The sequence below is a fragment of the Penicillium diatomitis genome, assembly GCF_028827545.1.
Source record: "Penicillium diatomitis strain IBT 30728 chromosome Unknown utg000015l_segment0_segment0, whole genome shotgun sequence".
NCBI lineage: Eukaryota > Fungi > Ascomycota > Eurotiomycetes > Eurotiales > Aspergillaceae > Penicillium > Penicillium diatomitis.
Window position 1 is genome coordinate 18,894 of NW_026623187.1, and position 61,994 is coordinate 80,887.

The 61,994-nt window shown below is 48.4% G+C and overlaps 19 protein-coding genes across 19 annotated transcripts; 7 read left to right on the forward strand and 12 right to left on the reverse strand.

Annotated features, from left to right (window-relative positions):
• Positions 1-4,540: 4,540 nt before the first annotated feature.
• On the reverse strand, positions 4,541-4,977 carry N7539_008840 (uncharacterized protein; the record flags this gene model as incomplete). Its single annotated transcript, XM_056938435.1, has 2 exons — positions 4,541-4,576; positions 4,753-4,977. The coding sequence occupies 2 exons, from the start codon at positions 4,975-4,977 to the stop codon at positions 4,541-4,543; spliced, it is 261 nt and encodes an 86-aa protein (XP_056785812.1).
• A 1,465-nt stretch (positions 4,978-6,442) lies between these two features.
• On the reverse strand, positions 6,443-8,163 carry N7539_008841 (arylsulfotransferase family protein; the record flags this gene model as incomplete). Its single annotated transcript, XM_056938436.1, has 2 exons — positions 6,443-7,144; positions 7,201-8,163. The coding sequence occupies 2 exons, from the start codon at positions 8,161-8,163 to the stop codon at positions 6,443-6,445; spliced, it is 1,665 nt and encodes a 554-aa protein (XP_056785813.1).
• A 3,698-nt stretch (positions 8,164-11,861) lies between these two features.
• Positions 11,862-12,984, forward strand: N7539_008842 (nucleoside-diphosphate-sugar epimerase; the record flags this gene model as incomplete). The annotated part of the gene is made up of 3 exons (XM_056938437.1): positions 11,862-12,087; positions 12,149-12,544; positions 12,614-12,984. 3 exons carry the CDS (start codon positions 11,862-11,864, stop codon positions 12,982-12,984), a joined length of 993 nt encoding a protein of 330 aa, XP_056785814.1.
• A 512-nt stretch (positions 12,985-13,496) lies between these two features.
• N7539_008843 (uncharacterized protein) lies at positions 13,497-15,649 on the reverse strand (the record flags this gene model as incomplete). Its single annotated transcript, XM_056938438.1, has 6 exons — positions 13,497-13,628; positions 13,709-13,842; positions 14,126-14,778; positions 14,837-15,338; positions 15,402-15,503; positions 15,583-15,649. The coding sequence occupies 6 exons, from the start codon at positions 15,647-15,649 to the stop codon at positions 13,497-13,499; spliced, it is 1,590 nt and encodes a 529-aa protein (XP_056785815.1).
• A 5,204-nt stretch (positions 15,650-20,853) lies between these two features.
• On the forward strand, positions 20,854-22,680 carry N7539_008844 (Zn(II)2Cys6 transcription factor; the record flags this gene model as incomplete). The annotated part of the gene is made up of 4 exons (XM_056938439.1): positions 20,854-21,121; positions 21,247-21,369; positions 21,432-21,909; positions 21,981-22,680. 4 exons carry the CDS (start codon positions 20,854-20,856, stop codon positions 22,678-22,680), a joined length of 1,569 nt encoding a protein of 522 aa, XP_056785816.1.
• Positions 22,681-22,758: 78 nt separating this feature from the next.
• N7539_008845 (putative transsulfuration enzyme family protein) lies at positions 22,759-24,010 on the reverse strand (the record flags this gene model as incomplete). Its single annotated transcript, XM_056938440.1, has 2 exons — positions 22,759-23,787; positions 23,855-24,010. The coding sequence occupies 2 exons, from the start codon at positions 24,008-24,010 to the stop codon at positions 22,759-22,761; spliced, it is 1,185 nt and encodes a 394-aa protein (XP_056785817.1).
• Positions 24,011-26,155: 2,145 nt separating this feature from the next.
• On the reverse strand, positions 26,156-27,096 carry N7539_008846 (uncharacterized protein; the record flags this gene model as incomplete). The annotated part of the gene is made up of 4 exons (XM_056938441.1): positions 26,156-26,317; positions 26,377-26,447; positions 26,520-26,637; positions 26,713-27,096. The coding sequence occupies 4 exons, from the start codon at positions 27,094-27,096 to the stop codon at positions 26,156-26,158; spliced, it is 735 nt and encodes a 244-aa protein (XP_056785818.1).
• A 730-nt stretch (positions 27,097-27,826) lies between these two features.
• Positions 27,827-28,042, reverse strand: N7539_008847 (uncharacterized protein; the record flags this gene model as incomplete). The annotated part of the gene is made up of 1 exon (XM_056938442.1): positions 27,827-28,042. One exon carries the CDS (start codon positions 28,040-28,042, stop codon positions 27,827-27,829), a length of 216 nt encoding a protein of 71 aa, XP_056785819.1.
• Positions 28,043-28,474: 432 nt separating this feature from the next.
• Positions 28,475-29,074, forward strand: N7539_008848 (uncharacterized protein; the record flags this gene model as incomplete). The annotated part of the gene is made up of 3 exons (XM_056938443.1): positions 28,475-28,663; positions 28,746-28,830; positions 28,893-29,074. 3 exons carry the CDS (start codon positions 28,475-28,477, stop codon positions 29,072-29,074), a joined length of 456 nt encoding a protein of 151 aa, XP_056785820.1.
• Positions 29,075-30,648: 1,574 nt separating this feature from the next.
• Positions 30,649-31,218, reverse strand: N7539_008849 (uncharacterized protein; the record flags this gene model as incomplete). Its single annotated transcript, XM_056938444.1, has 1 exon — positions 30,649-31,218. One exon carries the CDS (start codon positions 31,216-31,218, stop codon positions 30,649-30,651), a length of 570 nt encoding a protein of 189 aa, XP_056785821.1.
• Positions 31,219-31,780: 562 nt separating this feature from the next.
• N7539_008850 (alpha/beta fold hydrolase) lies at positions 31,781-32,551 on the reverse strand (the record flags this gene model as incomplete). The annotated part of the gene is made up of 1 exon (XM_056938445.1): positions 31,781-32,551. One exon carries the CDS (start codon positions 32,549-32,551, stop codon positions 31,781-31,783), a length of 771 nt encoding a protein of 256 aa, XP_056785822.1.
• Positions 32,552-34,129: 1,578 nt separating this feature from the next.
• N7539_008851 (glycoside hydrolase family 75 protein) lies at positions 34,130-34,973 on the forward strand (the record flags this gene model as incomplete). Its single annotated transcript, XM_056938446.1, has 4 exons — positions 34,130-34,225; positions 34,287-34,555; positions 34,616-34,646; positions 34,716-34,973. The coding sequence occupies 4 exons, from the start codon at positions 34,130-34,132 to the stop codon at positions 34,971-34,973; spliced, it is 654 nt and encodes a 217-aa protein (XP_056785823.1).
• A 216-nt stretch (positions 34,974-35,189) lies between these two features.
• On the reverse strand, positions 35,190-36,849 carry N7539_008852 (glycoside hydrolase family 76 protein; the record flags this gene model as incomplete). Its single annotated transcript, XM_056938447.1, has 5 exons — positions 35,190-35,771; positions 35,887-36,234; positions 36,270-36,335; positions 36,415-36,662; positions 36,753-36,849. 5 exons carry the CDS (start codon positions 36,847-36,849, stop codon positions 35,190-35,192), a joined length of 1,341 nt encoding a protein of 446 aa, XP_056785824.1.
• Positions 36,850-38,591: 1,742 nt separating this feature from the next.
• Positions 38,592-41,778, reverse strand: N7539_008853 (putative MFS transporter; the record flags this gene model as incomplete). Its single annotated transcript, XM_056938448.1, has 8 exons — positions 38,592-39,050; positions 39,107-39,574; positions 39,642-39,836; positions 39,919-40,031; positions 40,112-40,500; positions 40,839-40,885; positions 41,163-41,261; positions 41,467-41,778. The coding sequence occupies 8 exons, from the start codon at positions 41,776-41,778 to the stop codon at positions 38,592-38,594; spliced, it is 2,082 nt and encodes a 693-aa protein (XP_056785825.1).
• A 1,877-nt stretch (positions 41,779-43,655) lies between these two features.
• N7539_008854 (Zn(II)2Cys6 transcription factor) lies at positions 43,656-46,037 on the forward strand (the record flags this gene model as incomplete). The annotated part of the gene is made up of 6 exons (XM_056938449.1): positions 43,656-43,753; positions 43,823-44,515; positions 44,587-44,802; positions 44,862-45,160; positions 45,218-45,441; positions 45,504-46,037. The coding sequence occupies 6 exons, from the start codon at positions 43,656-43,658 to the stop codon at positions 46,035-46,037; spliced, it is 2,064 nt and encodes a 687-aa protein (XP_056785826.1).
• Positions 46,038-47,038: 1,001 nt separating this feature from the next.
• N7539_008855 (putative ABC multidrug transporter) lies at positions 47,039-51,934 on the forward strand (the record flags this gene model as incomplete). The annotated part of the gene is made up of 14 exons (XM_056938450.1): positions 47,039-47,272; positions 47,326-47,376; positions 47,439-47,601; positions 47,661-47,908; positions 47,967-49,017; positions 49,073-49,691; positions 49,748-50,022; positions 50,083-50,258; positions 50,314-50,407; positions 50,465-50,775; positions 50,828-51,034; positions 51,115-51,274; positions 51,333-51,769; positions 51,836-51,934. The coding sequence occupies 14 exons, from the start codon at positions 47,039-47,041 to the stop codon at positions 51,932-51,934; spliced, it is 4,125 nt and encodes a 1,374-aa protein (XP_056785827.1).
• A 233-nt stretch (positions 51,935-52,167) lies between these two features.
• N7539_008856 (NLP effector protein 10) lies at positions 52,168-54,763 on the reverse strand (the record flags this gene model as incomplete). Its single annotated transcript, XM_056938451.1, has 8 exons — positions 52,168-52,663; positions 52,743-52,866; positions 52,975-53,106; positions 53,181-53,463; positions 53,801-53,917; positions 53,972-54,202; positions 54,296-54,504; positions 54,574-54,763. 8 exons carry the CDS (start codon positions 54,761-54,763, stop codon positions 52,168-52,170), a joined length of 1,782 nt encoding a protein of 593 aa, XP_056785828.1.
• A 657-nt stretch (positions 54,764-55,420) lies between these two features.
• Positions 55,421-56,622, reverse strand: N7539_008857 (putative endo-1,4-beta-glucanase; the record flags this gene model as incomplete). The annotated part of the gene is made up of 2 exons (XM_056938452.1): positions 55,421-56,310; positions 56,436-56,622. 2 exons carry the CDS (start codon positions 56,620-56,622, stop codon positions 55,421-55,423), a joined length of 1,077 nt encoding a protein of 358 aa, XP_056785829.1.
• Positions 56,623-57,755: 1,133 nt separating this feature from the next.
• N7539_008858 (uncharacterized protein) lies at positions 57,756-57,944 on the forward strand (the record flags this gene model as incomplete). The annotated part of the gene is made up of 1 exon (XM_056938453.1): positions 57,756-57,944. One exon carries the CDS (start codon positions 57,756-57,758, stop codon positions 57,942-57,944), a length of 189 nt encoding a protein of 62 aa, XP_056785830.1.
• Positions 57,945-61,994: the final 4,050 nt, after the last annotated feature.

A 61,994-nucleotide genomic window follows, 5' to 3' on the forward strand; every position in this document is an offset into this window, starting at 1 on the left:
CGGACGGGATCTCTATAAGCTAGACCGGAAGGTAGCTCGAGACTAGGTAGATAAAATTCGCTAAGTTTATAAGTTCGTACGGGATAATATAGCTAAAGCGTAGGAATATTAGCGTATCTAGGCGAATCGATATCGTAGGGAGCTAAACTTCGACGTTAGGGACCTTATTATAATTACGATAAAGGATAATCGGTAGATCGTAGAAGGGCCGTTAGGTAAACTCTATCCGAAAGTAGAAGGGCCTTTCCGGATTATCGAGAAGGTAGGGTACGCTTTTCGACTATAACTACTAGAAGGATCGTTACGATATAATATCTTTAACCCAGAGAAGTTACGCTGTACGATAAGTATAGATCTACTTCTAGGATAGCCTATCCCTAAACCGGCGATATAGGTTATACTAGAGCCGGAGTACGATATAAAGATAATCCTTACTTCGCGAATTAACCGGTCGAAGCTTTAGTATCGAGTAAAGTAGATAGGATTCGAGAATAATATAATATAGTATAATACTAGTAATTTCCGGACTACGGCTTCGAAACTCCGGGAATATTATAAAACCTATCCGTCCTGTCCTAGACCTCCGGTAAATCTTAACTATTAGTTAGAGTACGAGGCTCTTAATAAGGAGCTACTAGTACGCCTAGACGATAATATATCGTAACGTTACCGCGCCTAAGGATAGTCGCGAGTCTGAACGGGAGGTAATATAACGTATAGGTAATAAGTTAATAGTTAACTAGCTAGTCGGTTAACTAGTTCGTAAATAGACTTAGAGTATAGGTTAGTTAGCTAGTTAATAGATATAGACTTAGGGAGTTAAGGAGGAGATTATATAATTAATATTTATATTTATAAGATTAGATATTTACCTATATATTATTAATAGAAGCCTTACGTATATACGTGCGCTAGAGCCTAAGGATTATTTGTCTTTCGGTTTACTTCTATAGAGGAACCTTCTATCCGGGACTTTCTATAAGGATTCTACCGCCTTACTATAGCCCCGTCTACGATAGGTATTTAAGGTAGTACTTTACCTTCCTTATTTCTTCCTTTCCTTTTTCCCCTTCGTCTTGGTTTTCTTTATTATATAGGATATAGTTACTTTACCTTCCTTCTTCTATATATAGGTTATCGTAGCTATACTACCTAGGAGTTATAATATATAGTAGGGATTCTATCGACTTAGAATAGTAGCGGACTTAGAGGATCTAACGATATTTATAACTCGATATAGGACCTTTAAGTATAAGGTTATACTATTTAGGTTATATAGTAGACCTATCTTCTTCTAACAGTATATTAACTAGGTACTTAGGGATCTCTTAGATATAGTTACTATCGTATTCGTAGATAATATCCTAATCTTTAGCGAGGACCCCGAGAAGTACGTTAAATACGTTCGGGCCGTAATCTAACGATTATAAGCTATAGGACTTTAGGTAGTAATCTATAAGTACGAGTTCGACCGAACCGAGACTAAGTTCTTAGGTTTTATCGTAGGAGTAGATAAAGTAAGGACTAACCCTAAGAAGATTAAGGCTATTTATAAGTAGTAAACTTCTATAATAGTTAAAGGAGTTTAGTCCTTCCTTAGGTTCTATAACTTCTATCGTTATTTTATTACTACCTATAGTTATATCGCGAAGCTACTCTACTAACTTATAAAAAAGGACTATACGTTTATATAGAGCGAGGACTATATAAATATCTTCTAGTAACTAAAAACTACTCTTTCTTTAGCGCCTATCTTAGTATACTACTATCCGGAGAGAGAGATAAGACTAGAAACGGATACCTCGAAGGATATTATCGCGGGAGTACTATCCTAGAAGTAGGATAGGTTATAGTACCCTATTAGGTTCTTCTCTAAGACTATATTACCTAGGAAGCGGAAGTAGGATATCTATAACCGGGAGATACTAGTAATTATAGAGAGTATAGATAATTAGCGGACTAAGCTATCGGGACTATAATATAAAGAAAGATTCGAGGTCCTAATAGATTACCGGGCGTTAGAGTACTTTATATTATTAAAACTTCTAAACGCTTATTAAGCTCGCTAGGATTTAAAACTTTCCTAGTATTATTTCGTTATCCGCTACCGACTAGGATAATAAAATACTCTTACGGATATATTATCCTACTTCTAGATTAAATAATAAGAGGAACCGGAGAGCTAGATATTACTACTAGAATCCTATTTAGACCCCTAGATCGTAAACGAGCGTAAGACTATTCGAATTAACCGACTCTATATTAGTAGCGACTTAATTAAATAATTACTCTTAGTAAACCGGGATAACCTAGAGCTAGAAGTATAGCGTTAGGAAGCCGAATAGGAGAATTCCTTAAGTAGATTCGACTTACGAGAAGGGGTACTAATCCGTGATAAGAAGCTTATAGTCCTAGTATATAGGTAGATACGAATCCGGTTAATCTCCGAAGCCTATAATTAACTATCTTTAGCCTACCTAAGCGCTAAGAAGCTTTAGAAGTTCCTAGTAAGCCGTTTTTAGTAGGAGACTCTTCGCTAGGATATTATTCGGTTTTCGGATAACTATATAATATATAAGTATACTAAAATCTAGCGAATAAAGACTCTAGGACTCCTAAACCTATTACCGATACCGGATAGACCTTAGTAGTATATCTCTATAGACTTTATATATCTACTAAAAGACCGATACGGATATAATAACGCCTTAATAGTAGTCTATAGATTAACGAAGCGGATAGTTTATGTATCCTTATTTAAGGATACTATAGCTAGGGATCTAGTAAAGTTATAGTTAATATACTATTATAGATAGATAGGACTTCCGGACTTAATTATATCGGATAGAGGACTATAGTTTATTATATTATTCTAGAAAACCCTATATAAGTTAATAGGGATTAAGCGGAAGTTATCTACTTCCTATTACCCTTAAACGGATAGATAGTCGGAAAATACGATCTAGTTACTATCTTAACGACTACGCGCCTTTATAGATAAGTTCGCCGATAACTAGTCTAGCCTACTACTAATAATAGACTTTACTTAGGCGATTTTGTCTTATAAGTCGACTAGGGTCTTACTATACTACGCCGAACGCGGGTATAAGCTAAGAATGATAGTTAATTAGTAACTTAGTAGTAGCGGACGGGATCTCTATAGACTAGACCGGGAGATAGCTCGAGACTAGATAGATAAAATTCGCTAAGTTTATAAGTTCGTACGGGATAATATAGCTAAAGCGTAGGAATATTAGTATACCTAGGCGAATCGATATCGTAGGGAGCTAAACTTCGACGTTAGGGACCTTATTATAATTACGATAAAGGATAATCGGTAGATCGTAGAAGGGCTATTAGGTAAACTCTATCCGAAAGCGGAGGGGTCTTTCCGGATTATCGAGAAGGTAGGATACGCTTTTCGACTATAACTACTAGAAGGGTCGTTACGATATAATATCTTTAACCTAGAGAAGTTATACTATACGATAAGTACAGATCTACTTCTAGGATAGCCTATCCCTAAACCGGCGATATAGGTTATACTAGAGCCGGAGTACGATATAGAGATAATCCTTACTTCGCGAATTAACCGGTCGAAGCTTTAGTATCGAGTAAAGTAGGTAGGATTCGAGAATAATATAATATAGTATAATACTAGTAATTTCCGGACTACGGCTTCGAAACTCCGGGAATATTATAAAATCTACCTATCCCGCCCTAGACCTCCGGTAAATCTTGACTATTAGTTAGAGTATAAGGCTCTTAATAAGAAGCTACTAGTACGCCTAGACGATAATATACTATAACGTTACCGCGCCTAAGGGTAGTCGCGAGTCTAAACGGGGGGTGATATAACGTATAGGTAATAAGTTAATAGTTAACTAGCTAGTCGGTAGACTAGTTCGTGAATAGACTTAGAGTATAGAGTTAGTTAGATAAGTTAACTAGTTAGTTACCGTAAACTAGTAAGTTCACTAACTAGTTAGTTAGCTAACTAGCGAGTTAGTATTAACTAGTAGGTTGGTTAGCTAGTTAATAGATATAGACTTAGGGAGTTAAGGAGGAGATTATATAATCGATATTTACGTTTATAAGATTAGATATTTACCTACGCGTTATTAATAGAAGCCTTACGCGTATATATACGCTAGAGCCTAAGGATTGTTTGCCTTTCGGTTTACTTCTGTAGAGGAACCTTCTATCCGGGACTTTCTATAAGGATTCTGCCGCCTTACTGTGGCCCCGCCCACGATAGGTATTTAAGGCAGTACTTCACCTTCCTTATTTCTTCCTTTCCTTTTTCCCCTTCGTCTTGGTTTTCTTCGTTGCATAGGACACAGTTGCTTCACCTTCCTTCTTCCATGCGTAGGTTATCGTAGCTATACTGCCTGGGAGTCACAGGTCCGGTATGACGATTACGTTAGTTTAGAGGATATATTCTGGAGTATATTCAGAGTTGAAGCTGGCGGGTTGGGTAATGATATAATTAGAGCCATCAAAGCAGCAAGAATTGTAGGACTACTGCTATCTCGAGGCTTCATAAGTCGTCTTGCGAATATGCCAGAGCCAGTACCTATTTGGGATGATGAAAGTGGAGTATATAACATGCCTGATCTGGATGGGCTGTTAATAAATCTAGCTATAAGGTTTACGGAGTTAGTATAGACGATGGGTACTGAAATACAATGGGAAAAAATCGGATAGAAGATTCCATAACGAAAGGGCCAATGCTAGAACAAATCAAATGACCCCAACCACAGCAAGAGCGGCCTTCAGATCGTCGACACTGTCCAATTTGGGAAGAGGCTTCCCTGCATTAAATAATTTGTGATTGCCTGAGGTCATAACCGCATGAGTTTCGTTTGCAGAGCAAACACGCGGCCTACCACCTCTCACCTCGAACTTCCAGACAGCGATACTGGTCGGTACAGTGTTCTTGACAAACGTCGATTCCAGCATGACGATTCCTTTCATGGTCGAAAATGAGTTCCGACATGGTACCATCACTACACCCAAGAACTTGAAGACCAATAAGACTTGTAAGATTCTTCTTGATAATGTAGTTAATGAACTCATCGAGAAATCCCGGGCCAGTATTAAACATGTCAGGAAGAGGACCGTCATGAAGCTTATAAGCGCACAGCCCGTCCTTAGTTAGGACGAAGTTATGTCTATGGAGACGGGAGGGATCAATCTTGTCAATATCGGTAACTTGAGTCTAGCGAAGCGAAGGTCTTTCGAAGTTGGACCCAAGTATGACGGTATTCTTGGGAATCTTGAAGTGGCCGTGGATCAAATGAATTCCGAGAAACTTGTCGGCGTTGTGACGGACGAATGTTTCCGCCAAGTCTGTAATATGTGATGAGATACGGCTACGGTAGGGGCAGCAGTATCGACGTTTGAGAGGGATAAGAATATGAGATTACTGAGGGGGAGAGATTCTACCTAAGCTATAGACTATAGTGAGTGGCAGAATTATATACTATACAAATAGTAGGTCCCTCTATGGTGAGTCGGTAGATCCCTCGGAAGATCCCTCGATAGTAGATTCCTCGAGGGTAAGCCTGTAAGGTGAGGTAGAATTATCTAAACACTAAGATGGCTTATATAAATAGTATCAAGATCGAGGCGCTAATTCCTCTACGAAGGAGGACTATTAACTTAGGAAGCTCTTAATTTGATCATCTATCGGGACTCGGGCCTCTCGGGCGTAAAAAAATAGCTAGAGATGGTTGAAGAAGGTATAGAGATCTAGCTGTATGATTAGTAGATAGGATCACCTACCACGCGCGTGCTAAGGAGTTCAGAGGGATATAGTGGCTGTACAGAGGTTAGCTATAAGGCTTATCGATTTCCTAATCGTTAAATATAAATAATTGGGAATTATAGTTGTAAAAATTGACTTAAAAGTTGACGCGTTGATGTAGCTGTATCGCCCGCTTGGATGTATCGCCCACTCGATTAATACGTTACCTAGATACCCACACTGCAGAGCTTATATCAATCCGCTATTTTCAAACAACTTGCCCTCGGAGTTCGACACGTGTCGATTGGTCAGATAAGGTATACTAATACCCAGTAATTATCTTACCAAATTGATTAAAACATAAGCCCACTACAGCTTAAAGCTATGACAACTTCTGTTTCATTCCTGATTTACGAATTTAGCCAATTTCAACCATGCTTCACCGGATCACACCTGTCCTTGCGGTGATATCTGGGCCGTGCGGCCGTAGAGACAAACGCCCTCGGTCTCGATGACCATATTCAACATTGAAAAGTGGAGAGAAAAGCAGTATATCACGAGGAAACAGCGGCATTTTGCGATTAGTTTCAGTGAGCGAAGCCATTCTATACGTCATAAATGGGATGGATGTCTGTTCACAAATCCCAATCATGTTCACAAATTTTAATCATGTCAAGACGCGACAAGGTGACATTACATTTGCATGATGGCGGATTTCATGACCACCCCAGAGTGGTTATTTTCAACTGCACCCACCTGAACAAACTTATGCCCATACCCCTCAGGAATGGCGAACTCTGTTTCAAAGCCTTGTTTTCGAGTAATCCCAACTGCTGTCATTGAGTTCTCGTCACTGCCCGTGTAAACCACAAAGTGCTTTACTTCGGTTGCACCATTCCAACTTATGTAGCCTCGGATTTCCGATGAGCCACATTCAATACCGTCTAGCCCTGAAGAAACGTTGCTTCCGCTGCCAACCTTTTTAATCTGAAGAGACGGCTTTGTTGAGGGGCTGGCTCTCCAGTTAGTTTTGTAGGTGCGATAACTAGCAGCGCCATTCTCGAAGTTGTACCGCGCTGACCAGCGAACATCACGGCCTTGGGGATCTTGCGGCCCAAACTCTTTCATCACAGGTTGGATGCCGTAGCCAAGGAAATGGTTGTCGTTTGACAGGATATCATGCGTTCCCATGGCCAAAGACGCAACGGGGTACAGTGGGTCTGAGAGATTCTTCAGTAGCTGAGGCGGGTGATCGGTGGCCGGGGGCACTGTCAACAAAAATTCGAGGCCGACTGACGGGTTGCTTGTGGTCGGATCCCCATTGTTATTTGCAAAGTACCTGAGCTGAAGTTGGGTGTGGGAGAGACGTGCGATTCGAGCATAATGTTGCCACGACTAAGGCCCGTGATCGTTAGTTTCGCGTCTATGACTGGAAACAGAAGATGACTTACAAATCGACCTCCCTCGGGCAGCCCGCCGAAGTCACCACCCGTCTCGCCATCAATTTGCCAGAGAATGTTGCCTTTTCTGTCAACGAGGTACGTCGTCCAGGTGTTACGACTATTCACAAGATAATTTCCCTCAAACAGTTGGATAGAGTTAGTGTGAAAAAAGTCGAAAGGGTTGCTGATATTCTCCCCTGCGCCCAAGAGGGGGAGTTTTGTGTCTGTTATTGGCACGTGTGCGAGGGGGCTCCAAGAAAAAAGAATTTCCGAAGTGGTGAGATCAATCTCAAACACAAGAGGATCCAGGACCCACCCTTCCTCAGGGCCACCGAGATCTTTCAGGTTCGCGCTGGTAATGTTGTAGGCTGTGACGAGAATTGTATTGTCTTCGGTGATAAAGGATTCGTGAACATCCGCCTGACAAGGTGCAGACTGTCCAGGTGGTAGAGTCAAGTTGAAACTTGGACAAACGGTGGCAATCTGGTCATATGATGAGTTTTGAATGACGATGTGACCGTAACCGTGGGATGCTGATGCAGAGCTCGAAGCACCACCGCTACCTGCCCAATAGGTGATCACCGGTTCCCCGTATAGTTCCTGCACGCGGAAATTTGAGGCATCCGGGGTGACGGGCCCCGACCAAATGAGATCGCCGGTGTCGGTCATGATGAACGGAGCTTGATCAGGGATGTAAGACCGGGGATTTATGCCCGTCTGTGGATCAAAAAAGATCAGGCCTGGCGCAAGCTGCTCGCCAGTCGCGTTGATTTCGAGATATGGTGGTTTTGCACTCGACGATGTATATTCCTGCCACGGCCAGACAGAGGACGAGTTCTGCGCAACGGTCACTGAGTTTCGAGAACAAAGTGTCGGAAGTTGTGGAGTCAATGGCACTGAATGACCCCCGGGGATGCTCAAGAGCCATTCGAGTGCCATCAATCCGAATTTGACATGGTCATAGATCCTCATAGCGGCGGTTGGAGCGCGAAATATTGAAAACTGCCACACAGCTTCATTAACAATGGTGACTCTGAGTAGCCAGGGTCATTTGGGATAAACGAGAGATTTTAAAGGAGATACCAGCCCATACTGGGGATTCGGAAAATCCGAGCATTCAAAACCTGCGTCCATTTCTCCAGCGGTAGTCAAGAACTGCCGAGCAAAAGTCAAAAGCCGTTCCCGGCTTTCCCCGCAAATTCAAAGCGTAGTGGAAGTCAATTCTTTCTCGCGGAAATCCCGCAATACCTTGGAGCGGATCGAAAGTAGTGAGAAATATCTCTAGAAGCACCAAAATTCCAAGAATAAGGCTAGAATATGTGGGGAATCTGTACCGAATTTGATCTTGAACCTCGGAAGTCTCCGCAACTCCCGCCATGCGAGCGCACGCGGCTGTCGCTTGATGCGGGGGAAGCTGCTCCCCGGACTTTCCCCGGAGCTACGATCCCTGGGTGGATCATAGACGTCTCCTCGAGGACTTCACGCGTGAGGCTACTGGCAACCTCCGGTATGACTATTTCGTATTCACCATCCATTGGGATTTCTTACTTTCTCTTTAGAAAGATTACCTCCATGTATTTGAGCTACTCATCTCTGACCCCGTTTTTCGACGAGGGTGTTTCGAGCAAGAATTCGCCTGAATGTCAGCAAGAAGCCGATGGTCTCACGGCCGTTCCGACATTTACCTGTATTATGCCTTATACCTAAAGTGGGAAAAGATATTATGGCAAGAGAGGGTGATGTGATGGGGGAACAGGCAAAAGTGAGAACCCCTACATGCTCTTGACTGGAATCAAATGCAGAAAAAGCATGAGGATGTTACGGCTCACCCGTAAGTTACCACCTAACTTACTTAGCTTGGTACCTGCGGGGCTTAGCCACCTGCGTTGAAGGCATATCTGTGGCCTACGTAATCTTAGTACTTCGACCCACCTTTACGTCCCCCCCGGCTTTGCTGGGTAGAACGTCGCTGACTTGTACACAGCTTCTTCGTCAATAAGTTCCTGTTGAGGAGTTGGTGGCCCCGAGTTGGACGGTAACTTCCAAAGTGACTTTTCTGGAGAATAGTGACACAGTACGCTTCGATGTCAAGATTACTTGCCGAAGAGGTAACATTGAACCATGAAAGCAATATTGTAATGCTCTGAAGATATCAATCACCATGGAGTGAGGAAGCTACCTAGGTTCGACGTTCCCTAAATAGCCGCCAGGAGGCTGGAGAAGTATAATGAAGCGCCGAGGGTCACGTGACTCCCTTGCTCACTGCTCTATCTAGCACCCCCTCTCCAAATCATCAAAACCCGGTCATGGTCCGTGGATGGAGATTTTGCAACACCATCTTGCGGAATAGAGACATGAACATCTACCAGATGCTCCAATGTAGGCAGAATGTTAGCAAAGAGAATCCACAAAGAGTTCCTCAGTGTACAGTACCATACTCAGTATGTGGTCTCTCATGCTCGGCTAAGGCCAGGTCACTTGCAATGATCAACTCGTTGATGTGCTGTCACATCTGGGCGCGGCTGATGCTCGATTACGCGGCTTGAAGGGAGATTATCTTTCGTGAATCCAAACATCATCCCTTGGGTTCTAAACGGGCTCTAATCTATTCTTTTTGGCATGTGATCATGTGTAATGCGCTCGCACCAAAGAATCCACAAAAAGTATGTGTACTAAGTTTATAAGGTTAAAAAATATTCAAAATTCCTCCAGTACATGTAGTAAAAGTAAGCGGCAGCAGGATACTAGAATGTTGCGGATAGGATAAAAGTCGAGAGATCTTGACAGGCTAAAATAGGTACGTCCTTCCTGTAGGGCAGGAGTACGAGAGCTAGTTGAAATCGGCGAAAGCAAACTTTTGTACTGTGACATGTCGACCTTTCGTACGTATATGGTAGATGTACAATCCTGATGAACATATCCTTCCAGGTCAAAGATTGTATGCCCGTCGATCCTATGGAATTGGTCCATTTTATGTTGTTGTTGTCGTTGGGATGTACAAAGTTGAGGTAATATTCCATGTCACGGACACGGTTGTGGCTGAATAGGACAGAATACGGGTAGCGATTCTCATGTTCTCTTGCCCACACACTGTATAGATCTTGGTATTTATCGTACCGTTATTGAATGTCCACATGATATCCAAGATATAGTGATAGTGCCCCGCGATCGGAGGCAATATACCTAGATATGCCAATGTCTTGACCCCTAGAGCTATAGCGACCATCGCCAATTCGAGGGGTAAATGAGGGCCAAAGTATTGTCGTATTAAGCGAAGGAGTCGCGCAGATTGGCGGGCAGGAATGTGTAATATCCTAAGCCCGTAGTGTACGACGTAGTACAAGAGCGATACCAGGAGGAAAATGCTCAGTGCGACCGAGAGATTGTGCGTCAGAAGTTGAAGTGGGATTCTGGTTAACTCAGCAACCAAAGTCAGCATGCTCAACCTACAAAGTGAGGTTCACGACGTACTAAACTTACTCATTGCCTTGAGCGGGATAGTCGACGTTGCCTGCATTCATGTTCTCAACCGAGTCTAGTCGAGAGAATCAATGTGTCCGGGAGAGAAACACTATAAATCCTGTGAAGCAGGGCGCGAGAGATGGATTTCTCTCAAAAAGAGGCTCTCGATGCGACTTTCTACCTGAATATGGGGGTCACGTGGACCATGACACGTAATGCGGAAGTGACCCTGAGAACAATTGGCAGACTAGGTCCGCAAATGACGCCAGGGGAGTTCGACACCTCAGGGGAGCGATAAGGTTAATCTCTGATTGACAGTCACAGTCAGACTCAGGCCTCCCGTACGAGTTTGGCGAGGGGCGGGACTCGCGCTCGGTTCGCGGGCCTGATCGGCTCGAAGCTCGGGAGATACGAGTCTAGGTATTTCAAAGAGCTAGATTAGTACCCCAATAGGTACACAGCCAGATTCAGATGACATTAAGTATCTTCTCGGCATGACTTCGATTGATGGGAGTTTAACTCTCGTTTAGCAGTGATACCTTCAAATCTTGAGCATGGGTCTATCAATATACAAGCATTGAACAGTGAACACACTTTCCAGTCAGCTAGCATTACAGATACACGCAGCTGACCAATGGAAGGTTTGACGATCGATGCGAGAAGGTACTTGTTGGAAGCTATTGGAAGCTTGTTAGTAGGTGAGTATGCACCCGGACCGTCCGACCAGATAGATTACTAATGGAGTGTGCTTTCCATAAGCTGGCCCGCTGGCACATGCAATGTTGAAGCAAATGTCTCTAGAACAGATCATTGGTCTGGTAAATGTACCAGAAAGGGGAAGCGCGGAAGCTCGCCGAGTTCGCCGAGCTCGGTGCGGCTGAGATAAGCTGAGAATCACCTCAGCTAGCCCAGCGGTACAGGTCCAAATTAGCCTCTGACAGTCTCCACTTACACTTGGGCGTAGATCGGCAAGATCTGTAGACAACTGAACAGACAGTACAATTGACAGTCTCCTGCAAGTGTAGGCTGACTTCAAGATTGGCTAATCATGACCACGAGTTTCTCCGTGGTGCAAGATCCCGCCGACGCAATGTTTATAAAGCGACGCGAAGGCCGCACCACTTGGATGAGTATAGGCAATTATCCCCAGCTCTCATTCCTTCCATCCACCAGCAAGTGTCATTCTATTCCAGAAACGTTCCCTCAAAATGCCTGCAAGAATATTCATCACGGGTGCTGCTGGTTATGTCGGGGGACAAACCACTGGATTATTGATGTCTACTCATCCTGAGTACGAGGTGGTAGCATTGGTCAGGAACGAGGAACAAGCCCTCAAGGTCAAAGGTCGCTGGCCCGAGATCAACACGGTCATTGGAACCCTAGACGATCACGCCATCTTACGCCAGGAGAGTACTAAGGCTGCTGTGGTCTTGCGTAAGTGGATCGGAGTCTAACTTGCACGCACCGCAAATGCCTCAGCTCTAACAACTTGCAGAACTTGCTAGCTCAGACCACATCTCCTGCATCGAGCCTCTGATATCCGGACTCGCGACCAGTGGTGGCAAGATGGTCCACATATCCGGTACCGGTGTTCTCAATGATGCCTCGACTGGCTTCGGCAACCCTGCACCCAAGATCTTCGACGATGTCAAAGACATCGAGGAAATTACGTCCCTCGACCAGTCTGCGTTACACCGTAACGTCGATGATGCTGTCATCACGGGCGGCAAGCAGCACAACGTCCCGACTGCCATCATCTGTCCTCCACTCATCTACGGAATCGGAGAAGGGCCGGTCAAAAAACGCAGCATTCAAATCCCATTCTTGACCGAGGCCATACTCAAACGAGGCCGCGCATTTACTGTGGGCGACGGGAAGAACGTCTGGGACCGTACGTCATTCATTATTTTTCACGTGCCGTTCTCTTGATCAGGCAAAGCTAACGGACAGGGCCAAATAGACATCCACGTCAGTGATGTTGCAAAGGCGTGTGTTTTCCTCGTTGAAGAAGCACTCAAACCCCAGGGATCGGCGCAGTGGGGGCCCACAGGCTACTACTTCGTAGAATCCGGCGAGTTCGCGTGGCGGGAAGTGTCTGAGGCGATTGCGCAGCTTGTGAAGGAAGAAGGGAAGCTCGAGGCGGCAGATGTCGATCCTCTTTCGGTCGACGAAGCCCTCAAATTCCACCCCTGGGCGCCTGTCCTGTGGGGAGGCAACTGTCGAAGTAGAGCGAGCCGACTGCGCTCAATGGGGTGGAAACCCGAGGGCCCAACCCTCTGGGAAGCTCTTCCTGCGATGGTGAAGGCTGAGATCGCCGCTTTGAAGCCTTGAACTCGTCCCCTTGGTCCGTATTGATAGTTTTAGATGATTTACCATGACAGTTATTGATCCAAGAGAATGGAATTTCTCCCAACGTCACATCACTAGTGTTGTTTGTGTTGAGAAAAAGACTGGTAGTGACATGTGTCTATCGTAATCAAGGTCCTTCCATTTCGTAGAGTTCAGACGATTTCCTTGAATGCACCCATAGAGGCTCAGGGACGGGAAAGGCCCTGTCCAGTCCCGGGGAAAGCGGAGGCCGCAGAAGGTCGTTCACAATAACGCTGACTCTGGTCTTGTGCTCAACCTATTTTTCACGCTAGGTCTCCGTAACGGATGCGGTGTCTGCCTACCACAAGTTGTTTTTGCAGGTTAAACTTCCTAGAACTTTCGAGAAGCTGATTCAAAATAGCATGGTTCACAACCCCCGTTCGGCGCGGAAGAAACCATCGATCACTCGCTTAAGACGAAGGCGCTTCGCAATGTCCTTTGGTACCTCATCTACCGTACCCAGAATAATGACCCTACCTTATTATAGTCATGACCAATGAATAGAAGTAGACCTCGTGCACATGGGAAAATGTCTTGTTTGCTGTCCCAGCCACTCCATGATCATGGCCACCGAGCCAATCTTCACTTCCCCATTTAGTGATGCGCTGCAATTGTTCGAGTATCTAGCATGATAATCGTGATGTTGAATCCCGTGTGATTCATGCCCCGTCCTACGAGGATGTACCTTTTTGTCCTCAGGCGCGGGTCGCGAATCAAGCCACGTCATGGGAGCGCGGCAAACGGGAATACGTACACTCAACGGCTCGCTGTGCGCATCTGGTGCATGGTAGCCCTTTGTCGCAACGGACTCTTCTCCTACTACACATGTCGCACGGTCTCGGTCGAATGGAGAATAAGTGCTTCCCGCGGGTCTCGAGTTGTGCTGCGCTTTCTGGCGAACAACTGAGGCTACCAGCGACACAGGCCTGACACGGTCTTTGACTATCACACCTGATCTTGCGACTTTGGCACCGCATGCATGGAGGTGAGGTATCAGTGACAGGCGATGAAAGATCGTCATCGCATTTTGGAGCCTCTGAGACTGACTCTATGACTGCACGTGCCTCCCCCCAAACTTCCTTACCTCCCAAATCACATGTACCGTCTAACCAAAGGATTGATCTCAGACCTGCCTTGAGATCGCTCCAGTGGGCGACGCCGGATTGATGAATCAACTTCGACAAAGTAGCTGTCAAGAATGGCCGCTCAGACTTCCCCTTTGCCGCAATTGCGCCCATGGTTGTGGCCCAAAGAAGAAGAGAACCAATTCGCGGTTGTAAAATGAGGACTTCCAAAAGGCGAATCTCTTGAATCTTGCGCTTGAGCTGCTTTACGAGGCTACCAAACGGTGCCCCGACTCCAGATAGAGGGAACGTCACGCCGATGCTGTAGATAATGGCAGCAATACGGCATATTTCAGAAAGAACGTTTTCTGGCTCGCCACCAGTGATGACTGGAATAGACATCAAATTATACTGAGCGAGGTTGCGTCGATCGCACATGATCTGCGCTGTCAGACCCGGCGCACTTCCCCTGATATACCTCTCCACAGCTGTTGAGTAATCGACCAATTCCATCATCACTGCGCTGACCAGCGGGTGGACTCTGGCCGCATGGAGGATCATCATACACGTTGATTCACATCGTGGTTCTTGTGTGACCTGTGTATTGAAGTTTTGCACATCAGGTGCGGACAGTGGATAGAATGGAAGGGGCGGGGTTGACAGGAGCAAAGTCGAATTGACGAGGACTCGGCTGTTTGATGGTCACAAGGACAGCTCTGGCAAAAGGTATACGGTCGGCAAATACTCACAAGAAAGCCGCTGCTGCAAGGCCCGGTGTCTCGATCCTGGCAAGACCCCCGCGCATATTAATAAGTTTGCACAACCCTTCCTGATGGCCAAGATTTGGCTCACGGGCACTGTGAACGCTCAACCACTGAAGATCTTGTAGATGCGCCTGGAAGGGCGGTTCTTCCAACCAGCCGTCAGAGCTTATCAAAAACGGGCTTTCGACTGTCATCAGAATGGCCAGTATAGTGGCATCCGTCAAGGCGCGTCCTGGAGTCAGTAGAGCGAGGTTGATTGCACCGATGGCCTCTTTGTAACAGGCTTCGATGACTGGCTTCATGAGCTCAGTTGCTGGCAGCGATTTGCCGCCCGCAAGCAGGTCATTTATTCTCTTGTGCGAGAGAGAGGAAAAGAGAAGTGCCGGGAATAGCGCGTTGTCACACAGTGACATGGGTAGCCAGACCTGGATGTAAGGATTCACGTAATTTTTGACAGGCAGCACAAGTGGTGCCATAGTCGAGTGGCCTTGTCAGTTACACTTCAGCATGCGATGAATCCCTTAGGTACAGCAAAAATGTCGAAACTCACGGTAGATCAGGGCATATTGAACTATCTGGGGCGCCATCGTGGTGGGGTACGTGCCTGCATGCGAGAATAGATCCGTCTCACGGAACAGGAGGTCGATGGATCCTGAATCAGTGGTTGAGTTAATTTGGAGGTCCTTAGGAAGCAGCAGAAATATTTGGACTTGGGAGAGAAATGTGTTTACCTATGATATACTCCTCATTCGCACATTCTGTATCATAATCAGAGATAACTTCGGAAGGCTCTTTCATCCTGTCGTCCTGCAGGTGAGAATCGCTATTGCCATTAGCAAAACATCCGCATCAACTGTGGAGTTAGTAATCTTACTGGGGTACTTTGAAGGGGAACGTCAGGGCGTGTAGGTTACTGAAGTCTAATATTTTGGCTGGAGCGATCGAAGCAAGTTGCTGCGATGGTGAGGACTTGACCCCAATTTGAACATTGAATACCCCTGAGAGTAGGCCATTCAAAACCACTACGCTGGCTCTCGTGCCTCCTGGCTACTAAAGTGTCATCGCGCAATCGACGCCACGTGACTGCTGACCAGTTCCCATCTGTCTTTCGGAGTTGTCCGTCACTCGGCTATACGGGAACGAACGTACCCACAGACAAGCACACTAATACTACACCGATACAATGTGCAGCATCGGAATCTTTCTATAAGACCAGTGAGCATATGATCATGCCAACAGTGGGACTCGTTCTGTCCCCGGGTCGATCTTCCACCCAGCCACCGAGCCCAGTCCCTGACCACCAACGGGCTGAGACATACATACATACCCACGAGTGGTAAGACGACGCGTTGCAGACCGAGGCCTCAAACAATGGGTTTTTCCACTGTTCTTCATTTTCGATGGTAGATCATCCAAATCAGAAGCCTGGTGCTTTCGCTCACGCTGACTCTTGTAAATTATAGCCCTGTCGCTGGAGAAGATCGTTGTGGAAAACGAGTCTTATTCGAGAAAGCATATCACTCGGTGATGATTCGGGTTTTGACTCTCAGATGTGATTGATTGATCTACAAGCGCCGATCCCGCGACTATAAATTCGCTGAGCCACCAGCACGAAGCTGTGATGTGATATTGTAAAGTGTGAGCTTAATACGGCGTGGAGCACTCTGGGAGGAGGGGATTCCTTGACCAGGAAATGACGTCCCCCTATCTCACAATGTGGTCTAGATCTGCAGTTTAGAACTTCCAGATCTGGAACAAGCCCGGCCAGATGAGTAGAGGATGGTATTCTATGAACATTGCTTCTCACGTATCCTGATCTGTAATATGGCTTGGCCTATATAAAAGGAGGCGATCTCGGCCAACTTGTGTGTCAAGCTCTCCCGATATTAAGCGGCGGCTACCTTACCTCCGAGTCCGAGCATAGTCCTTAAGCGGTACAATGATACCTTGAGTAGAGATTCTTCGTCCTGTTCTCTCTGTTTGGGGGCCAGAATTGAGATCTAGGATATTTTGTTGGTCAATCCTCGAGAATAGATATTAACTTTGCATGACGGTTCCTTTTAGGCTTGGACTAAAGTTTATTGGAAGATCATACTAGTATAGGAGCGTTACCTAGTAGAGATCAGTCCGAGTATTCTTCTTAGCTACTTTAATACATGAAGCCGCGCTGGGTCATTTAGATCCCGGGCGGAACTTGATACAGCGTAGACCCCCTGGGGTTTTTTTCTAAGACCAAGGTGTGACGTTAGCTCACACTGTGATCTGGATCTATGACCCATGACTGCTAAATGAGGGATCAGCAGAGTTTACTGGAAAATGGCATGATTCGGAAAAAATGGTGTCTTTCACTTCTTCGATTTTGCACTGCTGCCGCCCCGGCCTTGTCGTGCTGTGTGATCTTTTTCCAATGTCTAGAACACAGTGGTGTTCACTTTTATGTCGCGGCTGCGGCCACACACGGTCTTGGGTGAACCTACCTACCTATGGAAAGGGGCTGCCACGTTCGGTGTCTCTCAGTTGACTGGCGTTTATTCAAAACCTCGCAAAGCATAAATATTCACGATTACCGCACAAAGTATCGTCAACCGAAAGATCTCCAGGTCACGAGGTAAGAAAAAATCATCCAGAGAAAGTGCTGGACATGAATTGTCGAGTCTGCCAATCAAATTTGAGGGACAAAATTTTCAATGAGGAAGTTACAGCCCATCCTCATGCAATCGAGCAGTGGGTCTGCGTCTGGATTATCTATGCCGGTAAATGATCCCCCACAAAGAGTGATTGTGAGTTGTGTTAGAGTTCTTACAGCCTTAAGTGCTTTTGATTTTATGACGGCACGACTATCGAGGTTAAGAGGGCGCTTTGCTGGCTAAGACCTTTCCTTCTCCCAATGACTTTTGAAGAATGGAAGGAGAGGGTTTCTAGTCGCGGAAAAAATAGTGTAGCTTGCCAAGCGACTATTCTTCAGAATTTACAACTGGGAATAGTGCACTGTGAGATACTTCCAGTAATGTGAATTTCCGGGCCGTGATTTTCAATGTGCCCTTCTGGTTATTAGGTACGCCAATGGACATGGACTGTGGAAGCTATTCATTCTGTGTCAAACTCTACCTGGACGCCGTCAAGTACCTACCTAAGGTGTGGAACACTTCCGCAGATCGATATTTCGAACTTTTGGTGGAAAAATGGTGTTGGACGCCACAGCCAGCCACTCTGGAAGTTTTGGCATTCCACTGATCCGCTACGTGGCGGAATCTCTTATGATACTATTCCAAGATATCTAGATCCTTTTGGCTTCACACTTGGTGGCGCATATTTCCATGTGAATTCTGCCTGCTACATGACAGTATAGGTATTGTCTGCCACAGGGATTAAGGGAGGTTCTACCACACCGGCGGCCATAATAGACTAATGGGGACGAAATCCAATTTACTCCGAAAAGGTAGGGACTCATAATTTTCATCTGGGAATAGACAACTACCCCGATGAAAACTCATTTTTTGATTGGCTGCCCCCATGGAGGGGCAAAAACAGATTCTGTTGATAAGAGTGAGATTCGAACTCACGCCCCGTAAACGAGATCAGGAGGTTGTGCTAAGGTGGACCTTAACCTGACGCCTTAGACCAACTCGGCCATCTTACCAACTTGGTGAACCTCTTAATCCAAATTCTAATTATCATGGAGTTTTAATGGACTGTGGCGGTGTATGCTCAAGCCGCTGCAAATTCCATAGAAAACGTCCATTATATTTCAGCATTGTTTGCGTCATGTTTCAGGATTTCTTAGGACGAAGAAACAAATATCTTCTAACTAAACTCCGCTCGATTTCTACGACAAGGCGCATATCTAGGTATCGGTCTTTTCATACCATTTGTAAAAAGATTGAAAGTGAACTCGAAGTTCTGTTGTGACGCATGTAACAGATGAGTTGGGCTCTAGGTAGAGCCTAGGTTTGTTCAAGACTGAGGTTCGCCAAAGAGACGCTCGCGCGGGACTACATGCATCACATCAATATCGAGAGATCAGCATATTCTATCACCGTCGTGGTACATGATTCATCAGTGTTGCGTAGAGCTTGGACCCATAGTTTCTCTGACGGGCGAGATCTTCTAGTATCATTACGTTATGGACACTAGTCCTATGCTAAGAATGATATAATGAGCCAATGTGCGCCGTCGTGCTATTTAATTCGTGATTTGAATTTGAATGTAGACATCAAGAGAGATGCCGTATATTGAAGCTTCTCCAGTTCGAAGTCCAGCTTGCCGGGAATCGTTAACTGTCGGCGTGGCGAAGTCCTGTAAACTCTATGTGATCCTTGAAGATCGTAGTCACTCTCTAATCAAAGCTCAATAATATCCGGGGCTTGAAGTCCTTTTGTTATGCTACGAGACGACTGCTATGGGAGTTTTTTCCCTCTTGGGCATGGGTATGGCGGAGTTAGCTCCTCGTTAAGCGGCGCCTGTGTGGTTGTCCTAGGTTACCTACGTGTCAATAATCGTTTTTACAGCATCCGACTAATGGCCTTTGTTGAGATAGCTTGGTGGTTTGGCGCGTCTCACCAGCGTGGTGCGCGCCCACGCACACCACCTTCGTAGCTTAGATAGGCACCTCTCACCAGATGCAATCTCACCATTCCTTTCTCCCCTCTTTTGGGTCTGCTACGTTTCACAGTAGCCTCCAATAGCCTTTGTGTTCGCAGGATACATGTCTAGGGATACTGGACTGACCGACTGAGTATAGATGGCTGCCTTGGAGGTGAGCGCCCCCTTCACAGAAAGATAGTAGTCTAGGACTTGATCCTCCCGTCGATTTGTCAAACCTTTGCGAGACATCATATCGTTCTTTCTGTATTCTACATGACAACCTAGGTGAGATAGTACGTTAATCGAGGCGATGCGGCTCCCTATGCGTTAGTTGGATTCAGAAAAGGAAGAAGAAGTCTTTTGCTTAGAAAAGACCTTTCCTAGCGTCCAAGTTCTTATAGGGCAGCCGAGAAAATCGTCAAGCGATGTTGCAGATAACAATGAGTTCGTGTTATTGCCGTTTACAGTTTACGGTTTACTTTGGGTTCTTGATCTTCGTCTTTTAGTCGTAGTATGATCAATTCAACCTCCTATCTGTTTCCCGGGCTCACCTGGGTTTGTTTCGAGCGATGCGGTTCCATTTGCGAAAGGTGATCTCTGCAATCTTCACCCTCTTTACTTTGGCGATTCAGGCTGTCTTTACTCGTAAATATTCTACGGAAGGAAGAAAGAAAAAGCGATGAAACGTAGCTTGGTTGATTGAGAAAGAAAGACAGAGAGAGCGATAGAGGCTAGGTTTGCTGAGAGGTTTGTGGGCCCTGATGACGACCTCGGAGGCGGCAGGGTAGGTAGCCGAGAATATCTAGATGGTCTCTAAGCCCGTACCACTATCATTCAGTCAGTACTGCTAGTCTACGACTGGCTCATGAGATGGGGTTTTATCTGAGACTTGGAAAATCGAATAGGTTTTCAAGATCGGCGGTACATTTAAATCTTGTCACTGACTGGTACGAGATATTGTGTGACTGCCTCCCCCAGTTTTTATTGCCTGAAGGTTCCTCAGGACACCTAGATTTTTTCCCGAGTTAAATCCACGGATGCCCACCAATTGCCACGCGCAGGAGCTTCCACCGGCACTTCGATGTGGTGACTAAGATTCAAATATTTGAAGGTACCCGACTGCCCGCGGGTTGGATGGTCCACTGGCATCCCGTCTCCCGGCGGCCTGTCGTGGGCTATTGCCTTTTGCCACCCACCGCACAGTCACACAAGTTGTCTTTCGAAACCCTGTCTGGCGTCCGCCCGGATCGCAGATCGTACACTTGACCCTCGAGCTTGTCGTGCACCTTGCCTTCAGTCCAAGAATACGCCTATCAGCTATTCCAAAGTCTTAGCCCGACTGGCTTGGTCTCGTCTGATACTCCAGCAAGTACTGACCTCGTGGAGTCGGCCACGACTCAGAAGAGCTTCAATCACCGATGAATTCCGTGATCGACGGCCCATGCTATACCTGCCGTAATCGGCGCATCCAGTGCGATCAGTCCGGTGTGCCATGCGGCAAATGTCGTAGCGCAGGTTTAGCTTGCCTTGACAAACGTCCTCTTAAATGGGTGAAAGGAGTAGCGATTCGTGGCAAGCTTCAAGGGCACGTTTACGGGACTTTGGATGATCCCTCGCCAGGAAAGCAAAATGGGAGGCAAGGCTCGGCCCATCAGAGGCGAGCCTTGAGGCAGGTGCAATCCTCGGGTGAGTGGCAAGTGGAAAACTGGCATTATGTTGACTACAGTCTGCAAGCACCGATCAACTGAATGCATGCGCGATCGCCTTCCGTCGCAGGGGGGCTTGGTAGTGCTAAGCTCACGCCTTAAAAGGAACAATTCTCGGGGATCATTCGGGGCCATATTCTCTACGCCAGGCCCCTGTGAGGACACTGGCAATTCCCGACCCCGCTCTTTCCGGTCTGGATGATGTCTCCAAATATTATCTTGATTACTGTATGTTCTTGGACCTGCAACAACTGCGATGAATTAATCAAGTACTGAGGGCTCCTCTGAAGATAAAGAACGAATTTGCCAACTTTTCATTGTCCGCGACACCACTCGAAATCCATTCCGACAGCTTATTGCTCTAAGTCTGATCAGCCCGGTGTTGAGCAAAGCTCTTCTTGCCCTTGCGGCGCGCCACCGTGCCAATCAATGCCAGACATTCCACGAGCTGACATCTCCGATACCACCGGAACAGGTCACCGCAGATCGTCGTGCGCTTGTCTTGAAACATCAGGCTATCGCGGCACTTTCTCGCGCGGTAGCAGATCCTATATCGAGCAGGCAAGACTCGACCTTGGCTAGTGTGTTTCTTCTTGTTTTTTTGGACCTGGTAGAATCAGGAAGTGATGGATGGAATTTCCATTTGGAAGGTGCAAAGAATCTCGTGGCCTCATTACAGCCTCAATCTGAGCCGCAAGCCGGCATCAATCAGGGCCGGGGACAAACTTTGCATGGAATTTTGACTTTTATTGCGAAGCAGATCAAAGTGTTAGTATTTTCTCGCCCTTTCCTTCAAGTAGCAAATTCGTGATGAGCTCACACCTGCATTGCATCAACAGAATTGGGACTCTCGGTGCGACCTTCGTGCGGCCCCGAACTCTTTCGGGCTTCGTCATCCCAGAGCACGAGGAGGCCCTCCTCTCAGAGACCACTGATACTTCTTTTCTTGGGTGCCCTGACCATATTCTCCACGTGATGCATTCACTTTCCATACAAAGGGATATTTTGTTTTCGCCTACTATTGATCCATTGATGGTGGAAACCCACGCCAGAAGAACACATGAACTCGTACGGACTTGCGAAGAATTTGACTGCTACGCCTGGGTGGCGCAACTGCAAAAGGTGTCTTCTTCTGCCAGGGAACGTGGCAGCCTAACTTTGCTGGCGCGCTCGTTCAAAGTTGGCACCATTATATACGGCAAGCGAATTTTGGACGCCATGACGGCATATACAACGCAGCTTGTTGCTTTGGTAAGCGAGCTGCTTGACGTGCTGAAAGATTTACAGAATGATTGGGCCATGTTCAAGTGCGTTCTCTGGCCAATCTTTGTTGCTGGTTTGGAGTCCTCGACACAAACAGAACGTCACATCGTACAAACTTTGCTTGAGAAGTTTTGGAACGCCACCAGTTGTCTAAACGCGGTCAATGCCGCTAAAACTCTGCAGGCCTACTGGTTTCAGGCGGATGCCTCTGGGGTTGGACAATCGCGTTGGATCTTTGACATTGGCCAGCTGGGTCGAGATTGGTTATGGATATAGATAGAATACGAGACCAGCCCACGACAATTGCCTGGTTTTCCACCGACTAAGCCATCGTCTACTTTTTTTTGACATTAATCAGACACCAGACAACGACCGGAATGCCCGCAGCAGATCATCTCGCAGGTCTTCCCAATGTTCAATACCAACACTGATCCGCAGCAACTTTTTGTCCACCCGGCTATCGGACAGGGCTCTCCATTCAATCAAAGATTCCACCCCACCCAGACTTGTTGCATGCTGGAAGAAACTGAGGTGGCTCGGAAGTGTGCGGGCGAATCGCTCGTTTTGCAAGATAACCGAAAATACTGGGCCAAATCCGTTTGGCATCTGGTTCTTCAACCAAGGTTCATCCTGAAGACTGGCATGATAAATCATCTTCAATATGGCCTGAACAGTGTGCTGGTCTGAGCCCGGCGCAGGCGAAGAAGCTTTCAAGGCATCGTCGAGCCAATTGATGAGTTTGGCTGCGTTTTCACTGGCACGCTGCACGCGAACCTCGAGAGTCCGCAAACTCCGCGTGCCCAGCCACCCCTCCAAATTGCCAATGACGCTGCCCAGAGCCATACGATCCTCAAATAGGCGTTTCGCCCAGCCATCCCTTTGAACTGCAAGAACACCGCAGAGCATGTCGCTATGTCCTCCGAAGAATTTTGAGCCTGAGTGCATGACGATGTCCGCGCCCCAGAGGAACGGATCCTGCAGACCAGGAGGTCCGAAAGTGCTGTCGACAATCAGGTACGCACCCCGAGAGTGTGCCTTTCTGGCATATTCCTCGATGTTGAAAGCGGTCCCGTAAGGATTGATTGGTGTTTCGAGAAGAATCACATCGCTTTGGTTCAGGTTCTCTGCTGGACAATCGATCGGGAGCTTTTTGAGTCCGGACAGGCGGGAAACGACAGCTATCACTTCATGACTACCATGGTAGCCTTCGCCGACAGAGATGTGCCGTGGGTTGAGCAACACCAAGGCCGCATGCAGTGCAGCAAGTCCGGTTGCATAGGACACTGCTGTACCTTTGAGGAGTGATGAGAGCACTGCTTCAAAGCGGGTGGCATTCGGCGCAAATTCGCGAGAATACACGTAGTTCGTCCCGTCAAACTCCGCCTGTTGTAAGGATTAGCGTGGTCGATCGCTCGTATCTCTTATAGATTGTCAGACAATTAGTACATACCACGGGATCTTCCGAGACCTTTAGCTGATCCGGATCCTTTGAGTATCGAAAGGTGGTCGACAAGTGCATTGGTGGTGCCACATCAGGCACCAGATTAAGGCGATCGTCTGCATGCAAAGCCTCTGTGGCAGGGTGACCGATATGTTTTGATAGCATTCTTTCAACTGGTGGTTTGAATGTTGAGGGAATTTGGCGACTGATATGGAACTGGTGAAGCGACTGAAAGCTTTAAATACCTTCTGTTGTCGATTGCAGTGACCGACTCGGAATACTCTGGAGCCCCACTCCCTTCAAGTTCCTAGAACGGAATGGGCCCTGTGACTCTGATTGGACCGATGTCATCTTGAAGGGGGGCTTTCCTGGATGTCATGGACTCCACTTGGCTCCACCCAATCGGCGGGTGGATGGAATAAACTCAAAATACTTTCCTAATCAAGAAGGACAATACTATCTTGACACGAGTAGTGGGTATCCATTAGGACGGACTGATCTGTGGAGAAAGCCTCACCAGGTCAAAAGGCTGCTACGATCCTCGCTTCATCGTGCCCTCTTGCATTCGTCATGCTCCAAAACCCCTAGACAGGATCCGTGCCAAAGACAATTCGATTAGATTCCAATGGCTCGTGTGGAAAAGTGCATTAGCCCGAAGTCAAATCTTCACAGTGACAGCGAGTTTCGAATAAGCTACACTCCACAAAGTAATGTCATAAAATCGTTCATGTCCTGAAGGAGAAAAAGCTAGAAAAGTCCAAATCAAATGTGAGGTCCTGCTTGCTCTGTCAGTCTCTCGGGATTTGCTATAGCGGGTCAAATATCCAGGACGCCAAAGACCTGCCGCGTGTTGCAGAGCGTTTTGAAAAAATTCTGGAGCAGACAAGCTAAGATCAGTGCCAGTGGTGAGATGTGATACGCTAGCCACATTAGGCTGCAGCAACGAGTGACATTCCAGGAAAGCACCCTTCAGATCTTCATGTACCCTTCGCTTGACGCATGCCTTCGCTTCCCTGGCTTTAATCTGGACCAAGATCGCGGTGAGAGAGATGTACCACTTCATACTCTGGCTCCCCAGTCCAATAGTTTGGCACAACAGGTTCACAATTCGTTAAAGAACACGGAAAACAGGGGGGCGCGGGCAGCGTTCACTATTTCATCAATTGCCCGTGTTAGAGAGACTTCCGAGGATTGCCCTTCTACATTGAGTGACGATCTCTAGGCCCAGAATGGAGTGAACATCTAGACTGAGAGGATCTTTGGAACTGCCGCCTTGTCCAGAATCATCTTAGAGTAGTCATCTGTGGGATCTGTTGGCAGACCGAGGCAGTTGGCATAAGATTCGAAAATCATGGTCGACTCGGGTTTACAAGAATAGCAAAATTGGGGATCGCTTCGAGCCTGTTCAATAAAGGGCCCGTGCAAAGTAAGGATGTACCGTTGAAGCTTCACCGCTAGGCATTTGTTCGCAAGTTCTGTGTCACGCAAATCACTGACCGAGGACGAGGCCGTGCTGCTTGAGCTCCGAGGAAAAAGACTCAGGTAGATGCGAGGCAGTTCTGCTGTGAGGCCCAGCGCCTGTTGATAGGATTTTTCTCCGGAAGTGTCATTCAGTCTTGCGACTTTCAGGCGTACCTCCAACTATGATTAAAGCAATCGAGTGACAGACGCATCGGCTCTGCGATGGCGGCATCACCAGAGGATGCGAAGTTATATTCATATCAATGTCGAGGTCACCGAGGTTTAAGGGCGATCGTGAATCACATCCCGACGGAATCTGGCATGGTAGGCCAAATTCCATGGCTGATTGTATCGTCAATTTACAGACTGTGGCCCAGAGACGGCGTCGTCTCTCAGAATCGAAGGGAAACGAACTTGGAAAGAAGCCGGGATTCATGTGCATCCCCAAACGCATTGTCGTCTCGATCAGTGCATTTGTGGAAGGCACGCTGGATATCCCGAATCGACAAACTTTGCGTGCCAGAAGTGAAAGACAGAGGACTTGTCAATTGTCTAGATTCGCCGTTGTGTCATTCGAAAGTCCTGCAAGCCACCACTGTGCCGCGTAGATCCATTTCGATATCAGCTGCGCATAATGGTCGTCTACCTCGACAGGACTGCCCGGGCAGACTTGTGCCAATAGCAAGGACCAGTATTAAATTTCATCATGAAAGAGGTGGAAGAACTTCGAGGCGCTACCCAGTCTGATTGATGATCTTTCCAAAAGGAGGGAATATGAAGGATCCGAAACAGCGGCTCGAAGGTTCGCACGTAACATCGCACCAGTTCGTCACACATTTCATGAGATGGTCAGGTTGTGTGTATGTCCACAATGGGGCCCTCGTGAACGAGAGCCTTTCGAGACTTGACACAGTTACAAAGGCTTCTACATTCTTTGATCAGAACAGTCAAGTCCGACTTCAATTCCATGGAAGCAGCATCAGGCTCTCGGCCAGTCAAAGTTCCCGCGGCCTGTGGCAACAAGTAAGCCAGTGACGCATATCGCAAAATTGAAGGCCATGCACGCCTACCTTGTCTACTTTGTAAATCCAGTGAGTTGGGCCGATGAGCTTGGTCTTCCCGTATGCTGCTTGCAGGCGCCCTGGGACCCTGTCAACAGTCATGTCAGGAGGTTTGCGACCGTCCACAAAAGCCCAGGTCTAGAACTGAAGACTGACGTTCAGTAGAATGCGTTTCTTTTCCAGGTTCGTGTAGATTGTATCCACGTCGTCGACGGTGTGGCTGCGCTTCGGTGCTTTCGGTGGGAGCTGATAGTCGATTTTCCCGTGACTCTAATTGAAGCCGAATGTCCCTCACAGAATGTTCCTGTCCCGTCGAATGGACTTGTTGGTGAACAATACTCTCACTTGTAGGGTCCGTCGAGCGACTCCGATCGCGACCAAAGTGTTGCCCGCGCACGGGCGCAGGAACCACCCGGAATATTGCGGTCGCGGCGCACCTCTCGAATTCGAAGGCGGCATGACTCGCAGGACTGCGCGGGGCGCCAGCGTTTGCGGGGACCAGCCTCCGTGACCAAGGCTCAAGGCTGGGGCGAATCGAACATGAAGCAAGGAGAATCCTGCATCGAAATCATCTCTTCGGGACCGTGAAGATTCAGAATCAACATCATCCTCGGCCTCGGCCCCGGCCTCGGCTTTTAGGCGTGCTGGGAACCAAATGTCGGTCCGATGCCCGTGATAGTATCGCGACGGCCTTGACGACAACTGAGCGACACTGTAGTTTGGCAACATTGCGGGTAATATACCAACAGCTCCACCTGACCCAGCTGACGGGTCGTTGTAAGTATGGAGTTATGGACTGGTGGGAAAAGGTTTGCATTTCTATATCCAACGACAAACCAGTGATAACACAGCTACAGCTGGAGGCGGAAGGTAACCCCCGATGGAGGTCACCAACCCCGGCTCACACGTTCCATTCATAGGCACCCATACACGAACCGAAAACATTCGCATAGGTGGTGAACGACTTCGGCCGATGAGGCTACATGTACTAATGCCAAGAGTCCTCCGTCAGACCTGGCACAGTTCATAAGTACTCTATGGTCAGTTAGTAGTCTTTACCCACTTGTCGTATGAGTGTAAGGCTGTCAGCTGGTATATCAGGTTCCGGACAGAGGTCGTCCTGCAGCTGATAGATACCTAGTAATCTATGGCTGAGTCTCATCACTGACCTTGTGGAAGTGCATTTTCAGTAGGTCACGGCCCTTTCCTCACATTTTGCCACCAGGGATACCTGCTGCGCGAACCGAGGTCGCCGTCAAGATTTACTTCAATTCAACTGCAGAGTGAATCCTGGAGCAAGCACATATCGACCATCCATGAAGATCGATAAATACTCGCTACTTCACACGGGAGCTTGCACCGATGGAATTCAACGACACCCGTCAAGCATGAACTGGTCAACGTGTAGTCTGAACTTGTTCTCAAAGCTCCAAATACCAATCCAATACTTCGAAGAGCTTCAGATGGGCTCCAGAATGACGTGCCGTGACGCTCGGCACCAGGTCATAGCACTGCACAGCTGCACTGCCATCTTTCGATCAGTGGGATGCATGTTGGCAGATTCCGACTTGGCCGCCATCGTTCGAACGGAGATGCCCAATTTCCGACCGAGCCATATCGTTGTATCCACCGCGTAGTGCTGATTTGGAGGGCTATGTTCTTGGCCTGAGGTCATTGTACTTGTTCAGTATGGAGAAGCTTTGACATCAACTTCATGTTCGTTCTGGCGGGGTACAGCTGCCTATTCTTGGCTGCGGGGGGATGCAACGCTCCCACTTCAGATGTCTTTGAATGTCTCTGATATTAGGAGCTCGAAGGAGCAGCGATATGCATGTCTTCTCCGCAACCTGTTCGTTGACTGGCTCTCTCGGTTGGCGGTCAGTCGGGTATCATCTGCATGTCTTGGATCTTTAGCATCATCAGAATCGTCATTACATGAGGCCTCCCATGCCTACCAACCACGGTATAGATGATGCTTATTATATGAGCCCATGCAATAGCTCTTGCTGGTCTATAAAAGGCAGACGAACCTCGTCCAGAATTCCATCTATCCTCCCATAACCAACACCAAACACAATCGTATCCAACATCAACAATTTTATCCATCATGAAGGCCACTCTTATCTCTTTCGGTGCGCTTGTTGGGCTGGCCGCGGCTCAAAATGCCATCGTGAACAACCATTGCGATTCCACTGTCTACGTGCAGTCTTTCCCATATGATGGCAGCGCCCCCGGACCTCTCACGGCTGTTCCCAAGGGTGGCACTTTCTCTGAAAAATTCAGACCATCGGGTTCCGTGAGTTTTTCCTTCGCTATTATCAAGGGGACTCTCGTGATGTACTGAACAGAGTGTTGACTGACAATCTTTAAACCCATAGACCGTGAAGATTGGAAAATTGAAGACGCTTCAGGCTCCCCTCTTCTTTGGCTATTCTTTCTCATCAAACCCGGACTACGCCTATTGTAAGTAGTTGGAATTATTTTGAATGAATGAACGAGTACTGACAAACTCTTGTGATATGCAGATGAATTCAGCACGCAATTCGGCAATCCGTTCGCCGCGCAGCCTAACTCCCTGAGCCCCGGAGAGGGCTGTGAAGCATTCGACTGTGCAGCCAATGACGCTGCCTGCTACAGTACGCCCGCTCACAAGAAGGTTTATGGATGCCCCCAGCCTGTTGATCTTACTGCCGACCTGTGCCAGTGATCAACATGTTCATTACGGATGAATTATGCCCTATTGTTATGTTAATGAGTTTTAATGGAAGCCGTCACTAGCAGAAGAGGTTTTGTTTATGCCACAACTTGTTTTCAAATGGTAAAGCGATCTACCTGGCCACAGTGATTCTCATCCATGTCGTTTGATCTACAGAAGGACAAGCATTTCAAGCTGGTCAAAGGCTTCCGAGTTAGATCGATCTAGTGAGACTCGTTCCCAATAAAACTGGTTCAGTGAGAACTGATCAACTATTACACCTTCCAGAGTCAATCGGCTTTCATGAAAACAGTGAATAGACCTGGCTATTGGTACTACTGAACACAATGTAGGACATTAGCCCCAGACAGACAATCGCATGTCATGACTCAGAGCCCAGACAGAGCCCACGGAAGCTGAGCTTCAAGGTGGGGAGCTCAAGAGGCTCTGTTGAGGCAGGCGGATTTGCAGGCGCAGAAGTCTATACTAGGCTAGATATGCAGCAGCCCCGCTTGGAGAGCGAATCTGACTTCTCGTGCTACGGTACATACTAAGTACCGAAGGTCTGAGCACCAAAGTACCTAAATATCTGGAGCGAAGTTGGAATTTTATCGTCCTCCTAACTATCCAGCAATAATTAGTCCCACATTATCTCACGTCAGAGAGAACGGTCTTTCTGTGCATCATTCGCCCCGCTGGGACATGCTAGTCCAGTCAATATCTACCTGGTTATCATGAACATATTGTCCAGGATGCATATTCACCCGCCCTCTGGATGGGACATTTAACCCTGATCTTCCTCAGTCCTACAGTTCTCGGCGCATGGGCGATCTACCTTCAAGCTCGAACCACTCAAACAGCGGTCTTTCCCGGTTCACTCGGCATTTTGGGTCTATGGACCCAGGGAATTGCACTTGTAATTATCTCGATCTTCTCAATCTGGGCTTTGTCCTTACCCTTCTCTCTTCGGAGCAGCAATCCCAGTTGGGATTTTGTTTCCCGCTGGTACCGGTTGAATGGATGCATCATGCTCGACAACTCCATTTTCGCGTTTGGCCGAGTCATCCTCTTTGTCACCAGACTATGTCACTTGAAGTCGAGCAATCGGAGAGATCACACGGGCGATAGAAAACTTGTACTGGGTTTCGGCCGCGATGAACGCTAGGCAACGTTACCATATGCGAGCAATTGCCCAAGTGTCTTTGCCCGAGAGCAAAGATGGGCTCTTTTAATCTTGGGCATCCGAGCTATGATTATTACGGGACTTTCATCCTGGATCATTAACACATTGTCGACGTTTCACCCGACTGTATTCTACCCGGTACACTACTGCGCCAAGTAGTTTACTTGCGAAGACAATCCACTGAGGATCTTCAAAACTGGCACCGACACTAGTGACTAGGTCGTATATGTCGCTACTGACTGCATGCAGGAAAAACATATCGCATTGAGTTGCACAAGGTTCCCATCGGATTGGTCGGAACTCCCAGCCGCGAAGTCACTGGCCTCTGTCACTCCATGCTACCTACTTTCTTTGGCATGGACCCAGAGCCTACCCATTCTTTGTGTGCCAGTGGACCTCGTCATCAGTAGAGAGCACCAATGCCGAGAATAGCCAACAAGCCCACAGTGACGCTCAACACGAGCGAAGGCGATGATTTGTACCCCGAGGATGGCTTGGTGCTCGATGTGGTCGCCGCCGAGGCCGTTGACGAGGAAGAGCCGTCGGTCGCAGAGCCGCTTGTAGAGGTCCCACTAGCCGTGGGCATCTGGCTGGAATCGCTCGAGGAGCCGGTCGCACTTGGCCCAGTGGAAGTTCCAGTCGACCCGTGGTCGCTGGACTGTCCCGTGGGAGTTGCCAGGTAACCCGCCGGTGCCTTGCCGCTCGAGACATAGAAGATCTGTCCATTCGCCAGTGTCGTGTGTTCTGCGCCGGGGGCAGACGTTTGCAAGAGATAGTCGGCGCTGCCTTGGTTGTACCCGACCCAGTTGGTGTGACCATTGTCGAGGACCTGGCCCACCAAGCCGATCGCCGTGGTGAAAGTGGAGCCTGCGCTGTTGGTTTGAACAAAAGTCTGGGTGAAGGGGATCTGCGCGCCGGCCGAGTAGCCGCCGGTGGATACTACGGCAGCAGCGGTGGTCGGGGCAGAGGACATGTTGAGGATATTGGGGATCAGGACTTTGAAGAGAGGAATTCTGTGGTATTGGAAATTGTGGTGCGGGTAAAGAAAGAAACAGATGCAAAATGTGGAAGCAGCGCGGGCTGACGCGAGAAACCTTCGAAGGTTTTTGAAGTAAAATTGGGAGGCTTGGTTCGCTCGTGTTTTGTTTGGATTTCATCCGGGCGTGGCACGCTAAAGAGGGGAACTATGCCCTTCTCAGGCGCGGAGATGTAGGGTCACCACGGTACGAAGGTTCGACGCCGGATCGTTGGGATTCAGGTTCCGTCACTTGTATCGGAGGATGTGAAGCATGCAACATCATTCAGCGAGAAAGTGATGGCTAGTGCTACAAGGCCGTCTTGGGGTTCGGCATTGATCAAAATTATCACCTCAACCATGCGCCACTCTTCGTTGCGCTCCCGCTATGGCATCTCATCCTGGAACAAGCGAAAACAACACACAAAAGCATCCCGAAGCGATAACGAAACACCGGCGGAGAGGTCGTAGGTAACTACACCCAGAGATCGTTGTCCTCCCAATGTATCGAGCCGTGACTCTATACTACTGACTCGAATCCTTCTGGCAGATCCTTGCGTTCGGCCCAGCAGGTCACCAGGTTCGTGAAAATCCGGGGCTCATCTGCGTTCCAGGGATGGCGCATGCCTCGGTGCTGAACCAGCCGACTCCCGTTGTCCGGCTGAATTGTCTCGAATAGCCGACGAGCGTGATCAATGTTGTCAGCACTAATCCCGGCACGCGTGGCGGCAACCACCAGAGATCTGGCGGCGATGGGCTTCAAAGCGCGAGCGGAAAACAGCATATTGAAGATGTCGCACGTGGTAGACAACGTCCCCTGTCCCTTGCAGAACCGCCTCCATTCCACGGTCGGGTTCTTGATGAACCCGCTGGTTCGTTGCACAGCGTAGACAAAGTAAGGTAGCACAGGTGACACCAGGCTTGGCGGGAACATGTTGAAGCCCGAGACGACGAGACTTTGGATCTGTTCGGGATACCGTGCGGCCATGGCAGCTGCCACATGCGCCCCGATACTCATGGCGACTACATGAGCTTTCTGGTCCAAAGCATGCGCTTGTACCAAGTCTGCAAGCCGGCGAGCGGCGTCTTCGACGGCGAAACCACGCCCGGCGTCGCACGAATTTCCATGACCGGGAAGATCAGGAATCATTACATGATAGTCGGCAGCAACAAGGAGGGGCCAGATTGGGTCCCATTCTTGGCCGTCGGAGAATCCACCGTGAATCAGAAGAATTGTGGCCTTGGGAGAAGACACATTGTGCGATGTGTAGGAGATAGGAGTCTCGGACATCTGGATGAATGCCCCTCCGCGGTGGCTCGACGAATTTGAAGAAGGGAAGACTGACACTTCTACGGTGTTCTCCAGGATGTCCGTTGATCTGTTCAAGCAGACGGGAGCCTCAATCCTTGGCGCCTCCCGACCATTTCGTCGATTACAAAGTTGTTAGGTTGCATTAGTCCGCATTGATGGCTGCGAACAAGTCACTGCGGTGAGCTTGATGAAACGGTCCTAATAGTGAGGTGGGCTCAGCTCCATTGGTACATGTTATGATCTGCCCTTGGCCACACAAGACGAGCTTGTCAGCTCCATGAGGTCAACCTCATCTTGGAAGTTAGTAATCGCCGAAACATCATCTCTCTGCTTCACAGAGTGCAGAGTACCCAAGCCTGCGTGAGCACCACTCACAAGGCACTCTGTATGTACCTGAGACTGTGCTCGCCCCTCATTATTTTCCCCTATCACTGAGGTACTGGCTCAGCACTTGAATAACTCTCAAGTCTCGTCAGTAGTGTGTCGAACGAGTCACGACAGCTCGGTTGGGTCGGGCCCACTGCAGCTGGCTGTACTTAGTCAGCGATGCGTCTGCCTGCCGGGCGGCTTGCTCATGTTCGACAGCATTCTCAACTGAAGGAAACGATCTACAATCTAAACTTGTGACTCAGATTGTGGCCAACAGTGAGAGGCATGGAATAGGCCTCCAGCCCCCAAAAGCCTTGGCCTTCGCTTTTGTAAGCCCGGTTGCGGCAGTCAAGCCTCGCATGGTCGATAAGAATCTCGACGGCGTGACTCGCGATCACCTAGACATATTTCATGATCGAGATTGTAACTGACGTGGCTGACGATCCAACTGCAACTGTACTGGAGGTCTCAACTGGAATTTCAATGCACAACCCTCAGCAGACTACTGCGAGGTCTTAGGCAAGCTGTCCGCTCCTCAATTGATCGACACACAGCCTTTCCTGTTTTCTCCATCATACCCGTTTGGGGAATTGGTATCAAGCTCCTGCACAAACCCCGACTTGCAACCCCTGACTGCACGATCAGCCATCCGATCGTTTTGCTGTGGCTAAGCACAGGCTGTTAATTCGCTTGTTCACTGCAATTGCCCCATTATCATTCTTCAGTGTCCCACTCTCATTATCCCAAAAGAGTATATCGTCGCAGACACGTTGCCATACTCGAGCCCGAAAGGCTTGCAAATCTTCTGCAAGCACAACGAGGGTTACATTGAAGCTCTCTAGCGGAAATTGGTCGTTCGCGAACAATCGGCCTTCACCTGGCCTAACCAGAACTTGCTCATGATCGCCATCAAAGTCGAGCGCGTCCTCCGCCATTGGCTCCCTCTGCCATCGCGGCGCTGCCCAAAGCTGCTACATGATGCAGAACACCTCTGTGCAGACTCTAGATCGAGGACACGCTCCGCAACTCGACGGCTTGCGCTCAGGAGATGACACTGGCTTGGCAACATGATGGACTACTTAAGCGGCGCTTCATGAAGCTTCTCTTTCCTCATTCCTGTTACATCTTCTCTTTCGTCAGAGTCATTCATTTTGACACAGAGAGTCTAGTATCTTTTCTCGAGACACAATGAACATCCTCGTCTTGACCGCGGTCTTTTCCGCTGGAATTGCTTCCACCTATGACATACCCAAGAATCTCCAACAAATCTACAATAATCACAAGGTACGTTTCATTGAACCCCGGTCCCTATGGAAATTTCGGAACCCCTGACTGACATGAAAAGAATGGCAAATGCAACAACAAACTTGCGGGAGGTTTCACAGATGGCATCGGTGGTGCCACAACTTTCGCATACTGCGGTGATATCAATGGCGCTATTTTCCTTCACAGCCTCGGCAACGGCGGTCAATACGACAATATGGACGTGGATTGCGATGGAGCTAACAATTACGGCGGTGATTGTGCCAATGATCCGTCGGGACAGAGCCAGACCGCGTTCATGGACTCTCTTCCCCAGTATGGGATTCAGGACTTGAATGCCAACGTGCACCCGTACGTCGTCTTTGGAAATGCTGGCTTTGATCCCCAGTCATAAGGCATGGAGCCCTTGAGTGTGATGGCGGTGGTTTGCAACAATCAGCTGGTAAGAGATTCTTCAACTCACTGAGTAACGGGTTCACTTTCAGCACATCCAGGCTAATGAACCTGTCAGCTTTACGGCATCTGGGGTGATACCAACGGCTATGACTCTACCGGTGAAGTCTCTATCGCGCTCGCCCAAATGTGCTATCCGAACGATGGTCTCACCGGCGACAATGGCCACGGCCCCGATGATGTGCTCTACATTGGATTCACTGGCAGCGGTGCTGTCCCGGGCGGCAGTGCTGATTGGCAGGCCGGGGACCGCTGGACTTTCGAAGCTAGCATCAAGGATCTTGGTGATCGCCTTGTGGCGGGTCTCCAGGCTTGAGATGTGTATTGATGGACAGGACGCAATTTCCCCGGGACGTCTTGCAGCCGGCGCGGGCTGCGCCGAGCTTCAAAGCTCACGAGACGGGCTATTGGCTATCAATGTGAATAGAAAGATGTCGTTTCCTTCCAAGGGGCGAGTTTCAGGGCAAAGTAATTGCATTGCTGTCGAATACACAAGTAGACGATCAGACACGTGTACAGTGCTTTACAATAATTATCCACCAAGCACAGTAAAGCCCATCAAGCCGAACCAGCCAGCAGTGAACAATACAGTCAAGATGCCTGCCCCCGCCCGGTCCCCCGTTGTAATAGCCGACACAGGAATGCTTGCAGTGCTTGTATCATTCTCACCCGCCGTCGGGTTACTAGTGCTGTTGCCACCAGTCGTGGCGGTTACCGGACCGGTGCTGTTTCCGGTGAATCTGATCATGTTGGCGACGAAGAGATCCGTGGCACTGATCTGTTCCTCCATGCCGATCCATCCATCATATTGAGACTGATACCATCGAACGCCACACGTGTTGTTGTTGTGGCCCGTGCAAGACTTTGCTGCCGCCACGGCCGATGTCTGCAGCTTGGGCAAGATTTTGTCGTAGGTAGAGGGCACGAGGAGAGCTGTGAAGGATAGCCAAGTGGAGACTAGCCCCTTGAACAAAACTTCGTTATTGTTGCATTGTTCCGACGGCTCGCATGTCACTTCTTCAAAGATGCCACCGTTGCTCGACGGGAAAAATTCTTCAAAGAGCTTGTTCATGAGACCATCGACAGCAGTGAGCCACTGAGCGCTACCGTTTGTCTGTAGATGATCGGATCAGCATCGTCCCCCATTGACGGACCCTTGGTCAAGTTGGAGGTGATGTCCCTGTTCGCAACCTTAAAAACTGCCGGGACGTAAGGACTCGGGGACGTACATAACTGTACATATAAGCGGCACCCATCATGTACGTGCCATAGTTGTAAGACCATTGCGTATTTCCTTGGGTCGCACAATTATCTCCCATGTTTGTCGAGTCTGCCACATTCCATGTCGAGCTGTTAAGCAGTGGCGAGCTGAGCGACCAGTTCCAGATCTTGTTCGCCCAAGTCGCGTAGATGGGCTCGTTGGTGTAGCGTGCCAAGCGAGCAGCAAGTTGAAACAACCCACCGTTGGAGATAGAATTCTTCAAAGTGTATCCAGACTGATAAGGCCATATTTGCCAGCGCATGCCGCCATTACAGGCCGTTGTGTCCCATCGTTTGATCTGCGTATTGAAAACTCCCTGGGCGAGTGACAGCCAGGAGAAGCCCCCGCAACATCACCGAACTTCAGCTCAGCCGCGGTCATGGCGGCTAATCCCCAAAACATCTGATCATCATTGCCCTGGATGATGCGAAGAAAATTGTTAGAGTTTGATTTTTTCTTTCTCTGACCGTGCCACGTTCATGGGAGCTTCACTCACCAGGTAGCTGCTGTAATTACTCGGCATGTAATCACCGTTCTTTCCAGACTGCCATTCCAAGCCCACTCGAAGCTCATTATTGTATGTGGTATCTCCAGTGAAATGCCAATAGTGAAGCAAGGCCAGGAACAAAGCTGATCCCTCCCACCACTTGCTCGGGAATGCGCCGGGGATTTGTCCAGTCTCATTGCCATGGTAGTAGGTCATCATGGCGAATGTCGTCGTGCTGGCGGCATCTCGAAGAGATTCTGGTAACAGTGCACAACGTATCAGCCTTGACTTCTCCCGTGCAGCTAACCCATGTTCCGCCCACAACAGCCACAAGAGTGATCACGTACGTTCATCATCTATAATCAGATCGATTGCTGCCGCTCGAGAGGCAAAGAGCAAGAAGATTAGACCACCGGCCACGATACGACCAACAGGTAGGTACATGGTCTCCTTCAATCTCTACTGAATCGAGAGCTGTCTGGTCAAGAAACCGCCGTTCATCAATCTGACTGCAGAACCAGCGTGTATCTCCATACAAAAGATGCCATGAATCGGGATTTCTTTTGTGTCAGGAACCGGGCACTGGTGGTGACCGGCAATCGGCATCGATGCCAACAATTTCACACACAGCCTTATCATATGTAGCTTTTTTTAGCATGATGCGAGGCAGACACGAATCGTCCATGCGTCATCGGCACGCGTAATCCGGGGACGCTACCATTCTGCTTGGTCACTTGGGCAGGGTCGTGTGGATACCGGTCTGGACTGCTAAGCTTTGCCCGAGCATCCGATGGCCTATTTCGTTGACGGTGCATACGCACCTGTTAAGCCCATGCGGCGGCACGGGGACGTCGCATATTCCCAGACTGCGATGTTGTCTCGGGGTCGTGATACTCGGTGCGCCCAGTCACTGGTATAGCGTCAGCGCTGAAGGAACGTAGACTAAATTCACGGATTCCACGCGAAGAGGGTGTTTGCCTCCAGCGGCACACCAACGGGCTAAAGCTCGCGGGGGAAACGGCTAACCCGGAAATGCCGCGTACTCGTCTCCACCTTGTCATTTTGGATTCGGCGAAGGTCTGCTAATTGTGGGCGTAAAAGGCTTGTTCCGATTCTAGACTGCGAATGACAACATTATGCTGGGTTAGCGTGTCTACCACTCTACCTCGATAGCGCGGGTTTCCACCTTCACGCAAGAAGACAGCTCCAGGTGGAGACAACGTGGTTTACACCCGCAAGTTTTGGGCGCTTGAAACAAGGTCGCCCGCAGCCAGAGAACAGAAGGCCTCAAGTTCGAGTGGGTCCATGAACCAGGCGAACATACCGACCTTCTCTCCTATCCTTTTCTCTCTGAACAATCGAATGTTCACACTTCACAGTTACACACAAGTCGATACCTTTGCATCAAAGGCCCCAGAAAGATTCGGTCATGATTTGGGTACGTGTGTATCGCGCAGCTACGCAGCTGCTCACGATACGCAACCGATAAAAGACCGAAATATCATTCATTACCTCGAGAGTTCCGTGCGGATCGCGAGGTGGAAACAGACGAGCGCAGAGATGGTTAGTGTGCCTCGCTGCCTGAATATGCCTGAATCGCTCTTGTTCAACAGCATGTGTCGCTCACCAAATTGAGACTCTCTGGAGTGTCACGCGTGTTCATTCTCCGTCTTTCTCGTCTTGAGTTTGAGCCAGAATTCTCCTCACCCAGTCCACAAAACAGGCATCGCTATCCGACTTGCATGTGTGTAAACCCATGCCACCACCCATTTGAGTAAAGAATCGGTTCCAGTCGGGCGGTCATTAAAGAGAAATGATGCAAAGCGAAGCCGAATTCTTGCTCGAGCTATGTCGTCAGTGGTGACTTGAAGCGTTCGCCATCAGAAAGCGGATCGCAGACAATGACAATGCCTTGTGGAATTTCCATCGGGACCCTAGGCTACGTATTGAGTGGATAACGGTTTATTGGTTCGGTCCATGACTCGTTTCGGACATCTTCATCACTGAATTGACATGTTCGAGTGCTAGATAGCGGACGACACGAAAGAGTATTCAGAGCACTCGACCCCGGCCGATCAGCAGCGTGTTTCACGCTTTCACATCCTCAATGACCCTCGGTTGCACACGGAGTACTCCATACATGGCGGCTCCTTCCGAGTAACTATACTCTCTTCTTGCTTTCCAATTCATGGACGCCAGCGGAATGCAGGATTGCGCCAATCCATGTCTTGGACCTGCTTTTGGGAGAGACCTGTCAAAGCGGCGTTGACATCGATCTGGCCCCGCCGTCGGTTGTCCCACCCGATCCAAGCCCACAACCCTGCACCAAGCAACAATGTCGTCGAAGAGGTCGCGAGGTTCAGTCCGTTCCCAACGTGATAATTGGGCGCATCGGAGGGAAGGAACGACCAAGTTGAAATCAACCCGCCGATGTTGCCGAACATGACGACGGTTCCAATCGCAGATGATCGAGCTGTGTCCGAGATAACATTGGCAGACACGTGGGCATTGCAAAGGGCGCCAAACGAGAAGGCACCGCATGCAATGATGAAAGTCGCTCCATAGCGAACCATCGGGTCTTCGCTCGCAAGAAACATGATGTACCCGGTCATCACCAGCGGCGGGGTCACAACAAAAAGACCGACCTCTGGTCATATCGCCAGCTCAGAAACGGGAACAAGACGGTGAAAAAGGCGCCGACCACATAAGGTGGAACAGTATGAAGCTGCTGTGACACCACCGTTGCCTTCGGGTAGATTGTCTGGACAATAGTGGGCGCAAAGAATCCCAGTCCTTGAACGGTGATGTTGTTGAGAAGGAAAATGGTCGCGGTGATCAGTGTAACAGGACTGAATATGCCACGAAGAGTTTTCGGCAGGTCCAGTCGATCAAGCACTTCCGTGGTGCCGACGCGCTCCGACTTGAGACGGGCAATCGCCAGATCCTTCTCCTCCTGCGACAGCCAGCGCGCAGTCTCGGGCCGATCAGTCATGGTCAGAAACGCGATCAGAGCAATTCCAATGGTCACGAGACCTTCTATGGCAAAGAGCATCCGCCAGGTCTTCAGACTGCCAAAGTGGTCCAACTTCAAGATACCTGAAGCCAAAAGTCCGCCAAAAGCGCCGGCTAGGGGCGCCATGACGATGTACAGTGACAGACGGAAGGCCAGCTGTCAAACATTAGCATTCTTTGAGTCCCATATTCAGGACAGTCTCACTCGCGGGCTGTTTACGTACTTCACTGCGGCGATACCATCGACTCATGTAATATGCGATTCCAGGCAACAGACCTGCTTCGAACATACCGAGCAAGAAGCGGACACCACAAGCAGCGTGAATGTTCTGGACAAAGGCCGTTGCGACGGAGCAAATGCCGAATCCCAGCGTAATAGAGGGGAGGAACCAGCCAGGTCCGATCCATTTGCATGCGATCTGAGTCAGGAGCTGTCAGTGGGCTGGTCTCTGGTGGTGGGCTGGGTATGGACACATGAGTGGGTCGTAAATCGCGGCTTACATTGCTAGGAATCTCAAAGATGATATAGGCGACAAAGAAAATGGAAAGCACAATGTTATAGTCGTACCCCTTGAGTCCAAGATCTTTGCTGAAACCGGCTAGCTTCGCATTGCCTGCAGAGATCCCATGATGTCAGTAAGCAACGAGACTAAGGTACTAATCGATTGACCTCTTATCGATAAGAAGCACATACCGATGTTTGCACGATCGATGAAACAAAAAAGGTACATCATTGCCACCGTGGGCACAATGTACAGATCCATCTTCCAACGAAGACGCGACTCGGCGACTGGGTCAAATTGCACCAATGCATGTCCATATTGGTCCGTCGCAAGGTGGCCACGCTCTGCGGCATCTCGCGTTCCATCGGATAGCGCCCCTTGTTTGCACTCCGACACGGCTTTCTCATCCCCAGGATAGTCGCGGTGAATCACTGACGAGGCCATGGGATAATTTGAAGCATTCGAAATGAAATGTTCTAGGATGGTATGCTTTGGCGAATTGTTGACGCCTTGTATTTGAATGTTCGTATCCCGCCGCACGATGGTACGGTGCTGAAGGAAATTGAAGAAATTTGCGTTGCTGCGGATAAGGTTCTTATCTGCAAAATCTGGGGAAGTTTGCTCCTATGTGGGGAAACCGATCGATTTGCGGAGAAATCAGAACAATTCAATGCCATTGACTGTAAATCATTGTCAAAGGAAGAAATAAGATTTGAGTCCTGCCGAGGAAATGCCCACGCGACCGAGCCTCTTAGTCTAGAAGCCAGCCTACACAGTTGGGCTGCCCTTCCCAACTACCGCGTGGAAAAGCCGGCTCTAGGGTCAACGAAGTTCATTGTCTTCGAGACCAATGATCGTTTGCACTCAATCACACAGATAGCCAATGGCATCAACGAAGAGAGGACATCGATTACTTACCTAAACTGGGGGGGGGGGGGGGGGGGCTTGTGCTCAGTCGCGGAGACCTAATTACCGTGAAGGAGCCGTGTTATGCAGCTTGCTTTGGGGCAAAAAGAGTCGGATTTGCCGAAGCCAAGAGCGAATACGCTTGGCCACCCCCTGGGCGAAAGTTAATCAGAGTCTATAGTCTACCGCATACTCTGGGACCCTCGAGTCCCGTGACTCCAAATATCTTGGCGAAATGGTCTGGCCAAGTTCTCCGAGGCCATGTGCCTGCGGCGGGGATGAGAGGCGCACTTGGCGGGGGCGGAAGGGTTGTCAGACACACCGCGGTATTCATACCCGCATCAGGTAGTCATCTTTTGGGGTAAACTGTTGCACCTCGACAGATCGGTCGGGTCTTGTCTGAATCTTGAAATCTGATTCTTCCAAACGCGGAGGCTATTTTCAGGGTGGCATATTGAGTTCAATTTCACTGCTTACAATTAAGATCTCCGTAGATGCTACCTCTTTCCGGACATGAGTAACAGCCCAAGCGCGCTCAGTGTGCAGAAGAACGACCCTGAAGTCGACGATAAGAGATGTTTATTATCGGCCAACTTGTCGAAATCGGGCTCGGGAACATTTAATGACATCTTGCTACTACTTTCGTTGCGCCTTGTCTCATCAATGCTTGGCGAAATGCCTCGGTAAACTCGTTCGGGTCCCATGCCAAGACCCTGTCTTCCATCTCGCTTAGCTTCTTTGTCAACGACTCAACAATACTTTCATCCGTCTCGTGATTCTCATCGTCACTCAGCAAGTTCAAATGCTCTCTCCATACTTCATTAGGCTCGCTTGTCTCCATCGGCCCGAAGACCCGCTGGTCAATTTCGAGCCAGCAGATCGCATCGAACGCAAAATTGTGCAAGATTGCGTAGACCACTCTGAAGTTTCCACTGTCCCAGCTTCGCCACATCTGGTCCGAAGGGAGTCTGTCACGGCTAGAGTTCTTGTGCTGTCCTTGAACGTCCCTCGTAACTACAAGAAGCTTGTACCGTTAAAGCTGCATGTTGAGACGCGCTAGGGCTTGGACTTATAATGACGTAGTCTCGGAGGTGGTCTGTGGCTGTGGGAGTTCTGACCGCGATGGGTTCCCAGGCGTACTAGATCATTCATATCCATCGATAACCTAACCAACCTCATTCCTCACCTTTTCTTCGGGAAAAAAACTAGCATCGGCTTGCGGGAGCGAATGTCGGCGGCGCTCCACGTGTACTCCACCTGCAGCGGAAGATTGTTGAGGGATTCTTTGCTAATATCCGTGAACTCAGAGTCGTCCCCTAAGCCATGATTCAAGATGAGCTCCAAGATCGGTTTCTTGACGTTGATATCACGAAATATAGACAGCCCGATATCGAAAATATCTTCAGATTCTAGTTCCTATGCAACGTCGTCGTAGGACATCTCCATGTCAATCCTTTATACCAGATAGCACTAGTGCCACTTTGTTGCTCCAGAACTTGCGATGATCCCAGCCTATACAGCAACCGATTCTGAGACTATATAGCATGCTTGATGAGCGCAGGAAGTCGAATTCTCGGAACCTAGTCAGAAAAGTCAAAAGTTGGTACAGGCGCAAGACGTCAATCCTGTCGATATTAGAACGTAGGTAGAACTCAATCATCTCACGAGTGAAGTAAGTTGGGAACGACCTAGGTACCACCTAGAGCTAGAGGGCAAAAGGGGAATAGTAAAGTGAACAGACGACAGCAGTAAAGCTACCTGTTACCTACTGTATTCTCATAAATAACCACCATTCCTGAAGATCACCTGTCGAATTCCTAAAGTGGAGAGCCATCACCTCAGCATGCAAAGTACTACTCGGTAGGCTGGGAGGAAAATGCAAGCGGCAGTGCAACCTCAGATGAGAGGTAGGAGGTGACATGGCGACCTATGTCGGAATAGACCTTACTAACGAGCCGAGCGGGCCGGACTTTTAGGCTCGCGCCCGCGTGCGAGCCGAGAATCTGAGCTCGTGCCCGCGAGCCTTAAAACCGCGAGCTCTAAGCTCGCGGGCTACGAGCCGAAAATTAGAGATGTGAGCTCGTACTCGCGAGTTTTAGGCTCTCGAGCCGAGCGCTCTTAGCCCGCGAGTTTTACTATATAAATTACCGATATTTTCTGTATCGGATCGGTAATAAGAGATCGTAATTTATTTTTTAAGCTTAGTAATACTGTAATTAGTATAGGTTTTCTTAAAAATATTCGCGAGATTTATTATAATTTAGGTCACGTGGTAATTGTATTACCGAGCGTAAAGCTCGTAGATACTCGCGGTCCGGGCGGGCTAGCTCGCGAGCTTTGGCAAGGTCTATGTCGGAACAACCTTGAGGTGTATATATCTATCCACACGGAACAATCGAAAGCATCCTGACATATGTGAAACCATCAGAAGACATGATATTTACATCATCACCGCCTTTGGTATGAGGTCCGCAATTACCTTGGTTTGAACTAAATAATGTCTGCCGCTGTCTCATTTTGATTGCGCTCTTGCGCCCACGTGACCTGGCCGGATATAGACGGAATAAGCGGATATGGATCGACGACCCACCGGACTCCGTGCTGCTACTGATTCCAGTTGGTAGTCCGCCTCAACTCCAGAGCTGTGAAAATCTTCAGATCGAAATATTCTGTTCAAATGCACGACGGCGTTTGGAGAGCGTTGTCATGATGATTGAGTGAAGAGGTTCTCGCTGCAACGTGTGCTCGGATCGTCTCTACGCGCCCTGCCATCTGGGGCGCCAAGTCCTTCCCAATCCCAAGTGACAACTTTCCCTCACTTGTTCGGATATGGCTGATGCCATAAAGCCGCCCACGGGCGCCTGGCGGATCCCAAAGGCCTGTCAAGAGTGTCGAAAGCGCAAGATCCGATGCAATGGGTTAAATCCGTAAGATCGAATTTCGCTCACTACTGGGTGCTGACTTGGCTGAGTGAGGATCTGATAAGCCATTTGCAGGTGTAAAACATGCCAACAACGCGAGACCCCATGTATCTACAGGGAGGTGACACGACAGCGCAAAAGGAGGATCGATACTGATCATCCGCTGTCGGAAAGCGATAGCAGACATGCGCCGCGCGTTTCACCCTCGTTCGCGCCGAACTCCAAAACTGATGGCCCGTCAATGATGGTCCAGTATCCAAGCAGCGTTTCGGCGACGCACATGGCGTCGCCGTCTTGCAAATTGGAGCTCTATTACGGACCAACCTCCCATTTTTCGCTCATCCAACATGTTTATCATGAACTGGTCCCCAATGCATCCTCTGAGGCTGCCTCATCTGGCCAAGTAGAAGAAGCTGGCGCGGGCTTGGATCTCTTCAGCTTCAGACGAATCTTTTTTGGGACACCAGACTCCCAAGAAGCAGGAAAATCTTCCAGCTCAGCCGACATGGGCATGATGTTTCTCCCTTATAACTTGGCAAAAATTTTCCTCGACCGATACCTGGCCCATTTGTATCATGTGATGCCGCACCAGCCAAAAGCTTACTTTAAGCAGTGTTTGGAGAAACTATATGATCCATCGCCATCAGAACATCCAGATACGCTCACACGGGCCATGCTCTTATTGTCCATGGCTATTGGATCTCTAGGTACCGAGCAGTATGCGTGGGGAGACGTCCTGTTTGAGCGAGTCAAAGAGTCTTTGATACCGTACGATGACGTCGTGAATCTTCGGACAGTCCAAATTGCATTTCTTATGATAAGTCACTCCCCAAACATAGTGAACGTTGCCTCGAGACCAACCAAGAATGCAGCTCTTACGGCAACTACCAAAACGAACAAGGTCGGCCAAACTCGGCATTCCTACATCTAGGTACCGCTACACGTAAGGCTATCTCGGCTGGCTTGCACAAGGATGTTCCTCCAGGGGATATACAAAGGCAGAAAACGATCGAAGAGAGACGCGTAACTTTCTGGTCCCTGTATAACTTTGAAACGTGAGCCGTCAAGTCTGTCAATCTGCGAATGTAGCAAAATTTCTAACGGGCCGCTGTAGCTGGTTTTGTTTCCATGTCGGAAGACCGAGCTCTCTTTATCTGAAGGACGTCGCCATTGAATACGCTCAGGATCCCTTTGTTCGACTTCTTACCGAATTGTGCAAAACGATTTCACGGTCGGGTAATGAGATTTATAGTCAACGGCATGAGTCGCTATTACACATGTGGCGGGTCGCTCGGTCGATCATCCATGATCTTCGAAATCACGAGGTCTACATGAAGCAGGCGTTGGGATTCGATCTCGATGCGAGCATTGAGATTGGATCTCTGGGTGTTCGCCAGACTATCTTCATAACTCGTAAGGCATCTCTACTACTCTCGTGATTATTCACTCAATTCACTAATTGAAACGCAGTGTACTATCACACTCTTCTGTTGACGTTTCGCCCGTTCTTGATCTTCCGCGGTCACTGGAAACGAAGCCTAAAGGCCTCTACACAGCCACCTGATACAAATGCCCCGCCTCGCTCGTTCAAAGTTCCTACATGGCTCAACGAAGCCTGCAACCACGCCATCACGGCCGCAAGCAAGACCATTCACCATCTGTCCGAGGCCTCTCGCAGAAATGACCTTGTGAAGGTTCGTAAATAACATGTACCCCATTTTTGCGGCTGCTACATACTCATTCTAGCTTGTTATAGCAACTGAGGTACCATGGACACTTCCTATCCAGCTCAGCTTTCACCCTGATCTACGATTTGCTCCACGATCCAAGCACGGCCACTTCACACTTGCCCTGGATTTACACAACATTACAAACGCTGGGTTCGATGCGTCCGGGCGATCCAATCGACAGCACGATCTCCGCTATTCAAACTGTGCTCCGCAAAATCAACCCTTCCTACGAATTCCTCCCGTATTCAGATCAGTACACCTCGCTCAAAACAAAAGCCTCGGTGCCGATGTCTTCCCCAGCTGGAAACACTGCCAGTCAACCATATGGATGGATCCCTTCAGCCACAACCTTTACTCCACGACCTGGATTCACTCAGAACTTCGACCTTTCTGCTCCTCAATGGAACCTGCAACACCTCGAGGGACCAGAAACCGGGGCTTCGAGTGGCTCGACAGATGATCTCCTTGACTTCACCCAGTCTGACATGGGCTGGAACTTCGATTTCTCAACCATGGACCTAGAGGCATTTTGCTCGACCTACGACCAGCTGAGCGGTTAATCGTTCAATCTTTAGACAATTATGTATTTATGAAAATCGACGATTGCGCGGTCTCGTAAATTCACCGCACCGCAAGAACGTCTCCCATCAGAAGGGCAAATGCTCCATGGCAGGTTGTCTTGGCATGCACGCTTGGAGTCTTGCCTTGTCTGCAACCAGAACTCTCAAACGGACGAAGTTCCCGGTCAACGCTTTTCTCAGTCCCCTGGTCATCAAAAAGGAATCGACATTTCAGTGCTTTCCGTGCCCTGCTCGGATCCTGGATAGTCTCGTTTCATTTGCACATCTCTCCAGCCGGGCACAAGAAAAACTGTGAAGAGAACCTCACTCCATTGATGTGTATCAAGGACAAGCTTGTCCATGCGTTCAGGAGTCTCTCTGTGCCTTACAAGGGGAGCTTCTATCTTCCGAACCACCTAGCGGGTCATACCTAGCTATTTCCCCTTGACGTAAAGCGATGACAATGGCCTCAAAAGCAACCTTCGGCTCAGCCATGACATGGCTCGGTCAAGCTTCGGGTTTACCAGATACGTCCAGACAGTGGGTCTGCGCCGTTCGCTGACAGCAGCATTGAAATGAGTGGATGCAGCAAAATGATGGCAGTAGTGATCGTCAATATAGACGGTACTACTACTCACTATGTCCGATCTCCTTGCCACAAACTCTCGGCTTGAGCGGAGATCAGGTACGAAACTGTACTTCCGTGGCGCGACCGTCAAACGAAATCCGAAAAAGAGAATCCGTTTCACGCGCGAGACGGCGACTTATTTCCGGCAAGGCTCCACTTTTCGGCTTTACGGATGAAGCTGTTCCAAATGTGTGGAGATCGGAATCATCTCTATACATTGTGGGCCAGCGGCTTTAGGTGATCGTTTAAAGGAGTGTAATCCATCTTTTGAAGAAGTTATAGTGAGCTGGAAGTCATCAAAATTGTCCTTTCCCTATCTGCCACCTCTCAAATTGCGACTTTATCAAGTTCGAACTTGAGATACGCTGACGGCATGAAGGCTGCCATTCTTGCCAACATGGATGATTCCTCTTCAGGAACAGCCACACCTGTGGATGTTGAAAAGGCTGGACATGGAGAGGATATTCGAAAGAGGTTGACTGTGACGTTCCGCGCTCTCAGCGTCCGTGTAACAGCTCCCGATGCTGCTTTAGGAAGCACGCTTTGGTCTGTGATGGACCCACGCCAGCTTGGGAACGTATTCAGACGAAAGGAGGATCAAAAGAGGGTTAGTTCAAATTTTCCTTTGTTTTTGGGTAAATTCGAGGCATGCGCTGATAGAAAAAGACCATTTTGAACAATATTTCCGGCCAGGTGAAACCTGGAGAGATGGTCAGTCCACCATCTTAAAGCAAGCGACATGTTGCGTATGTCGGTACTGACACGCGGTTCAGCTTCTAGTTCTGGGCCGTCCGGGTTCAGGATGTACATCCCTTCTCTCGGTTTTGTCAAATGACAGGGAGCAATTCAGCGAGGTCGACGGAGACCTGAGATTCGGTAGCATGGATCACACAGCTGCAAAGGATTTTCGTCAGCAGATCATGTTCAACAATGAAGGTATGACTGACCTTCAGCTTAGGGAATATCTCATCAGCTGTAATACTGACATACTCCAGACGACTTACACTTCCCTACACTTTCCGTGAATCGCACATTGAAATTTGCGTTGCGCAACAAGGTTCCTCACGAGCGGCCTACTGAGTTGGCTTCCCACCAAGACTACATTATGGGGAAACGCGACACCATTCTCGATTCTCTGGGCATTGCTCATACGAAGAAAACAAGAGTTGGAAATGAGTATATCCGGGGTGTGTCTGGCGGTGAGCGGAAACGAGTCTCCTTGGCTGAGGTTATGGCGGGACAGGTAAGCTGCTTGATCAGAGATGAGTAGATTGAGCATTGATTGACAAGACCGGGATCAGAGTCCAGTTCAATTATGGGACAATCCTACACGTGGTCTCGATTCCAAGGCAGCCCTTGAATTTGCTCGGCTTTTGCGGCGAGAGGCAGATGAGAATCACAAAACAATCATCACGACGACCTATCAGGCCGGGAACGGAATCTATGATGCCTTCGACAAGGTTTTGGTACTGGCTGAAGGCCGTGTCATCTACTACGGCCCTCGCTACCTAGCAAAGGAATACTTCGAATCTCTTGGCTTCACTTGTCCGCGAGGTGCCAACATAGCAGACTATCTCACGTCTGTGACTGTGTTGACAGAGAGAATAGTCCGCCCTGGTTGGGAAGAACGTGTCCCCAACACCCCAGAGGAATTTGAAGCCATTTATCATGGCAGCGATATTTGCCAAGAACAAATGGTATCGATCGTGCCTCCAGAGCAATTGAGCCATGAGACGGAAGATCTCCGCATCGCCGTCGCAAGCGAGAAGCGAAAGAAGCTCCTACCTCTCAAGCAAAGCGTTTATACCGCAGGACTCTGGGATCAGGTTCGCTCTTGCACGTTGCGACAGTTCCAGATCATGTGGGGTGACAAACTGTCACTCTTCATCAAAGTGTTCTCGGCGATCATTCAAGCCTTGGTTTGCGGATCTCTCTTCTACAATCTTCCTGACGACAGTGGTTCGATCTTCACGCGACCAGGTGTCGTTTTCTTCCCAGTTATCTACTTCCTCTTGGAATCCATGTCGGAAACAACAGCTTCTTTCATGGGCCGTCCAATTCTGTCTCGACAAAAAAGATTTGGGTTCTACCGCCCGACTGCCTTTTGTATCGCCAATGCCATTACCGACATTCCCGTCATCATGATACAAGTCAGCTGTTTCTCGCTGGTGTTGTACTTCATGTCCGCCCTACAGATGGACGCTGGGCGGTTCTTCACATTTTGGGTCATTGTCATTGTACAAACTCTGTGCTTCGTTCAGCTGTTTCGATCAGTGGGCGCTTTGTGCTCGAAGTTTGGTACCGCATCTGAACTTTGCGGGCTGCTTTCGACGGTGTTCTTTGTGTATGGAGGTGAGTTTCACGGTGCCCCAATACCAATGTCAATCATGCTAATGATCATTCGCAGGCTATCTTGTACCTTTCTACAAGATGCGCGTTTGGTTCCGCTGGATCTTTTATCTCAACCCTGGCGCTTATGCATTTGAGGCATTGATGGCCAATGAGTTCGTCGGTAGGCAACTTGTCTGCAAAGAGCCCTATTACATCCCGTATGGCGCCAGCTATCCCGATACTGCATCCCCACACCGAGCTTGCTCGGTAGTCGGGAGCAATGCAGAAGGGATAATCGACGGTGCTGCATACATCCATGAGCAGTACAATTACTCGCCCCACCATATTTGGCGCAGCTTTGGTGTCATCATTGGATTCTGGCTCTTCTTTATTGGGTTGACATCCTTGGGCTTCGAGCTCAAGAACAGCCGGAGTGGTTCCTCCATCCTTCTGTACAAGCGCGGCAGCAAGAATGATCAGAAGAAGCCTACGCCTCGATCTGATGCAGTGGCGGAGGCTTCCCACAGTTCAGCTCCCGCACGCTCACCAAAGCAGTCAACATTCACTTGGCAAAATCTGGACTACCACGTGCCATTCCAGGGAGAGAAGAGGCAGCTTCTGAACAAAGTCTTTGGTTACGTGAAGCCTGGCAATTTGGTTGCGTTGATGGGAGCCTCTGGAGCTGGCAAGACAACGTAGGTAATCTGAAGTTTCATTGGCAAGACGACGTTATGCTAACAACTTGTGCCAGTCTTCTTGATGTTCTTGCGCAGCGAAAAGACTCGGGAGAAGTGTATGGCTCAATTCTCATTGACGGTCGCCCACAAGGAATCAGCTTTCAGAGAACCACTGGCTACTGTGAGCAAATGGACGTGCACGAGCCGACAGCAACCGTCAAAGAGGCTCTCGTCTTCTCTGCCCTACTGCGCCAACAAGCTTCAATTACACGGGAAGAAAAGCTTGCCTATGTTGACCATATCATCAATCTGTTGGAACTGGGAGACATCGAGGACGCACTCATTGGAGGTAAGACATATACCGAATAGTTCCGTTGACATACAAAGGCACAAGACTAAGACTTCACAGTCCCTGGTGCAGGTTTAAGCATCGAGCAGCGGAAGAGGGTGACTTTGGGTGTTGAACTTGTCGCTAAGCCCACTTTGCTCTTCCTCGATGAACCCACTTCTGGTCTGGATGGACAAAGTGCATTCAACATTGTGCGGTTCCTCCGCAAGCTAGTGGATGGTGGTCAGGCTGTTCTGGTGAGTTACTCGTGTCCCAAAACGAGCGATTTACGATGCTAAGAAAACAAAACAGTGCACCATTCATCAACCTTCCGCTGTTTTATTCGACGCTTTTGATGGCTTATTGCTCTTGGCAAAAGGGGGACGCATGACATATTTCGGAGAAAGTAAGTTATACACATCAAACACGGGCCGCTTAGAGTCACTAATTGTTCGAATCATAGCTGGCCACGAGTCCGGCAAGATTCTCGACTACTTTTCTCGAAATGGCGCACCTTGTCCTCCCGGCGCGAACCCAGCTGAACATATCATCGACGTGGTGCAAGGAGGCGGCGAGTCACAAAAGACAGATTGGGTCGAGGTTTGGAATCAGTCATCTGAACGTCAAACCGCCCTCTCGGAGCTCGAAGCTCTCAACAAGGCAGGAATGGAAGATACCGCGTACGAGGAAAATACTGCCACATTCGCCACGAGTCACTGGTTCCAGTTCAAAATGGTCACTACGCGTCTGAGTCTGAAGATCTGGCGATCTCCGGTATGTCCACGTGGCATCTACAAATGTGAACCCCGGCTGACATCCGAACAAGGACTATATGTGGAATAAATTCATTCTTCACATCTTTGCCGCCCTTTTCAGCGGCTTCACTTTCTGGAAGCTTGGGAATGGAACATTTTCCCTCCAACTACGGCTCTTCGCCGTGTTCAACTTCATTTTCGTTGCGCCAGGCTGTATCAACCAAATGCAGCCTTTCTTCTTAGCAAACAGGGATATCTTCGAAACGCGAGAGAAGAAGGTTAGTATTTCGCGCACACGATTGATGATTCGCATCTATCCAAATTTCCGCTCCTATGAGACTGATCTCTCTTTTTGCAGTCCAAAACTTACCACTGGATTGCTTTCATCGGTGCTCAAACGGTGGCTGAGATTCCTTATCTCATCGTTTGCGCCACTCTCTACTTCGTGTGCTTCTACTTTACAGCCGGATTGCCTGTCAAAGCCAGTATCTCGGGCCACTTTTACCTGCAGATGATCTGTAAGATATCGCAATTTGCTTGTTACCCAAGTTTTGCAGGAACTAATATCTCGTGCAGTCTATGAATTCCTCTACACTTCTATCGGTCAAGCCATCGCAGCCTATGCGCCAAACGAGTACTTTGCAGCGGTCATGAATCCAGTTCTACTCGGCGCAGGCCTGGTCAGTTTCTGCGGTGTTGTGGTACCATACAGCCAGATGCAGCCATTCTGGCGCTACTGGATGTACTACCTCGATCCCTTTACCTACCTTGTCGGTGGTCTGTTGGGCGAGATTCTGTGGGATGTCAAAGTTGAGTGCGAACCCTCGGAATACGTCACTTTCAGTGCTCCTTCTGGCCAGACTTGTGGCGAGTATATGTCGGACTTTTTGTCCTCCCGGCCTGGCTATTTACTTGACCCCAACTCCACCAGCTGCTCGTTCTGCCAGTACTCGTCTGGTGCCGAGTATGCCAAGACATTCAACCTTCAGGCTAAGTATTATTCTTGGAGAGATGTATGACGAAATCTCGCTCCCCTGTCTTCAAAACGACCAAGAAAAAGACTGACAACTTGACTACAGACTGCGATCACTGCGCTCTTTTGTATCTCATCCTACGCGCTTGTCTTCCTCATGATGAAATTGCGAAGCAAAAAAACAAAAAGTGCTCGGTCCGAATAGATGCAAGAGGTGTGGGGTGAAGGTGTAGAATACTTTTGCGATAGACCTGAACCAATTATAAAGCCTTCATGTTGTGCATTCATACATCTGGACCGATAAGATCACATGCTGATAACAGGTTTCAAAGAACATGCCTTCTCAGTCGCGGTTTATAACACTCCGGCACACCCTATTCAATGAGCTCAATGTTTGCAAATTCCATCAAAATTCGAGAGCCTATGCTAGAGCTATGTTCAGAAAGTGGCGCTAGCGAGGTTGTTGTTGAAACGGGCATCGTTGAATGGCACATCCGCCTTGCCAAAGTCCGTGGTTTCCAGCGCATTTTGAGCGGCAGCAGGCAGAGACTCCCATGCGATCAACGGCTGAAATCCTCCTTTGGTGCTTGTCAAACCACATTGGTGGTCTATGGGCCAGATGGGGCTGTAGTACTTGATCAAGGGGGTTGTGCCACTGAGTGTGAATCCATCCGTAGAGCAATCCCAGCCACCATGGGCCGAAGGACAAACTGCGACAACATTACTAGCCGAGGTGCTGGTAGACTGGGACAGCCAGACAATGACACCCTCCCAGTCATGACGATGACCCAATCCGTCGGATGGCTCGTCTTTGGGCATGTACCACGAGTACATCAGTCCGTAGTAGTTTCCATGGCTTCCACCACGAACGTAGATCTGGCCGGTGCTGCTGCTGCAATCGCCGCTAGGTGCACCGGAGGGCTTCAGGCCAGCGCTAGTTTTATGATTGATAAGTTTCTGCAACTAACTCGGATCCCGTTGAAGGGAACTTCATAATCAGAGGGGTGACTTACTTGGTGTTACCATTGGCATCCACGGCAGGGAATGGTACACAGCCATTGACTACGTCCAGAGTTGGCTGGTAGGCAAGATATACTTGGCCAGTAACACCAGATGGGACGGTTTGGGGAAACCCAACTTGAGGGTGAATACAATTAGCGAGCGAACGCACTTGATAATAACAGCTCCAGGTTCAGGCTATACTGTCCAACCCTGCAAACAATCATGACGGGAATTGCGACCTACCAAGCTGGTCGTGCGCTATTGTTCCACGATTGACAAGCTTTGGGCTGGGGCTTGCCGCTGCCCAGGAACAAAGGGCCAGTGGGCCGTACAGACGAGAGAAGATCATGATTTCAAATGCTCTGAAGGCTTGCCCTAGATCCCCATCTCATTGTGGAAGGACCCGAGCCTTCTTATATCTTTTCTCCCAAGCACCGTCTGCAACATACGGCACAAAACATGAATCCGAGATGCTCGACCTTCCTTGGAGTATAGTGCAGAATCGCGTTCATTCCGAGATAGTTCAACGAGATAGCGGACTTCAACCCCAAACTGGTCTGGCGCCTGACAGGGAAGTACCCCACTTGAACGAAGGATCCCCGCGTCCCTGCTACTCGTGGTAAGCACGATCAGGATGATTCGTCTGTGGATGACTCTGCGTGGTCCTTGATCCAACGGGATAGACTCCATGTTCACCGTGCATGATTCGCGACCGTAGAAGATCGGCAGGTCCTGAATGATTCATCTGCACGAGAAACATGCTAGGAGGACCGATGTCCGACCAGTCTCCTAGATTCGACGTTGAGTACGCTGTAGCCGAGAATGCTTCTAACATTCGAAGCTTATCTAGCTATGATTGGGAGTCGAGCTAGTTGCACAGTGGACAATATTGTTCCACCGATCACGGCAAGCAGCTGAGAAGCGGCATGAGGTTCTTCCTGACGATCCCTTGCAGGACGGCGTCAGCATCATCTTTAGTGCCCGCCATCCCGACCGAGACGCTCACGTAACACCCCGAGGCTAGAGAGACCGCAATTTCGTTCGGCAGCCTTGACTTCCCACAGCTTACCACATCTGCCGGTGTGATGAACGGGATGGCAACGTGTATACGGGACAGCACGAATGAAAAATCACTCGTGGTATTACACTTATTGGACACGGCTGGAAAGTTGACATTGAGCCAGACCTGTACGTGACGTGAGTCTCAAGCCTACTTGATAAGCCCCTTGAATTTACTCACATCTTGGGGTAAATACGGCTTTCCAGAACGAGTGGCCTGGTTGACCAGCATGGTCGCGAGTTGAGCGTACAGTTCGCTGTAGTGCGGATAGCTGGGTGTAGCGTTCCACGCAGTTTGGGATCCGCTAGCGCCGGAGAAAGCGATGGCGGGGATGCCTGCATCGTGGGCTGCATAAGCAGCTGCTCCGACAGTGCCAGAGAGGAGAACAGTCAGACCGATATTGTTCCCCACCTGCGCGACTGAGTTAGTTGGATGCAAGCAACTTAGATGGCTGAGAGCTTGTCTTGGGGGAGACCATCAGTCAGTCTCCCTAGGTGGACTTACATTCGGGCCAGCAACCGCAAGGTCGGGAGAGCCAGCGTGGAAGCGAGGGCCAATCGAGTGAATTCCATACTTCATCGCTGTGACGGGAAACGAGTTGACATAATTTAACCGAGGTTGTGATGCATTGTGTCCGATGGCTGGACTGCCTGCTGGACAACTTGAAAACTGACAGGGCTCAGCGAGAGGTGTAGGACGCTTTTGCGAAGAACCTGCGTGTTTCACTTTCAGCTTGGAACCCACATGTTGTGAATAGAGTCAATCCGATCGGGCGAACTCACCTGTTCCACTTTGATTCTCCGCCGGAGCGACCACTACGACGGAATGGCCGGCGGTGGAGAGGCTATCGAAGAGGCTGCGAATGTTGACTTCCGCCCAGCCATCGTCGTTGGAAGAAATGATATTGATCGCTCTAGCGCACGATGACAAAAGCAGCAGGGCAATGAGAGGGATGAAGTTCTTGAGCGTCATTTTTGTCCCGTGTCAACTGTTGAACTATGTGTGTTAGACGGGCTGCATGCGAGACCTCGATTCTGTGCTTCTCGTCGTTGGAGATTGTGTGGGGACGGTCGGCTTGTATGCAAGAAGCTTACATTTGTGACAAGACTTGGTCTCACTTCAGTCGATCGTCTTCTTGAGTGCCGGTTACTTGGGTCATGGATAATGGACATGTGCGAGATCCAGCATCTGTTCTCGAACATAGTAGTTGTGAAGGTCAGATACTGTCCTCTTAGCGGCCCCGCGCGCGCTGACCCTGGCAGATGTGGTGTCTTGATCTGGACATCTCGACGTGGATTTACCGATTCAAGCCGGGCCTTGCCAACGATAGACTTTGAACACGAAATGCCTTGATATCTCATTATACTCTCAGCCTTTGATACACTTTATTCGAGGTCGAAACAAGTGTCATTCTATGGGAAGTCCCTTGGATTAAATGGCGGGTGAGGGGAGCAGGAGTTTTCATGTTCCTTTGCACGCATTGGTATGCATTTCGGGAGGTTAACTGTACCCTCCTGTACACTGGAGTAAATTAGCACCTGGATACAGTGATATCAAACTGAGAATGTTTATGCCAATATATTCATGATAGGTCAATCTACCCCAAGGCAGGACTAGGCCAAGATAGATCTAGTTGCTTGAGGGAACACATTGAGAGTAGTAAGGATTGTAAGAAGCGCATGTCGCTTTCGCCGCACATGCGGTAGGACCATTCCAACTGAGCCCACCGCATTGACCATAGACTGTTTGAGTGGAAGCAGACCCGGACCCAGATCCGGTCGTAGTAGGGACTTTCGTTGTGGTTGTCTTGGTGACCAGTGTAGTCGTTGATGTCTTAGTAGTCGACGGTCCAGACCCAGCCGTGGTTGTGGTAGGGACCGCACCGGATCCCGTGATGGGCGTTCCAGAGGCCGTGATGGCTGAGGTGGCTTGAGCGATGGAGACAGCACCGGTGTATGGAGCAGGTCCGGGGATAGTGTAGCTCGCCAGAGACTGGTAGATGTTGACCAAGATGCCGGGATCAGTTGGGCTATACAGATCCGTACCCAAAACACCCGAAGGTTTGTCCGACCCAGATCCAGTGACTTGCAAGTTGAAGCATTGTGGATAGTTTTGAGCCCCATCCGCATTGTTTGCACTGTGCAGGGCGATGATCTCATTGCGCAGGACGTAATTGCCAGGTGCCAGCTTGGGTGGGATCTCGACCATCCAACTATTCCCGTTGGCAATCAACTGGTCGTCGGCCCAGGTACCTGGAGGGGTGCTCTCGTCGACGAGACCCACGGCGTCAATCTTGAAGAACTTCAACGTCGTTTTATCGACCGTCTCGCATGAAGCACCGCAATCTGCGAGGTAAGTGATCACAGGTCCGTGATGAGTGTCCGGCCAGGTGGTCCACTGAAGATTGATTTTATCCCCAGCGGCAACGACAATATGACCCTTGGCGTTTGTAGCATCCATGTGGTAAATGATGTCCGATGAATCATATGAGGCTGGCTCACAAAGCATCAGTTTCATATCTAACACAGCAAAGAATCATATATAAGAATCGTTTGTGCGTGGGATGGTGCCCGGATAGTAAAAGTGAACCCATCTTAATAGCTTATTCATGTCGAGCACCTGTGGGATAGAAAACAAGACTTACACGGACTAATAAATCCATTGCCGGTATTAGGAGTTCCCCATACAGCAACAACTGGAGGATTGGATAAGTAGGGAAAAGAACCAATATCCCAGCCCTGATAGGACACTCCATTAACCACGATATTAGAGATGTGGCCGTGACCGACAACCAGGTCGGCCAACATTAATATTGCCAGAGCTTTGTACATGCTGAAATGAAATTGCCGCTACTATGTTTGACTCGGGGCACTGATCGAGGCTACTTCATAGTATATGTCGTAGATGAGGATGAGCAAAGACGGCAGATTTTATATCTGTTGAGCGGCTTGCGCTCAGGTCTGCGATAAATCTTGTCGTACTAACCAAATTCTTCTCATCTCCGCCGGAGTTGCGAGGACGAGGAGAGGGATTCTGAGCCTGCCTTGGCCTTTTGTGAAGGGTGTGCATGCTGTAAGACTCGGATGGCATTGGCGTGTAGGCCACACGCGCACATGACGGGATTCGGTTTTTTCACGTTTCAGGATCACGCGCTGAGGAGTTGTACCCCAGACGGTGGCTCCGTGTCGAGGTAAGCCATTATCCCTGTCAAGCAGACTGCTCGAAACCGACATGTGGATCGAAGCTGACTTGGCAAGCTTCAAACCAGGATTGAGACATGTCTAGTTTTGAAAGAAGCAACCGATAGGTCGGAATATTTGATTCCTGTTGTTGGATCGTGGACGATTTCTCCAGTTGTCCCCGGAACTCATCATAGTGCTTGCCGACACCATGAGTGGCATCATAGGTCGGTAGAGATCTAGCCTGGCCGGATGTACTTTGAGGGGCTGTCGCACTTGACGCTTCCGGCTGACAGTTTTTGCGACTTGACGAGAAATGAATGTTCAACATCTTCATCCAGCGTGCAATTCTGACTCGTGTTATTCAAGATTATCCTCACTGAGGAATATCAAGCTCAGCCTCTTTCACCAAACATCAGGTCAATGATGAAGTGCTCGGTAACTAGTAGGTAGTCATGGTGGTGTTGGCACGTACCGTAAGGGGGGACCGCTATCCTATATTAGGCTGAAGAAACCCCGGAAAATGTGGAGCAAATCAACACATCGTTTGCAGAATCAAATGGGGAAATGTCCGTCTCCACTGCGGTCTCTAACAATTTGAATCGGATCAGATCTGCAGCAGTCCTCCAGCAGAGACACGTTCATGACCCGTACCCCGCATTCGATGCTGGGAGGGGTGCTTTGACGAGGATCTCCATGATTCAAAAGGGAAGGGACATCTGTCGCAGCATAGACCGGTGGTCACGTTACCTTCAAGTGCCGGGGCCACGTTAACATGCTTCTAAATGTCTTCCGCACTCCAGACACGTATGTTGAAATCGAAATTGGAAGTGCCGCGAGTGCGCCTGCAGCCACGGTTTGTCATGAACATCACTCCAGACATTTCACAAGTTCTGGCCTACTTGGTCACCGTCGTGTCAAAGATTGCTCAAAGCAAGAACCTCGCCAAACATTCCAAAGAATATATTCAATGAGCAACCCCTCAAGGGGCCCTATGTTGAGTATCGTCTGCGACGAGCAAAGCGGAGTACTTTGCAGACTCTGGTACCTTATTAAAATGCGCCTTGTGATGGACAATCTCAGAAGCCTCCTACCATGATCGAAAAGTGACCCTTCCCAATCGCTGGATCCGTGCGCTCACAATCGCCGTCTCTAGAGTTTTTGAAGTATGGGAGAAGGGAGATCCAGGGTAGCATGGCGAATGACTCCAGTATAAATCCATGAATTTAGCGCACGTATTGATAGGTTTTACTGACGAGGAAATGAGTCTTTTAGCACTGGAAAGTTGATGGGTCTCCCGCTTATTGGGCTATGTTTACTCAAGTTCTTTCAGTATACACTAACTTATACAGTTCTACACCTTACCTACCCATGGAATAATTACTGTGTGACTACACAGGAGAGAACTTATCGGTAAACAGCATAGTCCCCCAAAGAGGCCCCTTGCCGTTTGGTAACTACTCGGCTGGACTTATACGCGCTCACAGTCGTCTTGGGACGTCTGAGTAATTTTGAAGAGCTGAAAGCGATCACTCAGCTAAATAGGTCGCCGCAGGGTTCTTAAGGTTAGTAGGGTTGTTTTGCCGCCGTTTGGGGGAGTAGCGATCCACGCTAAGCGCTGTCAGGGAGTAACCGTTGTTTTCCTTTGGTCTCAATAGAGGGCATCGTTAATTCATGCAAATTGTTGGGTACGAGTATTCCTAGGGCTAGACTTCCTCCCCCTCGGAAGGAACTGCGGAGTGAAGCAACTGCTATAATTAATTCGTTGACTGCCAGCGTATTCCTTCATATTCTGCGCCGACTGTATTAATAGCGGGCAGCAGGAAGGTATGGAGTGGATACTGGAGAGTGGAGACTGGAGAGTAAGCCCAATCACGTGGTTTACCAAGTCACATGATTTTACCCAGGAAGGAGCCAATCAGCGGCCGAAGATCCAGCCGGAGGTGAAATTCAGCCCCTGGGGACATAGTTAAGAGGCGTTTTAAAATAAAAGACACGTGACCCAGGTCAGGTGGTTTTACCCGAAGATGACCACACAGAATGTAGCCAATCAGATCGTGGAATTCCCGACGGAGGTGAAATTTGGCGCCATTATAAATGATTATAGCGTCGCTTCGATCCGCAATAACGGACATGTCTGCTACTTTTACTGTGGGCTCAGCAGTTAAGATAAAACAATTTGCGTGGCGCTTGCACCGCCTCCACAATCTCAAGTTCCTTGTCAATACTTGCGCACAAACAGTCACGCCAAAGGGGGCCAGGAGATAGTAGAAATCAGCGCTGACAGAAACCGGGGGTCATTATGGATCACAGCCACTGCCGCGGCCTCTACTACGCGACCTCGTATTTCTTCCCCTTAAAAATTCCAGGCGCAGAGACCCATCTCGCAGTGTTTGACATATTGCTCGTCCGCATCTCAAACTACGTGTATCGACACCGTTGGTGAATTTTGGGGCCGCTGAAGCAGTCCAGAGGAGGATAGAGACCGCTAACCAACTGACCGTATTCTATCTGGACCCTCTTCCCAAAACCAGAGGAAATTCCTTCTGCTGGCCCTTTCGCTATATAAATCAAGTAAACCCTTAGTATGGAAGGAAGCATCGCGTACCTCGTGGCTACTAGCAGCGCGGCTTTTAACGAATATACGAACGGGTTGTGGTCTTTAGGTCACGATATCCGCGTCGAATATATTTCTTGGGCGATCTTACTTTTCGCGCTAAGATAGAAAACGCTACTAAGACTCCTAGTTCTTATCGCTAAAGAGGGATCTTCTTCGAGAGAGATCCCTCCTAAGGTTAATACGATTCTATAGGGAGCTTCGCTTTTGGTAGCGTTTAGCCGACTCATCGATATAAGCTATAATAGTACTACGGCTACGGTGAGCTATTAAGTCTTCTTGCGTCTACCCTAAAAGCCTATTAAACCCGAAACGCTTATTTTTTTTTTTTAATCTATATAGCCTTAGACCTTATTATTTAGCTTGTTCATAATCTTATATCGTAAACAAAACTTACCTACGCTCCCGAGTCTAGTAGATCACTAACGGCTACCTCGATAATACCCGAAACTATAATTAACGATATAATCTGTTATCTAGGGCTTACTCGCGCTATACTTGTTATTTCTTCTTCCGAGGAAACTTAATGATTTTTTTTTACTCTATAGCGTAATGCTCGTGTATTTTATACTAACGAAATTATTAGGGTTTTTCTTACTCTATAGTTATCGCGATCACGTCGAATAGCTATTATATATTAAAGTAGCAGAAACCCTTGTTCTTCGAGTCCTACTATACCTTATAATCGTACTGTTTATCTGGCCTTCCTCTATAGTAATCCCGTGGTAGGTAGTCCTATAGGCCTTTTTTTATTCCGCAGAATTAGCCGGTACTATCTATCTAGTTTATATAATAACGATGCTCTTCCTATCTAAATTACCTAAGATAATTAACTAATAATTATTCCCTATAGGTTATAACTAGTTATACTCTGTTAGCCTTAACTATCGAATCTTACTCGGCGACTGCCCTAAATAGGCTATTAAAAGAATAGAAACTATATGATAGCCTTATCTCGCCGCTACTCTTAGCCCTATTATTAAAGATCGGGCTTAACGATCTATCCCTATCTATATTACGTCGGAAACTTATATATCTACTCCTGCTGCCTTTATTCGCTTTCCTAGGCTAATTCTTAATTCTAAGTAATACTATTCTCTCGTCGTTAGTCTTAGACTCCTAGTAGAGCGAGTCCTTATAGTTATAGCCGCTAGTTAAGTTTAAGCTATCTACTTATCCTATCTACTATCTTGCTGTAAAAGTAGAGGATAATTTTAATTCGATGATTAAGAACTAATCTCGGACTTTAGAGGCCTACTATAAAAAGTACGAGAGAAAATACAGACGAAAACCGCCTGTAAATTTTGATAAATAGTTCTATACGGTAAAGTAACGAGGTTTCCTATTAATCGATAAGTTTAATACTATAATAGTAGCTATATAGCCGCTATAGGGTATAGCTCCCTCGGATATTCGAGCGCGCGTAAAGAATCTTACTACTATATATCTAGGAAACAAACTATATACTTTTACTATATCCTATAGCGATTAGGCTATACTACTTAACCCTAACTATTAGATAAGTCTTACCTTAGCCTCCTGGCTTAATGCCGAGGTGTTATAGACTCTACCTAATATAACGCTAGCGATAAATACTATAGATAAAGCGAAGATTATTGTTCCCTATAATATACTATCCCGTATCTTAAGGGTGGCTTAGGTTCTATATACTAATCTACTACTACCCTCTAACCGACCTAGTCTTACTTAGTATATCGACCTACTAGATATTAGTAAATAAAATACCTAGGATATACTTTCTGTATCTTACCCGCCTAATACGCTAGTACGGGATCTCTCTCTGTCCGCTATAGGCTCTCTAGTTCTTACGGAGATAGGATTCCTAGAAAATATTATACTTAGTAAAGAGGTCTGCTAGTTTCCCGAACTCTATAGTATTTATACCGGGCTACGCTATCCCGCCTCGATAACTATTATATACTTCTTAGTCCTAGTTTTTTCGTAATCTAAACTATCCTATTTTAACGATCTTCTTTACCCGAGCCCTTTCTATACCGAGAGAATACGAATAGGTAATTATAATAAAGACTTAGATATTAATTAGGAATAGAAATAGAATATCGTCTATTAGGCTAGATCTAATACGGGAGGTTAATCGATCTCTGATAACTAGCGAGACTTCTAGCGCTAACGCTTAGTTCTTATAACTTTAAACGAAAGCTTATTAGTTAATCTACTAAGTTAGTATAAGCGAATAGCTCTATACGACTCCGACTAGGTCTAGATAAAGTTAACTATAGCGGCTCTATCTAACTTTACCCGTATATAAATAATAGTAGCCGTCTAATATAACGATCCCGTATATAAGGAATAAGTAGATAAGTTCTATATCAAGGAGGACTAACGAGACGATATCTCCGAGGGATATAAGTCTCGCTATAACCTC